Source organism: Nicotiana tomentosiformis, chromosome 3, assembly GCF_000390325.3.
Source record: "Nicotiana tomentosiformis chromosome 3, ASM39032v3, whole genome shotgun sequence".
NCBI lineage: Eukaryota > Viridiplantae > Streptophyta > Magnoliopsida > Solanales > Solanaceae > Nicotiana > Nicotiana tomentosiformis.
The window spans coordinates 103,561,031-103,615,682 of record NC_090814.1 but is presented as its reverse complement, the minus strand read 5'-3'; the positions used below and the strand labels follow the sequence as shown (position 1 = coordinate 103,615,682).

Genomic DNA, 54,652 nt, shown 5'->3' with positions numbered 1-54,652 from the left:
CGGCTTTCAAGATGAAACCAACAACTTGGCACCCGGGGCCGGAAGGCCAATTAACGATAGCTTGGCACCCGAGGCTCTAATCCAAGTACCCGAAATTCGAGCCGGAATACCATTGGATGTCAATTCACAAATAGCTCTGGAGGCGAACCAGCGTTCCGAACTGAAAGAAGCATTCAGGGCGGTACTCGATCCGTAGCCCGAGACACCCAAAATGCGGGGGAAATCGGTGCCAGCTTACATGATCTTCGAGATGCTACAAGCCCAACAAGTAGCGATAGCTCAGCTACAGAGCCAAACTCGCGCACAAAGCAGGCCGGTTTCCAATCCACTTCGAGAAGTCACCCCAGAACAGAGCTCGCCATAGTGAAATTTAACGAGCAAGAATCGGGGACTACTCTCGGAATTACTAAATTGCTCGAGGAACTCACAAAATGAGTCAAAGCCAACGACAAAAGGGTGGAAACGTACAATGCCAGGGTCGATCAAATCCCGGGGGCTCCACCAATGATAAAGGGGCTTGATTCGAAAAAATTCATACAAAAGCCTTTTCCGTCGAGTGCGGCACCGAAGCCAATCCCTAAAAAATTCCATATGCCCAAAATTCCCAAATATAACGGTATGACCGACCCTAACGAACATGTCACCTCTTATACATGTGCTATAAAAGGCAACGATTTGGAGGACGATAAGATTGAATCCGTATTGTTGAAAAAGTTCGGGGAGACCCTCTCGAAGAGAGCGATGATCTGGTACCACAATTTACGGCCGAATTCCATCGATTCTTTTGCCATGTTAGTAGATTCGTTCGTAAAGGCACATGCTGGTGCCATAAAGGTTGCAACAAGGAAATCAGACCTCTTCATAGTAAAGCAAAGGCAAAATGAAATGCTTAGGGAATTCGTATACCGATTTCAAATAGAACGCATGGAATTACCCCCGGTCATGGACAATTGGGCCATACAAGCTTTCACCCAAGGGTTGAACGAGCTAAGTTTGACAGCATCACATCGGCTGAAACAAAATTTGATCGAGTATCCAGCGATAACTTGGGCAGATGTACACAACTGATATCAATAGAAAATTAGGGTCGAGGATGATCAGTTGGGAGCTCCGTACGAACCCGTTCATCAGAACAGGACAGTTACTAAAAACCAAAAGGAGATCGACAGAGAAGAAAGGTCGAACAAAGACCGATATCGACCGTACGTCGCAGATGGTTCAGCACGCAATGCAGTTAGTAACAATCGAAGGATTGATCGAGGACAAAATTCTCGGGGGCTTATGAGTAAGAGTGTCTTCGATAAATATGCCGATCCTATAGAAGCACCTCGATTATCGGAATATAACTTCAGCGTTGGTGCATCCGCTCTCGTGTCAGCCATCGGACGCATCAAAGACACTAAATGGCCTCGACCCATGCTGACAGATCCTGCCCGAAGAAATCCCAATCAAACGTGCGAATATCATGGTACCCATGGCCATAGAACGGAAGATTGCAAGCAACTAAGAGAGGAAATAACTCGCTTGTTTAACAAAGGGCACCTTCAGGAATTTCTGAGTGATAGGGCGAAGAACCATTTTAAAAGCATGGATTTCAGCAAGCAAAACGAGCAAGAAGAACCGTAGCATGTCATCCACATGATCATCGGCGGCATCGATACCCCTCAGGGACCAGTACTTAAACGCACTAAAACATCGATGGTGAGGAAAAAGCGATCTCGGAGTCAAGATTACGCGCCCATGGGGACTTTGTCCTTTGATGATGAAGATGCAGAGGGGGTCATCCAACCTCATAACGACGCACTGGTAATATCCGTACTCATGAATAAAACTAAAATTAAGCGTGTGCTAATCGATCGAGGTAGCTCGGCCAACATCATCAGATTGAAGGTAGTAGAGCAGCTCGGCCTACAGGATCAGATCGTACCCACAACTCTGGTCCTGAACGGGTTCAATATGGAATGCGAAACCACCAAGGGTGAGATAATACTACCAATAAATGTGGCTGGGACCATCCAGGAAACAAAGTTTCACGTGATCGAATGCGATATGAGATATTACGCCCTTTTCGGAAGGCCATGGATCCACAACATGAGAGCTGTGCCTTCGACCCTACACCAGACCCTCAAATTCCCGACATCGGGAGGTGTCAAAATGGTGTGCGGAGAACAGCCAGCCACAAAGGAAATGTTCGCCATTGACGAAGCTAAACCAATGTCCTCACTTTCGCCGATAAAAGGATAGGGCCCGGAAGAAGAACGGGACACTAAATAGCAATCACAGACATCGGCTTCGACCCAGCCATACAACCAGAAAATCGAAGAGGATGATGATCAAAGGGTCCCTCGATCTTTTGTGATTCCCGATGACTCATACGCCACCAAATCAACAATCGAGGAGCTAGAGCAAGTCATATTGATCGAGCACTAGCCCGAGCAAAAGGTATACTTGGGAATGGGGTTGAGCCCCGAACTCAGGAAGAAACTCGTTCAATTTCTTATCGACAACATCGATTGTTTTGCATGGTCCCATTTAGATATAACAGGGATCCCGCCGGACATAACGACGCATCGGCTAAGTTTGGACCCCAGGTTCAGACCGGTGAAGCAAAAGAGAAGACTCTAGTCCGAGAGAAAGTACGCATTCATAAAGGACAAGGTAACCAAGCTTCTCAAAGTAGGGTCCATTCGGGAGGTGAAATATCCCGAATGGCTAGCCAACATAGTTGTAGTCCCTAAAAAGGGAACAAACTTAGAATGTGTGTGGACTATAAGGATTTGAACAAAGCATGCCCCAAAGATTCCTTTCCGCTGCCTAACATCGATCGCATGATCGATGCCACGGCTGGCCACGAGATCCTCACTTTTCTCGATGCCTATTTCGGGTATAATCAAATCCAGATGAACCCGGAGGACCAGGAAAAGACTTCATTTGTCACCAAATATGGAACGTATTGTTATAATGTGATGCCCTTCGGGCTGAAAAATGCAGGGGCTACTTACCAACGCCTAGTAAATAAAATGTTCGAAGAACAAATAGAAAAATCAATGGAAGTTTATATTGATGACATGTTAGTTAAGTCCCTGCGCGCAGAGGACCATTTGACCCATTTGCAGGAAACGTTCGCGATTTTAAGGAAATACAACATGAAGCTCAACCCCGAGAAATGTGCTTTTGGGGTCGGTTCGAGAAAGTTCCTCGGCTTTATGGTATCACATCGGGGAATAGAGATTAACCCCGATAAAATCAAGGCCATCGAAGACATCGTCGTTGTGGACAGTGTGAAGGCCGTACAAAGGCTAACAGGTCGGATTGCAGCCTTAAGCCGATTCATCTCTAGATCATTTGACCGAAGTCACAAATTTTTCTCTCTACTCAAAAGGAAGAACGATTTTGCTTGGACCCCAGATTGCCAACAAGCATTAGAGGAACTAAAGCGATATCTATCAAGCCCACCACTACTTCGCACTCCAAAAACAGACGAAAAACTTTGTTTGTACTTGGCAGTATCGGAAGTCGCCGTAAGCGGTGTCCTAGTTTGAGAAGAGCAAGGTGCGCAATTTCCCGTTTATTATACGAGTCGAACCTTAGGAGAAGCGAAAACTAGATATCCGCTCCTGGAAAAATTGGCACTTGCACTGATAAGCGCCTCAAGAAAGTTAAGGCCGTACTTTCAATGTCATCCCATATGTGTGTTAACCACTTACCCGCTTCGTAATATTTTACACAAACCCGAGTTATCAGGCCGACTGGCCAAATGGGCCATCGAACTCAGTGGATACGATATCGAATATCAACCCCGCACGGCTATCAAGTCTCAAATTTTAGCAGACTTTATGGCCGATTTCACGCCAACCCTCGTACCCGAAGTCGAAAAAGAACTATTGAAATCAGGTACATCATCGGGGGTATGGATCCTTTTTACGGACGGGGCTTCGAACGTAAAAGGGTCCGGGCTGGGCATAGTTTTGAAACCACCCACGGGTAGCACTATTAGGCAATCTATTAAAACTATCAGGTTGACCAACAACGAGGCCGAGTATGAAGTCATGATTGCAGGTCTCGAGCTAGCTAGAAACTTGGGAGTAGAAGTCATTGAAGCCAATTGCAACTCCTTGCTGGTAGTGAGTCAAGTAAACAAAACCTTCGAAGTTCGAGAAGGTAGAATGTAAAGGTATTTAGATAAACTGCTTGTCACTTTGCACCATTTCAAACAATGGACTTTACGGCATGTACCATGGGAACAGAATAATGAGGCTGATGTGCTTGCGAATTTGGGGTCGTCGGTCGAGGTAGATGATTCGGGGAATGTTGTTCAACTTTCGAGATCAGTAATCGAAGAAGGTCACGCCAAAATAAATTCTACAAGCTTAACCTGGGATTGGAGAAACAAGTATATTGAATACTTGAAGAGCGGAAAGCTCCCATCGGACCCTAAGGATTCCAGAACCCTATGGACTAAAGCTGCTCGATTCACTTTGGCTGCGGACGGAATGCTGTACCGAAGAACGTTCGATGGACTGTTGGCAGTATGCTTGGGTCCGGGAGATACCGACTATATCCTACGGGAAGTGCACGAGGGTACTTGCAGGAATCACTCTGGAGCCGATACGTTAGTTCGAAAAATAATCAGAGCAGGGTATTATTGAATTGATATGGGCAAAGATGCGAAGGAATTTGTTCGTAAATGTGAAAAATGTAAAAGGTTCGCACTGATGATCCACCAACCCGGAGAATAACTCCACTTGGTCCTATGCCCATGGTCATTCATGAAATAGGGAATGGATATCGTCGGCCCTCTGCCATCTACCCCAGGTAAAGCCAAATTTATTTTATTTATGACTGACTATTTTTCTAAATGGGTTGAAGTGCAGGCGTTCGAGAAAATAAGACTGAAAGATGTTATAGACTTTATTTGGGATCATATCATATGCGGATTCGGGATTCCTGCCGAAATAGTATATGACTGGAAAATAATTCGTTGGCAGCAAAGTAACAAGATTCCTCGAAGACCACAAGATAAGAAGGATACTATCTACGCCATACCACCCCAGTGGGAATGGGCAGGTCAAATCAACAAACAAAACTGTCATTCAAAACTTAAAGAATAGGTTGAACGACGCTAAAGTGACATGGAGAGAAATCCTGCCCGAAGTCCTTTGGGCATATCAGACAACGTCAAAATCCAGTATGGGGGCGACCTCATTCTCCTTATTATATGGGTCCGAAGCATTGATACCAGTCGAAGTTGGTGAACCCAGTGCCATATTTCGATTCACGAAGGAAGAATCAAATAACGAGGCTATGAATACAAGCCTCGAACTATCGGACGAAAGACGAGAAGCTGCCCTCGTCCAATTGGCCGCCCAAAAGCAGTGAATCGAAAGATATTATAATCGAAGAATCAAGCTCCGCCATTTCAAGCCTGGGGACTTAGTGTTGAGAAAAATTACCATCAATACCCGAAATCCGAACGAAGGGAAACTAGGACCGAATTGGGAAGGACCATATCAGGTGCTCGAGAACATCAGAAAGGGATCGTACAGGCTCGACATTATAAACGGCAAACAACTATCAAGTAGCTGGAATGTATCACATCTAAAACGGTACTACTGCTAAGGTATAAACTTTCCATATTCGTTTATATCTCAAAACCAACCCCTGCAGAAGTCCGAACAAGGGCTAAGATGGATCTCTCGCTTGAAAGCACGCATTGCACTCTTTTTCCCTTAGACCGGTTTTATCCCAAATGGGTTTTTCGGCAAGGTTTTTAATGAGGCAACCATTGATTGTGCAGATTTACAACAATATCCGAGGTCTCGCAAGAAAGTTATTTCACAACAACAGGGTTCCAATAGGAAAAATTGTAAGAGCCAAATGGTAGAAGCGAACCATGCTCATATAGATTGGCCCGAACCCAGGCGTGTAATAACGTGCGAAGAAAGTTCTCTTCTTTATCGGCATCTTATATCCAAGAAAAATTCCTCTATTTTGAGATTTATTATGCAATCAGAATTAAGATAAACTCGACGACTAAGCCTATAGGCTATTCTTATTTTCGAGTTCGAGCAAACACTCACTCGACCATTACGCCTATGGGCTACACTACTTCGAGTTCGAATCATTCACTCGACTAGGCCTACGGGCTACATTACTTCGAGTTCGAGCTAACACTCACTCGACCATTATGCCTACGGGCTACACTATTTCGAGTTCGAATCATTCACTCAACTAAGCCTACGGGCTATATTACTTCGAGTTCGAGCTAACACTCACTCGACCATTAAGCCTACGGGCTACATTACTTCGAGTTCGAGCAAACACTCACTCGACCATTACGCCTACGGGCTACACTACTTCGAGTTCGAATCATTCACTCAACTAAGCCTACGGGCTACATTACTTCTAGTTCGAGCTAACACTCACTCGACCATTACGCCTACGGGCTACACTACTTCGAGTTCGAATCATTCACTCGACTAAGCCTACGGGCTACATTACTCGAGTTCGAGCTAACACTCACTCGACCATTACGCCTACGGGCTACATTACTTCGCGTTCGAGCTAACACTCACTCGACCATTACGCCTACGGGCTACATTACTTCGAGTTCGAGCTAACACTCACTCGACCATTACGCCTACGAGCTACACTACTTCGCGTTTGAATCATTCACTCGACTAAGCCTACGGGCTATATTACTTCGAGTTCGAGCTAACACTCACTCGACCATTATGCCAACGGGCTATATTACTTTGAGTTCGAGCTAACACTCACTCGACTATTACGCCTACGGGCTACATTACTTCGAGTTCGAGCTAACACTCACTCGACCATTACGCCTACGGGCTACACTACTTCGAGTTTGAATCATTCACTCGACTAAGCCTACGGGCTACATTACTTCGAGTTCGAGCTAACACTCACTCGACCATTATGCCTACGGGCTACACTACTTCGAGTTCGAATCATTCACTCGACTAAGCCTACGGGATACATTACTTCGAGTTCGAGCTAACACTCACTCGACCATTACGCCTACGGGCTACATTACTTCGAGTTTGAGCTAACACGCACTCGACCATTACGCCTACGGGCTATATTACTTCGAGTTTGAGCTAACACTCACTCGACCATTACGTCTACGAGCTACATTACTTCGAGTTTGAGCTAACACTCACTCGACCATTGCGCCTACAGGCTATATTACTTTGAGTTCGAGCTAACACTCACTCGATCACTAAGCCTACGGGCTACTTTTATTTTGAGTTTGAGCTAACACTCACTATTTTTATTTCGAGTTCGAGCAAACACTCACTCGACCATTACGCCTACGGGCTATATTTCTTCAAGATCGAATCATTGACAACTAATAAGCGTAAAGGGCTACATTGCCCCAAGTTTGAGTAAGCGCTCGCTCGGTTACAGAGGCTACGAAGTCCAAATTTGATTAAGTTGTTTAAATCATTGTGAAAACATTCATAAGGCATGAATAAAGTCCTCGCAAGACGGGAAACAAAAACAAAAGCAAGTCGGGAAAAAGGGAGATATGTCTATATACAAATTTATCTGCATGGGTGATTACAACGAAACTAAGAACTAAACTTCTCGAACAGGAGAGGTCTCTTCTTTATCAGGCTCCCCCCCATTTTCGGATCCGCTCTTGCTCCCATCGTCATCGTCATCGCCATCAGAAACCAGAGCTTCAGCATCGGCCTCTAGTTCTTTGGCCCTTTTTATCTCTTCAGCGAGATCGAAGCCACGAGCATGAATCTCCTCGAGAGTTTCCCTTCTGGATCGGAACTTAGCATGTTCGGCGACCCAATGCGCTCGAATATCGACGGACTCGGCTGCCTCTCTTGCCTGGACTTGGGCAGCTTCTACATCGGCCCGATAGACGGCCACGAGCGCATCCGCATCGGCCTTTGCCTTTTCGGCATCGAATTTCGCCTTGGCAAGTACAGAGGCCAACCGAGCCTCAAGCTCCTCAATTCTTCTTGCTTGAACCAGGCCTTTTTCCTTCATTTTCTGAAGTTGGGTTTCGGACGATGATAATTGGGCTCGAGCAGTCTTTTTTTCTGTAGCAAAGCGGTCCATACTTTCTTTCCACCGTAAGGACTCCGTTCTTATCACGTCGACCTCCTCACGAAGCTTCCCGATCATCTCGATTTTTTGCTGCAGCTGTGAGACCGAAATGTTAGCTATCGTTCCGATATCAAGCCCATAGGCTTTCAAAAGCATCATTACCTGCTCAGACAAATCGGTCTGATCTCGATAATCCTTGGCCAGCTCAGCTCGGAGGTCTTTTATTTCCTCCTCTCTCTGCCCTAAGGAAAGTCTAAGGGAGTTCCTCTCGTCAGTAGCCCGTTGTAGGTCGGCCGCGTATCGATGTAACTCATTCTGGGACCGAGAACATTGTTCTCGATGAACTGCTGCTGCCTACAAAGAAACAAGAAGCGAAGTTAACGAAAAACGAACATAAAGATAGTACTGGCAAAATAATTTTAAAAGCTCACCTGATTCAAAGCCTGCCGCAATCCGTGAAAAAGATCCGATTCATCACCGGCACCGGCAATGTCCTCAATGCCGGTAAACATGTCACGAAAGGGATCTTCTTCATCGTGAGGACTGTCTAGATCGAGGGCTCCCAGAGCTTGAGCTTCCCGAATCACCCCTGCGGAAAAAACGGGAAAGGTAGGTGAATCTTCGATCGCTGCTGCCCCAAATGACTCGCTTGGAGCGTTCCCCTCGGTTCGAAGGGGTTCGAGGGGCTTTTCGATCATATCCCCTACCGGTTGACTCCGATGAGATGCGTCTTCGATATCCGACTCTACCCGAATATTTCTCCGGTATATCTTCAGTTCGAGGCGGAGCCTCATAGAGCGTCATCGATCCAGCCGGCGATGAGGCATCGGTGGTCCTCTTCGTTCGGACCGCCAGCGCGGACTCATCGTTCTCTTCTTCTTCTTCTTCTTCATCTTTATCCCTTAGACGCAGAACGGATTCCGCGGTCAAAGGAATGACATTCTTGTTTGGCTTACGAGCCGTCCTCTTCTTCGGTTTTGGATATTCGGGAAGCGAGGGTCTCTTCCTTTTATTTTCCTTCACCGGCTTTAGGACAGAGGCCGAAATTTCCTCCTCATTGGACAAGGGCCTCAAGACCGCGTCTTTACCCAAACCTGCGTATGGGAAACCTTATAAAATATATTTTGAAAACCGCCTCGTTCGGATCAGCAGAGTCCGAGAAATGAGCTTACCATGATTTTTGGCCTCCCACCGACCCTTTGACAAATCATGCTCTGAGCGCTCAGCGTATGTGGAGGTCGAAACAAGGGCTCGTACCTAGTTCTTGAGATTGGGAACTGCTTCGGGCATCCAGGGAACCGCTACATCACAAAAAAAAATAAAAAAAATAAAAAAAATGAAAGAATCAGGTCCGAGGAGTGTCGATAAGAGAATAAATGAAAGAACAAAATAGAAGCAATAGCAAGATCACACTTATGTTTCAATTCCACTCCTCGGGAAAGGGCATCTTTTCAGTCGGAATCAGGTCCGAAGTCCTTATTCGAACGAACCTGTCCATCCAACCCCGGTCCCTGTCCTCGTCAATATTCGAGAATAGAGCCTTGGTAGCCCGACACTGGAGTTTTATTAACCCTCCTCGAAAAAGTCGAGGACGGTACAATCGGATAAGATGATCGAGGGTGAACGACATCTTCTTGATTTTGCTCATAAAATATCGGATCAGGATAACGATCCGCCATAAAGAAGGATGGACCTGGCCTAGGGTTACCTGATATTGTCGACAGAAGTCAATAATGACGGAATCGAGGGGACCCAAAGTGAAAGGGTAAGTATACACATTCAAAAACCCTTTCACATAAGAAGTGATATCTTCGTTCGGGGTAGGAATTATTATTTCTTTTTCACCCCAATTGCAATCCTTCTTTAGCTGATTGAGGTGCTTCTCGGCTATCGAACACATGTACCTCGATACCGGCTCACACCGGCCAGGGACCGATGAACCTTTATCGACCTTAAAATCTGAAGTAAGGACACACGCCCCGGGAACACACTCCTCAGGCTGTGGTTCTGCCGGTGTCTCGTTGGCGGCACACTGTGAAGATGAAGCCTTCTCTTTCTGAGGAATGGTTTGCGATGTTTTCGCCATTTTCGAATTCAAAGGTGAGGGATAGAAGAAAGTGATAAAGATTTGGCAGAATTGAAGAGGGGTTTTTTGCGGAAAGAAATTACAGATTTACTGGTAAGTTGGAGAGTACGAAAAAGAACTTGGAAAATTTGGAAGATAGATGTAAAAGTGGTGAAAGATAAAAGAAAGAGTTATTTATAGGTTCATGCGATGGCGGTTAAGTATCAGCAGTGGCCGACCACCGCCTGACATGCATTAAATGTCTTGAAAGACTAAACCGACGGGACAGCTACCAGATGCGTCATAGTCGAACCCGATGGAAACGACAGGATATAATCCGATCGAGTTGTTAAAAAAAATCATATCGTTTCCCGCCATATTCTTTCCGAGAAACGAGGGGACTATCTGTATACGGTCGAAATAAATTTCGGCCTTAGCATGTCCGATCGAGTTCGAATGATGATTTATCGAAGTAAGATCCCGAAGGTGGAACGAACTAACCTCGAAACCGGGAGGCCGATCCGTGTCGAGTTCGATATCATTATCGAGCTCGAATCAAAATCGAACCATGATGCAGAGTAGATATATCGTTCTGATAATTCAGAGACCAACCAACATCGACCTCGAATCAATTCAAGGGCTCAAGCCAGGATCGGGCTCGAACCAAGGTCACGAGTTCGAGCCGAAATCAAGCTCGAACCAAAATCGAGGGTTCTAAGCAAGATCGAGCTCGCAGACAAAAGCCGTTGCTATCCCACTAGAGAGAATCTTGGCAGAAATTATGAAAAAACTGACTTATCATGGGTCTCCCACTGAATGTTTATTTTATTATGCTTAGAGCCAAATCCCTCCACTATAAAAGGGCTTGGTTACCATTTTTGTACAACAAGTTTTTCAGGCTTACATTGTAATAAAAGTGCTATATTCTTCTACAGTAAAGAATCGTTTCTTTCAGATTTCTTAGATTGATTCTATTTGTTGAATCCTAAGATTCATTGTTCCTGATAACCTTATCTATTTTGCATTCTCCGCAATCTATATTTACATTTTTATTTATCCTTGCATTTTGTGTTAAGTTACGCCACATATCCTCGGAACTGCGTATAAATTCAACTCTATCTATTTTTCGGGTAAACAAATATGCCTCAGATCTACTAAAGCTTGACATCGGATCATCAATATAGAATACAAACTAAAGTCTAGACTCGCAACTCAAATTCTTTTCAACAGCAATAGAAAAGGCTAGCTCCCATCATTTTCAAGAAGTTGTAACAGGCATCAAAAGTCAAGCTTTCCTTTCACATATTATACCATTGAAAAAGAAGAAGAAAGGCAACAAAGTTACGCATACAAAAGAGCACTTGCAATAGAAAAAACAAACACTTAATTTGTTTCTAAGTAACTCAGAATCAGTCATGTTTTTCATCTCTACATTCAGCAAGGACTACCAGAATATATATTGAAACTTGATATCATTGCTCAGATTAATAACCCAAGATAAAGCAATTGTAACTTCCTAATGTATATCCCAAGGATATTTAGAAAGAACACTTAATCTATTATCGATAAGGGCCTACTTATATTGTCAAAACCAAGCACTAAAAGGAGAAAAGAGTGGCTGTTACTGTGACTGAGCAACTGGAACTAAGCTCATTGTATATGGAACCACAGTGGCAACAAAAAAAGGCTTTGGCGCGAGAGCAGAAAGGCTGCAGAGGTGTCTCATCTTCCTTGTCTCAAAGTGATACAAATAGATATTAACTGAAACCCTCATAAGCAAGATATTATCCTTGAAAGCTAGAGTCCCAATCCAAGGGATATCATCAGTATTGAAGTTACTTGCCAACTTTTCAGCTATCCTAAACAGATACTTGTTGTTTACATTTTCCAGCTCTTCTAAAGAGATTGTAAAAGTTAGATCCCATTGAGACGTAAAACGATCCTCAAGCACCCACAACTGAAGTCCATGCTCACAAATCAACACGTAATGTAGCTTCCCTTCAGCTTCTCCCAAGCACATCTCGGGTTTTAAATTGAACTGGTTTCTAGGAAGTGGTACGCTTATCAACCAAGATATCTCATTTTCTGGATCAAACATGAGGATTTGGTCTCCATCAGTAAGGCAATATATAATCCCCTTTACGCAAACACATCCCTTTTTCAACATGTTGTGATTGCAATAACAAATCTCTCCCGATCTTCTCCATAATCCTGTTTCTGATGAATAAATGTTAAAACAGAAATATCCATATCCATTCCCTTCTGTGCTAGTTTCATCTTGACTAACTATCACAACGTTGAATTTTGTGAACTCATCAATCGGTTTCTTCAATGGCTCAAAAACCAAGGTTATGTTGCTTTCTCTCGACGGATTTGGCCAATGAATTGCTTTCCACTCCTTATTCACAGGGTTGCAGATATAGATTAGGGGAACGTTACAAGGAAAGATACTTCGACAACAGATAAGTCCATATCTTGAATCGAGGATGACAACATTTTCTGGTAGGAAATCAAGAACATTATTATGGACTTCAGTAGCAACTGTTGCTATAGGTATGTAGCTAATCCAGTCATAATCTTCATCACACCACTGGTACTTACCTTGGTAGAAGAAACCTGCAGGGGTTTCCATATTTTTCAACTGAACTTGGATGAAATTGCGGTCAGATATAAGACATTGCCATTCCTTTGACACGCATTTCAGTTTCAGCAAATCCTTAGTAGACAATTTTGGTAGTACTTCAAACAGCATATCATTGCTTGGAGACCAAAGTTCCTTCTTCATTTTCACAACCCTGAAATAATTTGATTTTATTAACACAAGAAAACAAACTCTTTAGTATAGAGAAATAACCTCACCCTTCCCAAAAATTCAAACTAGAGGACGACTAAAAGCATTAACAAAATTTAAGAGCAGTGCAACAATCAGATATACAAAAAGCCCTACTACTATATAATAAGTGGATTAACATTTGCAATAAATAATAGAGATATGATCAACTGTGAAATATGCAAAAGTTGTATTCATCATAAAATATCATGCACAAACTGCTCTTTTTTCTTAGTTTCACGTTCTTTTATGAAATGGAAAGTAAAGATTGATAGCTATGTACAAGAAAGGCAATTTCTTTTAACCCATAATGGACGAAAGATAGCAAACTCCATCCCATACCTCCCCACCCCCTAAATCGCACTGCCTATAAAGAAGACTAAAAAAAAAACTGAAGAAACAAAATGAAAAAGGTAACGATGAACCAAGTAAACCACAGGAAAAGTTGGAAAGAAGTAAAATAAACGAAAAACACTGTATTCATTATATCCTTTATTTGAAAATAGGACTTTTCAACATGTTTCTTATGCATTTTTCAGCTACAACGAACCAGCAAACTTTGCCAGAGATAAATGGATTTGCATTACAAATATAAGACTAGAAAACAAGAAAACAGACCTTGTATTCCCGAGAAAGCTTAAGAATGGCTTCGAGAAATCCTCAGAATGAAAACGTAATAGCCATCAGAAAACCAACCAACCTTTCATTTTCTCCGCTTATCTTCTCTCTGTTTCTTTGTGTGCAAGTAGCTTGCTTTTCACTTTTACATGCAAAACACAAAGATGGTGCTCAGTACTCTGGCACTGGGAATATGGTAGTGGTAAAGTGGGAGTGCAGTTTTGGCTGTGTGACAGAGTCTGCAGACCCTTCAAATGCTGCAACGGAACTTGTACAAATTATGACTACGGATACAGGTCAGGACGTACCCACTGCTTACACGTGTCCTCCCAACATGCTGACCTCCTTTCCTTAATTTTCCTCCACTGTTTTTATGTACGTATTGTTTGGTTTTGTCATATACACTCCACCAAAAAAATTTGTTTTATTATAAGGCGATTTAAAAATCAAACAATAATAGCAAATTAGCAATGTGAGTTTATAACCTTAAACAAGGGATCTGTTACAGGTGGTGTAAACAATAGTGTATATAGCTTAATGGACCCTAATTTGAGACTGGAGTGTTGTTGATGGATATATGACTTACATACGAATATGATTTTGAGTTTAAGCTAAAAATGAAAAAGGGCTAATAAGGTAAAAAGTCATCAAACAGTAGTGATCCTTTGTTCTTTTTGCACTTAAACGATAATTCAAGGTTAGCCAACCTTTGGCGCAATTAATTTCCTTTTTCCCAACTAGAGTATTAGGTGCCGAATAGGAAAGTCATTAACTAGTACATGCTTTTTATTTGCACCTTTGATCATTATCTTTACCTATTAAACCCAAGAAAAGACCGGAAAAGGAAGAAAAAGAAAGAATTTTTTTGTACGTCGCCAATATGTTCATTTTTGTTGGTAAGGTGACCAAATTACGTGTAATCTTAGAAAAACGAAAAACATAAGTTCTCGCACTACAAACAAAAAAGCAAAGAGGTTATTGTAAGTTAATTTCATTTACCATTTAGATTGAATAAAATTTGCTTAATCCAATATTGCAAGCAATTTTGTCTATATTCATTTCTTTTTCCGATGTAGATCTTTTTGCAGGATGTCGCTGCCCTGGAGAGGTTCTACCTTTATGAACTAACTCTATCCCAAAGGGAAATAAAATTTACAAGAGAGGGCCAAATTTCTCTGAGCCTCATTAAATTACTAGTAAATGAAACTATGACATCCCTTGCCACAATTGCAACATAAATTGCCTTCTGAATTACTCTGATTGGTCCATGTCAAAACAAGATTATTCCTCTTTATCGCTCTCCCGATTAAAACTATCACAACAAAAATGAGCAGTTTGGTGCATGTTTAACATTATGGCTTGACCAAAGATCAGAAACAAACCCAGAAAAGCTATCGGGGAGCCAAGAAATCACAAATGGTTGTCAGGTGACTTAATTGTTCATATTTACCTGAGTTGAATCACAACAAGTATTGAAAATCTAAAATAACTTCTATTAAACACAATTCAACAAATAACTATTAATTAATCCACAATAGCAATAATGACATATTACATTCCAGCAACTCAGGAAGCAGGGGAAGGATAGAGAAGCAAAAACTTAATGGAATTCATAACTTGCAAGGCTGGTAAAAACAACCAACTCTCAAAATGACATACACAATTGGTAGATAACGAACTAAGGATGAATACAAGTAGTAGTTCATTTACTTTCACGTAGAGGGAGAATTGTTTAAAAATTGCAGAAACAGAAACTGAAAAAAAGATCTAAAACAGGTCAATTAGCAATGTGAAATTAGAGGTCCCAATCCTTCCAAATTTGTCAAGACTCTCAGCGCTTGCTGCGTTCAACTGATTTGTTGAAAGGTAAAAAGTGTTTCTTACCTTGGAAGGAAACTCCATACCCTTAGAATCCATCTTAACTTCCCCACCACCAATGGACGTCTTTAGCCATTCATATCCTAATACCATGTCACAATTTGACGACAATGGAAGCAATACAAATCCACACTACACATGGCGCCTTTCAGCAACAATTGAAAGTTGTTGCATGCTCTGCAGGTCACAATAACAGTCCCAAAAGGTGTTATAACAGGTCGAGGCTTGATTGGAAATATGTCACAGCCTAACTTATCCGCAAAGGATTCATCGATAAAATTGTGTGTAGTTCCCCCTAAACCAATTAGGATATTCACGGGTCGCTTCCCATAATACCCAGTCACACAGCAACCTTCGTATGGCTTAGAGTATTCTACTACAGCATCCATAGATATTCTCATGGGTATTTCTTCTTTCTCTGTAGTCACAGGATCTACAGATGGAATATCAGCAACATCCTCACTTTCATCTTCGATTAGATACACTTGCTTTTTGTTGCCATGAGCCAGTTTTTCATCACAATGTAAACAGGCTCGCCTCTCCTTAGGTTTAGTGGCCGTTAGGGTTTTTCCGCGTCCCTTCATATTCTCCTCCTTAAGGAAATCATCAATAGTAAGAGTGAAAAAAAATATCAATCCACACAATAGAGCAAATATTACAAATCATAACAAGAAAGTTTTAGGAAAAATCAATTCTAGAAAGGCGAGAGTGAAAAGAGGAGTTTTAGCCCCGTAGAATTTTGTATTGTACCTGAGGCGTAGATGAGTTTCTACAGACGGCAGAGGAAGCATTCACGTCAGGTTTCTTCAACGAGTCTATGGATTCCTTCAACTCTTGAATCGTTATATCATACTTGTCCTGTCTGGCATTCAATTCTCCGAACAACCTCTCGATTAGCGCACGCATTTCCCTAATCTCCATGGCAGTATTCGTAGTTTGCTTGTTTCCTTTAACCATCTCGAGGAAGAAGAGAAGAAGAAGAAGAAGAAGAAGGAGAAGAAAGAAAAAGAAGAGTCGAGAGAAAAGGGTTTTTGGTTCGTACTCTGCTACAGACCGCAGAATGCGTATTTGTAGTACTAGCCCCAGTGTCAACCGCCTTCTCACGTGCGCATTTTCTTTAGAATTAGTTCCTAAATTAAATCCTTTAATATGCTAATTGTGTCTTAAAATTTTCTTGGACTCTCAAAGTAAAATCAATTTATCGGAATGTGTAATTTTTCCCACGCTGGATTACAATTGCATTCTATTAATAATTCCAAAGCCACTGAGTAAATCACGAGCTGAGTAATGACTTCTGAACTTCAATTTGCAATATGATATATGAACCTTGTATCTTGGTATATCATTTTAAAGTTGTATCAAATGGAAAGTATAATCTTTGTTTTAGAAGAGAAATCTTGTTAGTAGTAGAAAGATGGTGCCAAATAATCTGATATATCAACCATATCACTGAATGTACAACTGTACTTTTTTATTATTAAGCACAAAATTATAGATTTGAAAACTAAGTAAAAGTTTCTCATATGCATTTTTAATTCGAAAACTAAGTTATACTTTTACATTTTTTAAAGTAAAAGTTATATCAGATGGAAACATAACATCATTTCATTTTTTAAGAAAATTCATGTTGCGAATGAATAGAAAGGTGGTGCAAAAGGAAATGATATATCAATCGTATATAATTGATTATGTAATTAAATATAGAACTATAATTGACTGTTAAGCTGAAAACTCGAAGAACTGAGCGAAAATTTCTCTTATACACAGTTGTGAAAAGGTTGGGGGAAAAACCGTTGGAAAAAAAAAGTATTTTGTGAAAATGATGTTGAAAGAAAGAGAGCAATAGAGAAATGAGACATCATAAACATAGACATAAACAAGTGGAATCAATGGCTTTTTAGCAAAAATATGTATACAATGGAGAATTTGACTCGATTAGTTTGGATTAAGGGAAAATAGCTTTCTTGTCCTTCATCCCTACTATGATTTTGAATGCGTACTTCTAATTAGATAAGTTTACTAGAAGAAATATTTGGCTATTAGAAAAGGAAAAAATTAAAGTGTGCTCATTCGAACAAAGCTTTAGAACAACGATAATAACCATCACAGGTCACAGCCCAATCAGTTCCTTTTTCTCAAGTAGAGTATCATTAGGCGTGAATAGAAAAGTCATTAAGTACATAATACATGTGCTTTATGAGTAGTATGTCAAATGGGCGTGTTGGGTCGGATTTGGACGGGTTGATAATGGCCAAGCAAAATATGCATCACAGTTCAACCCATCCATATTTATGCGGGTCAAAACCGGGTTAGATGACTAATGGGTTGGGTAAAAGACGGGTGGACCCATTTTACACATGAATGAGAGCCCATTCTATTCCTAGTGAAGAATCTATCGCTCAATAAAAGATATAAGAACTATTTTAGTGAATAAAAGAACTTGAAAAACAAACTTACGATCAAAAGATCGTTGCAATAGCCTAAATTTACTTTTGAAATTATATACAATCCAAGATTAAAATTACTCTTCCCAGCGTAAGAATTACCCACTTGTATCCAAAACTTAGTTTGCAGTGTACATGTATACTGAGAGATAGAAAGGATAAGTATTTTCATTATACAATTTATAATATTATCGTAAACTAGTCTCTTTCCACGTGTGTTGCATGTGTATCATGCATCGTTTATTAAAGTTATAATGGATACATATTATAAAGTATAAATTTAAATACACCACAAGCTATATGTAACATTAACATCTTTTATTAATAAAGTTAAAAGATATACTCTCCGACCAATTCTATGTCTATTCTTCTAGCCTTCATGCTATTAATTAAATTTTGGTATATCTCAATATTTTAAAATTTGGTTGGTCCAATAGACGATGTCAGAAGATCATTCTCTGATCAACTTTATCTTCACTATATCCTTCAGCTTTAACAATACCAATTAGGCCTTGATATAATTGTCTCTCAAGGTTGACTGCTCTTTTGTGGAGTATCCAAACCTCGCCTTTCTCTTTTAATGTATTTGTCATGCACAAAATCTTTAAAATGATGAACTTTAGTGTCGTTTTCTCCCTGTACTTTTCTAAAAGGATCCGGATATACTAAAAATATATTATCGCAATATTTACAAAGTATATTATGTATAATGTAAGTTCAAGAATATAATAAACTAAAAGCAGTATAATAGAGACTCACAAAACTATAGGCAAATATGTGTGAATTCATCTTTCTAGCTCAAATATACGCAGAACCTTACCTCTTTCTCAAGAACAAGAAACAAATAATAGTATAGTTAGTTATAGGTTATATAACAACATCTTTGATCGAATATTAATATTTTAGAGCTATTTATGTTAGAAAAGATTTTACTATAAAGCTTTTAGACACTTTATTAGAGTTCTTTTTTTAATCTTGTTTCACAAGAAAAGATAGCTAAAGAGGAAATAGTCAAATGACAATGATGAAAGAAGAAAGGGGACGGCAATTACAGTAAAACAAAAAAAAATTTCATATAATTTTTGTTTTATAAGGAGTTGTTTCACTTTTGAACTTTTATTTTGATCAAGTCATATTTTATATGAAAAATTTGCATTAACCCTCTCCATGCAGAAAAAATGAATATAGCGTTTGAAATACAAGGTTTTAAGTACATAATTTTTCTAATTTTAAAATTAACATACTTAGAAATACATAAAATTGTATTATAACTCTAATAATTAAAATATTTTAGAAAAAGTATTGTCATAAAAAATAATTTTACGCATAAAAAAATTTAAATACAACTCCATTGGCACAACACTCAAGATTTAAGATATAAAAGTAAAGGCAACATTATCTATATTATATTAAAAACAGGAAGTTTTTAACTTAAAAATTAAATTACAAAAATATCATTCTGATTAATCTAAGTTTCCTAATTAGTAACTATTTAAAATAATCTAAATACATTATATAAAAACGATTAAAAAACCAATTGTAACTCTGCAACGGTTAGCGAAACATCTTAAAAGTGTTATGAATTGTTGGATCACTTGTCTGCCTTTTATTTTGAATACACGGCTTCCGGTGCATGCTTTGAAATAAATAGTAACAATGACCAATGATATAACCTTGGGAACCTTTCCACCAAATTACGCATTATCAACAGATGACGGAGGATGGTGCTAACCGCTTAAACTCATTTTGACAAGCTGGGTTACTCTGATAGTAAGCACCCTTCACTTCCAATCAAGAGGTTGTGAGTTCGAGTCATCCCAAGAGCAAGGTGGGGAGTTCTTGGAGGAAAGGATGCCGAGGGTCTATTGGAAACAGCCTCTCTATCCCAGGGTAGGGGTAAGGTCTGCGTACGCACTACCCTCTCCAGACCCCAGTGAATTATACCGGTTGTTGTTGTTGTTGTTGTTGTTGTTGTTGTTGTTCCCGTAAACTTTTGACAAAAGATGAGTGAATACTTTTTCCAAGTTAAGTGGGATGGGAATACTCGATCGATACGAGGAGGATGCATTCTTTTTAGCGGAGTCGACATCAAAGTGATAAATCAAAGAGAATGTGACAATAAAAACGGGTTCTACTTTCTTAATTTTACTTATTTTAATTTGTATATTTATTATCTTTTGTGATTTTTGTAAAATTTACTTTTATAAAAACTTTGCACTTTTATTTTTTCGAAGGCATTTGATTTGTGTAGGGGTTTCGACGGGCGTCTCTTGTGGGCACAAAGGAGACTGGTGGTGGAATGAAGTGGTCCAAGGTAAAGTGAAAGCAAAGAAGGCGGCGTACCTAAAGTTAGTGGGGAGCATAGGTGAGGAGGAGAGGCGAGTGTGCATGGAGAGGTATAAGGCAGCTAGGAAGGAGGCTAAGCTGGCGGTCATAGAGGCTAAGACTGCGGCTTATGGTCGTATGTACGAGGAATTGGGAGAAAAGGGTGGGGAGAAGAAGTTATTTCAGCCGGCCAAGTTGAGAGAGAGGAAGGCTCGGGATTTAGACCAAGTGAGATGCATCAAGGACGAAGATGGTAGAGTATTGATGGAAGATGCCCAGATTAAAAGGAGATGGCAGACTTACTTTCATAAACTTCTGAATGAAGAAGGGGATCGGGATATTGTGCTAGGCGAATTGGAGCATTCCGAGAGTCACCGTGACTTTGGGTACTGCAGGCGTATCGAGGTTGAGGAGGTCGTGGGAGCTATGCGTAAGATGAGTAGGGGCAGAGCAACCGGGCTAGACAAGATTCCGGTGGAATTTTGGAAGTGTGTGGGGAGAACATGTTTAAAGTGGTTGACTAGGTTGTTTAATAGTATTATTTTTAAGGGGAAGAGGATGCCAGATGAGTGGAGGTGGAATACAGTGATTCCATTGTATAAGAACAAATGTGATATCCAGAGTTGTAACAATTATATGGGTATCAAATTACTGAGTCATACCATGAAAGTGTGGGAGATGGTAGTTGAAGCGAGGGTGAGGGTGACAATGTCTGTATCCGATAACCAGTTCGGGTTCATGCCGGGTCGTTCGACTACAGAAGCTATACACCTTGTTAGAAGGTTGGTGGAACTATACAGAGAGAGGAAGAAGGATCTGCACATGGTGTTTATTGACATAGAGAAAGCGTATGACAAGGTTCCTAGAGAAATTCTCTGGAGATGCCTGGAGGCAAAAGGTGTATCGGTTCCCTATATTATGGTGATTAAGGACATGTATGATGGGGCTAAGACTCGGGTTAGGACAGTAGGAGGCGACTCTGAGCATTTTTCGGTTGTAATGGGGTTACACCAAGGTTCTGCGCTCAGTCCGTTCTTATTCTCCCTGGTGATGGATGCGTTAACACACCATATTCAAGGGGATGTGCCATGGTGCATGCTATTCGCCGATGACATAGTTTTGATTGATGAGTCGCGAGCCGGTGTTAACGAGAGGCTGGAGGTTTGGAGACAGGCTCTTGAGTCTAAGGGTTTCAAGACGAGCAGGACGAAGACGGAATACCTGGAGTGTAAGTTCAGTGCTGAGCCAGGGGAAGTGGGCATGGATGTGAGGCTTGATTCGCAGGTCATTCCGAGTAGAGGCAGCTTCAAGTACCTTGGTTTGTTTATCCAGGGGGAAGGGGAGATCGACGAGGATGTCACACACCGTATTGGGGTAGGATGGATGAAATGGAGGTTAGCATCTGGAGTCCTGTGTGACAAGAGAGTGCCACCGATACTCAAAGGTAAGTTTTATAAAGCGGTGGTTAGACCGGCCATGATGTATGGGGCTAAGTGTTGGCCCATTAAGAACTCACATATCCAGAAGATGAAAGTAGCAGAAATGAGGATGTTGCGGTGGATGTGCGGGCACACTAGGATAGATAAGGTTAGAAATGATGATATTCGGGAGAAGGTGCATGTGGCTCCCATTGATGATAAGATGCAGAAAGCGAGGCTTAGATGGTACGGACATGTTCAGAGTAAGCCCAGATGCTCCGGTACGGAGGTGTGAGCAGCTGGTTGCGGAGGGTACGAGAAGAGGTAGAGGGCGACCTAAGAAGTATTGGGAAGAGGTGATCAGGCAGGATATGGCGAGGCTCCAAATTTTCGAGGATATGACACTTGATAAGAAGATGTGGAGGTCGAGTATTAGGGTTGTAGGTTAGGAGGTAGTTAAGTCGTGCCTTACTTCGTACCATGGTGGGACTAGCCATGTAGGGTTTTTGTCTAAGATAGCTAGTGGGAATGTTGTGGCTTACTATTTTGCTTTTCAGTGCATGTCCTATTTACTAGCTATCGCTTTTGCTTTGCATCTTTCTTCTAGATTTCATGGTATTCCTATTTTTCTGATGACTGTTGTGGTGATACTAATATTGTCTCTCTTTGCTTTGCATCTTTCTTCTGGATTTTATGGTGTTCCTATTTATCCTATGATTGTTGTTGTGATACTAATATTGTCTCCCCTTTTATCCTTTTGTCTTTTTGTTTTTTTGAGCCGAGGGTCTTTCGGAAACAGCCTCTCTACTCCTTCGGGGTAGGGTAAGGTTTACGTACACACTACCCTCCCCAGACTCCATTAGTGAGATTTTACTAGGTTGTTGTTGTTGCATTTGATTTGTGTCCTTTCTCATTATTTGTTGTCGTTATTTTTTTTCCTCTTAATGGTAGATGCCATTTGAGGCCACAAAATCAATACTGCTTTGATGTACTCAATTAATCGCTTTCTTCGTATTTGATGATTGAAAGAAATACAAATCCAACAAACGGAACTACAATGTAAACTTTATGAAAGTAAAGAATGGAAGTCGTTGTCACACCCCCTTTTTATCCACCTTAACCCTCTCTAAAAGAGATAACGTAGTTTTAAAGCTCAAAAGGGCTTTTCAACTTGAAAAGTGATAAGACTGTGTTTTAAAGGATTTTCCAGAGGGCATCGAAGTTAGCCTGACTGCTACTTAGCTTCAGCCCTTAGACAATAAATAGCACAATCATGCTAAAGCGATGGCAATCACACGAAACAAACAAGAAAGCTATGAAAGAAAGAGACTCGGATTTGGGAGGCAAGTGCCAATTTTCTGTTGTATTATGCAATATCTAATGCTTACAAAGAATGAGTATAAAGCCTATTTATAGAAATTAAAATGGCTATACAAAGGGGTGGTTGGCAGGGCTGGTAAGGTTGTCCAACAGCCTGGTGCATTCAAGCATGGAAAGCTGGAAAGGCAGACTTAGAGGGATTCTGCTGTCAACCATGGCCGTGAAGGTCAAAGATGCCTTCCCACTTTCGGTTGCTTGTCCCTTGGTCTGTTGACTTTCTGCCAAAGGTGCCTTCTGATTGCATCTCATGATTTCTATGTGGCCCCAAGTGTTTTCCCACTGATGGCAGTCCGAGATTTGGGTTCGGACAAGCCACGTCATCGCTGGAATTGCGGAAAATTAACAGGTGTGATGGCGGGGCGGTGCATGCTCCCCCACTTGAAATGGTGATTACCCTGGCGCCGCACAACTGAAGATAATTGTGGACTTGTTCCCTGAACTGCCAAAAATCTTCGTACTTATCCCATGATGCCTCCTCTGGCGAAGTTCCTTTCCAGTGAACAAGGAACTGTGCGCTCGAATTGCCCCATCCATTTCCACGGACCAACTGATGGTCTATGATGGCTTCCACTTGCTTGTATATTGCTGGTGGAGTAGCAAAAATTTGGCTTCGGCTGGACTGCAGCCGATTCTTGTCTTCCAAATATGGTTTCAATTGGCTAGCATGGAATATATGATAGATTTTCAGATGACGCGGTATGTCCAGTCGGTAAGATATTATACCCACTTTGGCAACAATTTCGAATGGGCCCTTAAATCGGCGAATCAGACTATGATGTACGCCTCACAGTGATTTGATCTGCCGTGGATTCAATTACACCATGACCTTGTCTCCAATCCTATAGTTGACTGGACGACACTTCCGGTCCGCAAATATTTTCATTTTGCGGGTAGCCTTGTCAAGATATGACCTGGCTAAATCGGCTTGTTCCTCCCAAAACTTGGCCATGTGATAAGCCCCGGATTTTTCAATCCGACGTTGGCGGGCAATGATTGAGGAGTGTTGGGCTGTTGCCCAGTTGTAAGCTCAAATGGACTCTTCCCGGTCGCCTCGTTGCGTTGCAAATTATAATAGAATTGGGCTATATCTAGTAGCTTAGCCCAGTCTCTTTGATTGGCGCTGACATAATGCCTCAGATAGAATTTGATTAAGGCATTAATCCTTTCCGTTTGTCCATCTATTTGCGGATGGAAACTTATTGAGAAGTGCAGTTGAGTTCCCAACAAGCTGAATAATTCTTTCCAGAATGCGCCGGTGAATCGAGGGTCTCGATCGCTTATGATGTGCTTAGGCACGCCCCAATATTTTATGATGTCCCTCTAGAATATACGTGCTGCCTCTTTAGCTTTGCAACTGGCAATGGTGGCCGAAAAGGTTGCATACTTGGTGAATCTATCGACAACCACCATAATGGTATCGAATCCTTCTAAATTTGGCAAACACGTAATGAAGTCCGTGGTTATGATGTCCCATGGCCTCGCCGTCAAGCAAACCCCCAGGAAGCTTAGATTCCACCTTGTCTTGTTGACAAACTAGACAAGTGCGTACGTATACCTCGATATCGTCCCGCATCCGAGGCTAATAATAAGAAGACTCAATCAGGGTCGATGTGCGTTTTTGCCCTGGATGACCTGCCCAGGCATAGTCATGACCTTCTTTCAGCAGAGTACGCCTGAGATTTGCCCATTTAGGCACGTATACTCTTTTGCCAGTGGTGTATAAGAGACCATCTTCTTCCCAAAATCTCTGAGTTTTACCTTGACTGGCCAAGGCAAGAAGTTGTTTTGCCACGGGGTCATGTTGCATGCCCTCTTTGATGGTCTTGATGATGCCACTGCTTGCTGAGCTAACCATGGTTTCTATTACTGTCTTGCGTCTCAAAGCATCGGCAACTACGTTAACTTTCCTCGGTTTAAATTCTAGGGTTTAGTCGAATTCAGCGAAGAAATCTTGCCGATGGGCCTGCTTGGAAGATAGCTTCTTCTGTGTTTGAAAATAGCTTATTGCAACGTTGTCAGTCTTGACAACAAAATGAGCCCCCAACAAGTAATGACGCCAAGTCCTTAGGCAGTGGACTACAACCGTTATTTCTTTCTCTTGGACCGTGTAACGCCTCTCGGCGTCGTTCAACTTTCGCCTCTCAAAGGCTATAGGATGGCCCTCTTGCATCAGTACGCCTCCTATAGCAAAGTCAGACACATCAGTCTAGACTTCAAAAACTTTCGAGAAATCAGGCAGGGCCAATACGGGTTCCTTGGTGATTGCTGCCTTGAGTTTCTCAAATGCCTCCTCGCATATTTCGCTCAATTCCCACTCTCTGTCTTTCTTCAGCAAGTCAGTGAGGGGGGATGCAATAGCCGAGTAACCAAAGATGAATCTCCAATAATAGTTGGCTAAGACGAGAAAGTACTGAAGTTCCGGTACCTTCGTTGGAGCTTCCCAGTCCTGGATAGCTTCCACCTTGTCCCTATCCATCCGGATTTCCCCATGGCTGATTGTATGCCCGAGGAACTGTACTATGGGCTGTGCGAAGCTGCATTTCTCATGTTTTACGCACAGATCATTTTCCCTTAGTACCTTCAATACCTTGCGAAGTCGTTCCACATGGTCTTCCATATTGTTGCTGTAAACCACAATATCATCTTAATAGATGACAACGAACTGATCCAAGAAAGGATGAAATAATTTGTTCATCAAAGTGCATAAGGTTACAGGAGCGTTGGTCAAACCAAATGGCATTACCAACCATTCAAAAGCCCCATAACGTGTAACACAAGTTGTTTTGGGCTCATCTCCGTCGTCAATCCGCACTTTATAGTAGCCTTTCCTCAAGTCCATCTTGGTGAATACCTTGGCCTGCCCTAAGCAGTCAAATAAATCAGCAATGAGAGGAAAATGGTACTTGTTCTTCACAGTGACCTTGTTAAGGGCTCGATAATCGATACATAAGCGCATAGTACCCTCCTTCTTCTTCTGAAATAAGACATGAGCTCCGTAAGGTGCCTTGGATGGTCGTATATGGCCAGCCTCTAGCAACTCCTTAAGTTGCTTCCTCAATTCCTCTTATTCCGGGGGCGCCATGCGATAAGGCGACATGGCAGATGGCTTTTCCCCTGGAACAATCTCAATCTGATGATCAACTTCCCTTCGTGGTGGAAATTGTTTGGGAAGTTCTTTCGGTATCACGTCCTTATTATCATCAAGGACTTGCTCAATGCAGGGAGGCAATGCTACTGCCTCAAGGGAATTCTCAACGATTCCCGTCAAGGTTGCAAGAAATGTTGGTTCCCCTTTCTTGAAACCTTTCACAAGTTGCATCGCTGATAGATGCATTCCAGTTTATGGTACCCGAACAAGGGGCACAATACACCAGCTTCCGGGATCACTTATGTGAAGCTGGTTGATACGCGGTGCAATAAGTCCGGCCACATACGACCATCCAAGGCACCTTACGGAGCTCCTGTCTTACTTCATAAGAAGAATGAGGTTACCATGCGCTTATGTATTGATTATCGGGCCCTTAACAAAGTCACTGTGAAGAACAAGTACCTTATCCCTCTCATTGCTGATTTATTTGACCCCTTGGGGCAGGCCAAGGTATTCACCAAGATGGACTTGAGGAAAGGCTACTATCAAGTGCGGATTGACGACGGAGATGAGCCCAAAACAACTTGTGTTACACATTATGGGACTTTTGAATGGTTGGTAATGCCATTCAGTTTGACCAACGCTCCTGTAACCTTCTGCACTTTGATGAACAAATTATTCCATCCTTTCTTGGATTAGTTAGTTGTCATCTATTTAGATGATATTGTGATTTATAGCAACAATATGGAAGACCATACGGAACACCTTCGCAAGGTATTCAAGGTACTAAGGGAAAATGATTTGTGCATAAAACGTGAGAAATACAGCTTCACACAGCCCATAGTACAGTTCCTCGGGTATACAATCAGCCATGGGGAAATCCGAATAGATAGGGACAAGGTAGAAGCTATCTAGGACTGGGAAGCTCCAACGAAGGTACCGAAACATCGGTCCTTTCTCGGCTTAGTCAACTATTATCGGAGATTCATCTTCGGTTACTCGGCTATTGCATCCCCCCTCACTGACTTGATGAAGAAAGATTTTGGGAAGAATATGGTCTCTTATACACCACTGGCAAAAGAGTATACGTGCCCAAATGGGCAAATCTCAGGCGTACTCTGCTGAAAGTAGGTCATGACTCTGCCTGGGCAGGTCATCCAGGGCAAAAATGCACATCGGTCCTGATTGAGTCTTCTTATTATTGGCCTCGGATGCGGGAAGACATCGAGGTATACGTACACACTTGTCTAGTTTGTCAACAAGACAAGGTGGAATCTAAGCTTCCTGGGGGTTTACTTGAGCCGCTGCCAGTTGCGGCGAAGCCATGGGACAACATAACCATGGACTTCATTATGTGTTTGCCAAATTCAGAAGGATTCAGCACCATTATGGTGGTTGTCGATAGATTCACCAAGTATGCAACCTTTTCGACCACCACTGCCGGTTGCAAAGCAAAATAGGCAGCACGTATATTCTTGAGGGACATCGTAAAATATTGGGGTGTGCCTAAGCACATCATAAGAGATTGGCCCTCGATTCACCGGCGCATTCTGGAAAGAATTATTCAGCTTGTTGGGAACTCAACTGCACTTCTCAACAAGTTTCCATCCGCAAACAGATGGACAAACGGAAAGGATTAATGCCTTACTCGAATGTTATCTGAGGCATTATGTCAGTGCCAATCAAAGAGACTGGGCTAAGCTATTGGATATAGCCCAATTCTCTTATAATTTGCAATGCAGCGAGGCGACCGGGAAGAGTCCCTTTGAGCTTGCAACTGGGCAACAACCCAATACCCCTCAATCATTGCCCGCCAATGTCGGATTGAAAAATCCGGGGGCTTATCACATGGCCATATTTTGGGAGGAACAAACCGATCTAGCCAGGTCATATCTTGACAAGGCTGCCCGTAAAATGAAGAAAGTTGCGGACCGGAAGCGTCGTCCAGTCAACTATAGGATTGGAGACAAGGTCATGATGAAATTGAATCCACGACAGTTCAAATCATTGCGAGGCGTACATCATAGTCTGATTCGCCGATATGAGGGCCCATTCGGAATTATTGCCAAAGTGGGTTTAATATCTTACCTACTGGACATGCCGCGTTATCTGAAAATCTATCTTGTCTTCTATGCTAGTCAATTGAAACCATATTTCGAAGACATGGAAGACAAGAATCGGGCGCAGTCCAGCCGAAGCCAAATGTTTTCTACTCCACCAGCAACAGACAAGCAAGTGGAAGCCATCATAGACCATCAGTTGGTCCGTGAAAAAGGATGGGGCAATTCGAGCGCACAGTTCCTTGTTCACTGGAAAGGAACTTCGCCAGAGGAGGCATCATGGGAGAAGTACGAAGATTTTTGGCAGTTTAGGGAACAAGTCCACAATTTTCTTCAGTTGTGCGGCGCCGGGGTCATCGCCATTTCAATTGGGGGAGCGTGCATCGTCCCGCCGTCACACCTATTAATTTTTCGCAATTTCAGCGACGGTGTGGCTTGTCCGAGCCCAAATCTCGGACTGCCATTAGTGGGAAAATACTTTGGGCCACACAGAAATCATGAGATGCCATCAGAAGGTACCTTTGGCAGAAAGTCAGCAGACCAAGGAACAAGCAGCCGAAAGTGGGAAGGCATCTTTGACCTTCTGGGCCATGGTTGACAGCAGAATCCCTCTAAGTCTGCCTTTCCAGCTTTCCATGTTGGAATGCATCAGGCAGCTTTCCATGCTGGAATGCACCAGGCTGCTGGACAGCCTTACCAGCCCTGCCAACCACCCACTTTGTATAGCCATTTTAATTTTTATAAATAAGCTTTATACTCATTCTTTGTAAGTATCAGCTATTGCATAATACAACAGAAAATTGACACTTGCCTCCCAAATCCGAGTCTCTTTCTTTCATAGCTTTCTTGCTTGTTTTCGTGTGATTGTCATCGCTTTGGCACGATTGTGCTATTTATTGTCTAAGGGCTGAAGCTAAGTAGCAGTCAGGCTAACTTCGCTGCCCCCGCCCAACCCTCAGAAAAACGGTTACGCGAGTCACCTGATATTTGGTTTCGGTGTGCCAGGTCACCATTTTTAAAAATAATTTTTTTCTTTAAAACAGATTTAGACTCTAAAACAAAAGTCAGCTTGGTAGTTTCCACCACCTGTCCAGGGTTGAGCCCTGGGATTTGATGGCGGACTTAAAAAGCCACCTATAGACGCTTTACGCCCAATCATTCCGGATAACGCTGTTGGCACAGAGTTAGCCGATGCTTATTCCCGAGATACCGTCATTGCTTCTTCTCCGGGAAAAAAAGTTCACGACTCGTGGGCCTTCCTCCACGCGGCATTGCTCAGTCAGGCTTTCGCCCATTGCGGAATATGTACCAGTAATTCTAAGTAAGGGGGTTCATTTGACTAAGGGAGAATGTGTTAGGCATTTTCTGAGTCCCGTAACTAGTACAGTTGCATACTTGATCAAGTTGGCTTTATAGAATACTAAAAATGAGGCAAAAACACACTAAAGAAAAATAAACACACAAAAAACTCGAGGTCATCCCCACCTAAATAAAAGAAAATAAAATAATGGGAAAATACCAAATGTCTATACTATGCTCACTCCACGATGTCTGTCACAAACTCCAATTACATTTACTACGGGGCATTCCCCGGATTAAAATATTTACAAGCTCCTCGAGGATTTCCCGACCAAAATACTAACAAATTAAGGGACAACCTCTAGGCTCTAACCTCAAACGAAATGAAATGTCCTAAAATTTGACTACCCAAATGTGGTGGGGCTAAACATGCTCGTAGCGAATAGGTAATAAAATACTCAAGATTTAATTTCTTTTAAAATCGTACTTCTTTCTCATTTTTCAACCCACACCCCTCCGCTAAACTCATCTAATAAACATGCTTAAATAAAAGTGATATCTACGACATACATATAAGCTACCTAATACACAAAACTAAGAAACGCACTATTACGGGACTAGCAAATAAAATAACAAAATAAGATAGGATGACGAAAGGTGGATTGCAAGCATGATGAAAGGTATATCTAAACCCCAACTATATCTTCCTAATGCCATTTTTTTAATTCTGAAAATTCAAACGAAGCTTGTAACCCATTACCAGAATATTGGTTTTTGATTCACTTTTTTTTAGTGCAATACACAATTAGCTCACCACTCAATAGCATATACATCTCTTGCAATTCCATACAAACCAAGCTCACATGACTCTGTGTAAGCACATGTTAGCACAGATTTGCAAAACATGGATTCAAAATTTACCATTGGAGATTAAATCAAAGATTAAACTCAAACATATGTCAACCGACAAAGCAAATTATTCACAGAATAACAATTGAGGCATATTATGCAAACAAACACAAATTACTCGCATAATAAAAATCTGAGATTAAATTAAGCACAGAGGAAGGAGTGGACCTCAAAATAGCTGGAAATTGATTGTTTCACTGCTTTGAACTCAAAAATGTTACGAACCGCGGACGGAAACTCGAATCTGCACCGAAAAGTTCGAAACCAAAACAACCTCAATCAAACTCCATCGTTTTGAAATGGAAATCCAAGAGAAGAAACCGAAAATATTTTTGTATTTTTTGATTTTCGAAATGGAAACAAAACTCGAACAAGAATCTAAACTCAAACTATTTTTTTTTTGTATTTTCGTTTTTCTGGAATTCAAATTAAACGTAGAAAAATTTGATAATTGAATAGAACCCTCCAACTTTTCTTTCTCTTCTTTCTCTCCGAAAATTCGCCCCTTTTATGCAAAAAATTTCCTTTTTTTCTATTTTTTATATTGTCCCCACTCTCTCTCTCTCTTTCTTCCCAAAAATCCTCTCCTCCCCTCAAAGTGTTGTCCCCCCTCAATCCCACTTGAATTTTTCCTTTTCTTGCTTCTGCTTTTGTTTCTTCCGTTCTTCTCTTCTTTGCTTCTTTTCCTTTTTGTTCTTCTCGTTTCTTTCTTTTGTTTTTCTTTGTTTTTTGTTTTTTTAAGATAAACCAAAAATACTAATCATCTAAAATAATAGAAAACAACTAAAAATGAAAACAAAATAGCCAAATTTAAAAAATAATCTAAATGCTACTCACCACTTATTGAAGACCTACAACTTTAAAACTAAACTAAGTAAATATATATATATAATTTTCTTCTTATCTTTTTGCAAAATAAAATGTCAAGAATATTTTTGTATATATATTTTTTCAAAGGTAAAACTAACTAAACAAAATATCAACTAGCTAAAATAAAGGAAAATATTTTTATAATTTTCATTTTTAAAATAAAATAAGCAAAAGAGTCAAAACTAGTAAAAATAGCAAATTAGACCTAAAAGAAATATCTAAGCACTAAAATGTATAAAATTTCAGGGAGGTAAAAAATTACATGTCTACAGTTGCCCATCTTTGACTGAAAATACGAAGATTTTCAGACAAAGAACGACGCGATAAGATTTTTGACCCGAACCTTATTTAGAATAGAATATACTAAAAGAGAGGAGAATGTGACCGAGTCCTGTTATGGATAACCTACATATACCGGGATATAAAGGAATCAGGTCACGTGTAGTTCAGAAGTAAAAAAATGGAGAAGGATACCGAGGTGGAGAGTCGAGTGAAGTGCCGTCGAGGTTCCGGTTCGCAGTTCCTGCCATTACATCAAAAATGAAAAATTAAATAAAAAGAAAAATTACAAGAAAAACTACAAAATCTTATCTATTGTTCTGTCATGAATCTTCTACAGTCTTGTTGTGTATCTCGAACTGTTAACTCGCATTCTTGAGGCGAGCTTCTGCTACTTCTAAACTGAATTGACCTTATTCTTCAAGCGGGCTCCTCTTATTGACTTGAAACTTGAAATAACTCTGAAATGAATTTCCTCATTCTCCAGGTGGGCGCCTGCTACTAACTTGAAACTTGAAATAACTCTGAAATGAATACCCTCGTTCTCTAGGTGGGCGCCTATTACTGACTTGAACTTGAAATAAAATCCCTCATTCTCCAGGTGGGCGCTTGCTACTGACTTGAACTTGAAATGAATTCCCTTATTCTCCAGGTGGGTGCCTTCTACTGACTTGAAACTTGAAATAACTCTGAAATGAATTACCTCGTTCTCCAGGTGAGCGCCTGCTACTAATGCCAAAACTTGAAATAAACTCTGAAATGAATTCCTTCGTTCTCCGAGTGGGCGCCTGCTACTTACTTGAAACTTAAAATGAATTCCCTCATTCTTCAGGTGGGCGCCTGCTACTGACTTGAAATTTGAAATAACTCTGAAATAACTAATGCCGAAACTTGAAATAAACTCATAAATGAATTCCCTCGTTCTCTAGGTGGGCGCCTGCTACTGACTTGAAATAAACTCTAAAATGAATTCCCTCATTCTCCAGGTGAGCGCCTGCTACTGACTTGAAACATGAAATAAATTTCCTCATTCTCTAGGTGGGTGCCTGCAATCATAACAAAACAGACAAAACAAAGAAATTTTTCTGCCTTAGTTTGTATCAGGAACATTTGTGAGTGTTAGTTGAATCTCATTTTCTAGGAGGGTCCTGAAAATTTAAAATTAAGTCTCATTATCCAGGAGAGTCCTGAAAACTTTAAAACTACATCTCATTATCTAGGAGGGTCCTGAAAACTTAAAACTAAATCCCATTATCCAAGAGGGTCCTGAAAACTTAAAATCAAATCCCATTATCCAGGAGGGTCCTGAAAACATAAAACTAAATTTCATTATATAGGAGGGTCCTGAAAACTCAAAACTAAATCCCATTATCCAGGAGGGTCGTGAAAACTTAAAACTAAATTCCATTATCCAGGAGGGTCCTGAAAACATAAAACTAAATTCCATTATCCAGGAGGGTCCTGCAAAATAAAAATTAAATTCTATTATCCAGGAGGGTCGTGAAAACTTAAAACTAAATCCCATTATCCAGGAGGATCCTGAAAACATAATTAAATCCCATTATCCATGAGGGTCCTAAAGATTTAAAATCAAATCCCATTATCCAGGAGGGTCCTGAAAACATAATTAAATCCCATTATCCAGGAGAGTTTTGAAGACTTAAAATCAAATTTCATTATCCAGGAGGGTCTTGAAGACTAAAAACTAAATCCCATTATTCAGGAGGGTCCTGAAAATTAAAAACTAAATCTCATTATCCAGGAGGGTCCTGAAAATTTAAAAATAAATCCCATTATCCAGGAGGGTCTTGAAGACTTAATTAAATCCTATTATCCAGGAGGGTCCTGAAAATTAAAATCAAATCCCATTATCTAGGAGGGTTCTGAAAATCTAAAATTAAATCTCATTATTCAGAAGGGTCCTAAAAATCTAAAACTAAATCCCATTATCCAGGAGGGCCTTGAAAACATTAAACTAAATCCCATTACCCAGGAGGGTCCTAAAAGCTTAAAACTAAATTTCATTATCCAGGAGGGTCCTGAAAATTTAAAATTAAATCCCATTATCTAGGAGGGTCCTGAAAACTTAAAACTAAATCCCATTATCCAGGAGGGTCCTGAAAACTTAAAACTAAATCCCATTATCCAGGAGGGTCCTGAAAGCTTAAAACTAGATCCCATTATCCAGGAGGATCCTGAAAACCTAAACTGAACTTACCTGAAATATGCTTTCCTCATGGAGGATCCCTGCAGAGCAAACAAATTTCTTGCCCCTGTTTCAAACAAAGAAAATCTTGTTAGTTTGAAAAGATGGTGGCTAGTTTGTGGCATCGTTGCTGAAGGTGTTCACTTCTGCCACTGTCATGCTTTATTTGATTGGCTGCTTCGAGCTGACAATGACTTGTCTAACTTTTGACCACACCTTAACTATAGAAACCTTTGAGTGATTTGATCTCTTACCACTCATTTGTTGCATTGCACTTTGAATTTGACAACTATCAAACTTTATGTTTTCTAAAATTCAAGAATCACTTGATCACCTGAACTCAAATTATTGCCACATTACACCTTCTGAATCATGTCACTTGTGATGTGCTTGGCCAAACTTTACCTTGTGCAATCAAAAAGCTGGTAGTAGACTTTGAAGTCCTTTCTTGTTTGTTTTAACAAAAACTAATTTGAAAGAGACTCAAAGAAATAGACTCAAAAGAACAAAGTGAAGTGATTTTTGGCAAAAGGAACAAAAGGAAAGGTTTGAACAAATATGACTATTTGGAGAAGAGGAAAAAAACTTATCTGAGTGAAGTAGCTGGCTCCAATGATCATGACATGCATTTTTGATTGGACAACCTCATCCTCCAAACCAATCACACCTTTAGTTTACGACATTCCTTTACACTTCGAAACCGGGCTTCAATGACTCAATTTTTATGTAAAACCTACAATTCTCACTCAACTTGTAGTGCCCCGAAGTGTTTTTACCAACAAGTCTCTCTCATATGTTTATCTCTCAACTCACCATTGCCTTGCGGTGCCCCATGAGGATTTTCACCAATAAGACTCTCTAGTTTGTTTATTTCTCAGCTCACCATCGCCTTGCGGTGCCCATGAGAGTTTTCACCAATAAGGCTCTCTCATTTTATTCATTTTTGTTCCCATGAACAAAGTGTTACCCATGATGTAATAAAATCATACCTCCATCTCACTTTACTTGGAATCCTCAAAGATTGACCGGAAGGTCTTTCTTTGGACCGTAATATAGGCTTTGGACAGGGTTAGAAAGAAAGAATGGCATTAAAGCTCAAAATAATTTAAGATGAAAAGGTTTAGAATTATAACTTTTGGAATCAAATCTTTTGCCAAAACTAAAACTTCTGCCCTAGTTTCTTTGAGTTTGGGAAATTTTAGATTTTATTTTGATGGGACCGAACCTAGAGTAAGGCTGCCTACGCATCCTTAAAAGGAATCAGGTGAAATATAGTTCCAACCACGATTCGTTTTGTTTTGTTCTTTTTTTTCCTTTTTTTCCCCCTTTTTTTCTTTTCTATTTTCTAACTCTACTTCTTATTCCAAAAGAGGGATATGAAAGAAAATGCATCAAAGGCTCAAAAAGGGGGCAGCAAAGGATAAAAGTGTTTGGATAGGAGAATAAAATGCCTTCGTCATACAAAACTTTGGAAATGCCAAGTGCAAGACATGTAATTAAAGATAGTCAAAGAAGTCATACATAGTATCTCTTGACGACATCAACATTAATGGCCATATCCGCAACTTTGCCCTCTATATCTGTCAAGTATTAAGCACCATTGGGCAACACTCTTGCCACAATGGATGGCCCTTGCCAGTTGAAGGCGAACTTGGCCTTAGCTTCAGTTTGATGTGGACGGGTGCGCTTCAAGACTAGTTGACCCGGTTCAACTTCCTGCGACGCACCTTCTTGTTGTACGCTCTAGCCATTTTCTCTTGATAAAGTTGACCATGGCATTTTGCTTCCAATCATTTCTCACCCACTCATCATCATCAATTTCAACTTCTACAACAATTCGGAGGGATGAGATCTCAACCTCTATTTTCTCAAATGCCGCCTCTTCATCACATTCAACTTCTTGGATCATTATTTCAAGGTTAGACCGGCTTTTAAGATATGGCTGAAAATTCTTCATGCATGTCATGTCATTAGAACCAACGTAAAAAAAACTGTACAAGAGAGAAAAAATGAAAATAAAACACACATTAGGAATAACGGAAATGGAACACTGCATTTCCTTGAAAACAAAAGGATAGAAGGATTTGAACATCAAAACAAGAAAAAAAATAAAGTATGGGTTACAACCATGGCGACAACAGAAAAGAAAAACAAAGAAAACTACCAAAACTCCTTCCGGGTGGGGAGATGAGTAGCTTCCCAATTGCTAAGCTTCGCATTCGGTCTGACATGCTGCACATCTGTGTTGCTAGAACCTTCCTGTCACGACCCAAAATTCCCACCGTCGGGACCGTGATGGTGCCTAACATTTCAATTGCTAGGCAAGCCAACGTTAGAGAATCATTAAACCAATCCTTATTCTATTTAATAAATAACAGCAAATAGGTGAAATATAGTTAGTGCGGAATAATATAAAAATAACTGCATTAATTACTACCACCCGAATCTGGTGTCACGATTCACGAGCATTCTAGAATTCACTACAAGTAATAGTCTGAAAGAAATACAACTGTTTGAATGAAAGAAATAGTAAGACAGAAAAGATAGACAGGAACTTCAAGGTATGTGAACACCGACAAATCTACCTTTAGTCTCCGGATAGCAGTCCAACAACTAAAATCTCGATCAACCCGAGCCGGTACCAAAATCTGCACAGAAAATACAGAGTGCAGTATCAGTATAACCGACCCCATGTACTGGTAAGTGTCGAGCCTAACCTCGACGAAGTAGTGACAAGGCTAAGGCAATGCACCTACAAATCACCCTGTACGATTTAATAGTGTATATACAAATAACAGTAATGAAGAGCTAAACATGAAATATCGGGAAGGGGAAACATGCTGAGGGTTATACGAGGTAAAGAGCTACGGCAAAATGATAACTCGAACAACCAATATACGATGAATCAACAGGAACAGTGAATACAGTAAAGAAAAAATGCACGGCATCCATAAAATCAATAGAAACGACACGACATCACCCTTCGTACATTAACTCTCATATCATGGCACGACATTACCCTTCGTGCATTAACACTCACAATATGGCACGACATCACCCTTCGTGCATTAACACTCACAATATGGTACGGCATCACCCTTCGTGCTTTCACACTCACAATATGGCACGACATCACCCCTCGTGCATTAACACTCTCCCCTACCATAATATAATGAACAATTAACAACATGGAGATAGAATAACAAGTACAAGCTTTACTTCAATATTTGGTTCCACAATATCAATCTCAACTTCGAAATAATTACTCAATTATCACCATAATATCTGTAAGCATGATAAGAAAGATTAATTTAACAACATTAGTCTAAACACGTAGCAATTAGGAATGGGAAAAACACAATATAAGAAAAATGGGAGAAACAGGGAAACACAGGTAAAATTGGCTATTTGGTGGTGCATAAGTACTCTTCACCTCACATATATGCCGCTCACATGAATTTCACATAGCAAATAGTCTGAGGTTCCTAATTCCCTCAAGTCAGGGTTAACCACGATACTTACCTCGCTCCGAACGCCACTTAATACTCAATCATATCTTTTCATCTAGAATCCACCTCCAAAACACTCGTATCTATTCAAAAATGTCTCAATAATATCAACTATTGCTAAAGGAATCAATTATATTGCATAAATTTAGATTTTCCAAATTTTCCTCCAAAAAGTCAAAAATCGACTTCGGGCCCGCTTGGTCAAAACCCGAGGTTCGGACCAAAATCAGTTTACCCATTCACCCCCTAGCCCGTATATATAATTGGTTTTGGAATCTGACCTCAATTTGAGGTCTAAATCCCCAAATTTCAAAATCCCTAGTTTCTACACTAAACCCTCAATTCTACCATAAAACTCTAGATTTTAGGTTGATAATTCATGAAATATAATGGGTAATTGAAATAAAATGGTTTAGAATCACTTACCAATACTTTGGAAAAGAAAATATCTCTTGAAAATCGCCTCTAGCCCGCTTGGTTCTTGAAAATGTGAAATAATGGCTAACTCCCATTTTTGATTCTGTTTTAAGTGCTGGGCAATAGTTTTCATCGCGATCGTGTGAACTCTATCGCGTTCACGAAGAGCAACCACCTAAGGACTTACGTGATCGCGGGAGGATTTACGCGTTCGTGAAGGTTTAGCCCGCCTTACCTTCGCGTTCGCGAGACAGGGCTCGCATTCGCATAGAGTTTCCCAGGTCCCCTGCCCACCCTAGCTAAAGCTATGCGTTCGCGTTCGACGGGTCCCGTTCGTGTAGAGAAACTTCCCCCAATGCTCCGCGTTCGCGACCATGGTCTCACAGTCGCGTAGAGTAAAATCCTCCCCGATCCCAGGTTCCCCTTCGCAATCGCGAAGCACAATATATTAGATACCACATACAGTATAGACACACCAGATTTTATAAGTCTAAAACATCCTGTAGCCTATCCGAAACTCACCCGAGCCCTCGGGGCTCCAAACCAAACATGCACACAAGTCTAAAAATATCATACGGACAAGCCCTTTGACATGTATTCCGCTTCCAACTCTTTCTCATGCTTAGCTCTTATAGCTAACTCATACTGGTTAACAAACATCTTAAGAGTGCTTTGACGGGTAATATATCCATCAAAGAATGCATACATCCCCTCACTTCTTTGCGTAGATAGCATACCAGCCCCAAAATACATATCAAGGTACACATGAACCCATTTTTCCTTCTCGGAGTAAAGCTTGTTGAACCAATTCCTTGTATGCAAATTATACATTGCAATATATTTTGTCCATTTTCTCTCAAAAACTTCAACAATAATGCTATCAAGGACCATAGATTTAAATTCTCCACGTGCAATTTTAGAAGGATGAACACCACTTAAGTAAAGAGGCAACTTTGAAAATATATGCCTAATACGATACCTATGTATTGTATTTGGCATCACTTCAGCAATGGCTAGCTTAATACTTTGACACTGATCAGTTATGATCGCATCTGGATAAACATTTCCCATGGCCTCAAGCCAAGTTCTAAAAACCAATTTATAACTATCGATATCTTCATGAGACATGAGAGCACATCCCAGTAAGATGGACTGTCTATGGTGATTGATGCCAATAAATGTAGCACATGGCATATTATATCGATTCACAAGGTACGTCATATCAAAGAATATCGCATCATGGAATTGCTCATATGCTGCCTTACAATGTGAATGCACCCATACCACATTTCACAGCCTACCAATATTATCAACGTCTATTGAATAGAAAAACTCCCTATCCTTTACCTGCATTTTACGGAAAAAGTTGAGCAGCGACTGTGCGTCCCCTTTTTGCATTTCAAAATTCCTACTCTTTAAAATAAAATTTCTACAATCCTTTGGAGTGCAACCCAAATTTTGCGGTCCACCACGTTGAACCTCAGTAAGTCTAATATTCTTGGAGGGTCTAATGCCAGATCGATCGTGAGCTACAAGATCCCTCTTCAAAGAATCACAAACGGACCTATGTCCAGCCATCAAGCGCGATATGGAAGGGAGTAAATCATGGTTGTGATCGTGAACGACCTTAGAGACACGCCAACAACTAGAATCATCCAAAACAGCAGCGACCCTAGCATTACAAGTGTTACTCTTGGTAGTAAACTTTGTTTTGCGAATACTAGCCCTATCACAACAGTAAGTTACATATTTGGCAGTGTCACCACCCTTCTTGTTGGAATTTCTTTTGACGACGGGGAATTCTTTCAATCGTGCATGTTCTTTGTAGAATGCAAACAAAGAATCTTTATCACTAAATCGCATTCCAAAGATTGGACCTACAAACACATCCTCTTTAGTGAATTCATTCCCCATTTCCCGATCAACATCACATAACTCTAACGCATTCCCTAAAACCTGCTCCTCCTCATTGTCAGCTTCTCCGTAATATTCTCCATCGGGTTCTTCATCATCATCATCATCTAAGTGCACAACATTGTTGAAACTGCCGTGAAAATCAACATCGGCCCATTCATATTTATTCAACGAACTGTCGTCCGATGTCATCCCTAAAGATCTATACAACTCGTCCATAACCCTATCAAACCTAGTTTGTTGGTTCATATTCACGATTGTTGTATTTGTGTTATGTTCATTTGGATTCATATTTTCTTGCACCACCGAATTTCTCTTGGTTTGAATCCATTTTTAGATAAGGAGAAAGTGTCCACTTGACTTGGTTTGATATGAAGGAAGTATACTAAATCGTATACCGTATTTGTTTTTAAGAAAGGAAGAAAATACAATAATTTGTATACGCACTAAATCGTATAATTTGTATAAACATAAAATACACATAAATACAATGGAAATACAAATATAATACACAAGACTCTTCAGCTCCCAACATTTAATTTTCGCATACTTCAAGGCTTGGGATTTAATTTTGTGTTTTGGAGGGAAAAATGTAGGCTAATTAGTTAGGGGGTCTTTGATTTTCAGGAGTGTGGCCAAAGTTGGGTCACACTAGTTGGGCCGTTTAGCATCACCCTTAGAAGAATTGTCATCATTGGAACATCACCTTGTTGCATTGGTTTTATCTTGAACATGATATTAACGATATAAGTATAACAACACAATAATTATTGCACTTCTTTGTAGTATAAGAACTACAGGAAGGGATGAGAAAATAAATTGATTTGATGGATGAATAAAATTATCATTTTACAGACGATAGAACCGGCGTAAATAGGTGCATTATTTTTTATAAAAAAAATTTAAATTTGAGTATGAATATTTATTACCTTATAAATTTAAATTGTTATGCAATAAAGTTAATGAAAGATTAGATAGAGTTCATTGACAGACACTTTTTATAATCTAAGCATGTCCCCTACGTGAGTGATGTTTACTCTGTGCAACAAAAAATGAAATCATATGTCTTGAAACATATACAAGATATTGTATTTTCATTTAATGCACTATTACGTTTCAAAGGAAAAAATACCACAGTCTATTATGGGGATGCAATGCGTTGCATGAAAGTAATATAAATTAAGGCCAAATACATAGAAAACCCCTTAAAACTTGGCTCTAATTTTTATTTTGACACTTCAACCAAGGCTTGTATCTATTGGATACTTCAACACCATTTAAAGTGTGCCTATTGAATGCTTCACTCATAACCAGTAAAAAAAGAGGTGTTTGTAATTCACACGCGAATAACTTGGCAAAATAACAAATAAGAGGGAGATACGTGGCATTTAGGCCCAAATAGTAAAACTAAAAAAAGTTTTGAGTGAAAAGATTTATTTATACATAAATTCCCCCAACAATTCCTTTACCTCCCACCAATAGCTGCCATGGACACTATTTCTTTGATTAAACACACATGTACACGACAAAAAACTAAGTACGTAATAAAGAGGAAATCGAGATTTGATAAGAAAAATAATCATACTATTTATCTCATATTCCTAGATCTCTAATCTCAAAGAAACTTCCAAGCATTCAAACATGGCGTCTGAAGAATCCGAAATCCAAACCAGTGAACGAATCTCAAGAGGAAGAAGGCAGAAATTAAGTTAAAAACTTTCTAAAAAGAATCCCCAAAACTCGAGCCCAAACGCCGCCGTCAAGAGGCGAATGCAGTTGCCGCCGCCACTGCTATTTCTGCTGTCTCAAGCTTCACGGTGCAGTTCATTTTGACTGTAAAAGCCTGAAGTCATTAGTTAAATCGTAAGCAGATAGCCAACACTGGTTACCTTGATGAATCCGACATTATTCTAGACTGGGGAGAGGTAGAACTTAGTCATTTTATTTTTTTTCATTAAAACTACTGAAATGGGCATTTAATCTCGTAGCCGTATGTGTTGAATCTCACAGTGTTTTCATGGCATGAAGGGATTTTCTGGTCGGTGTGAGGAAAATGATGGTGGGGGTGGTGGCTCGGAGAGGAGGAAGAAGAAGAATGTGAAAGTGAAACTATGATTTTTGTAAATAAAAATAAGAAAAAAAATAATTTTGGTATTAATTCACGCGTCTAAAGAGAGGTGAGACACACTCTCTTTGCCACATCATCAGACATGTTCAATAGGCACAACTAAGATGTTCAATAGGCACAACTAAGGGTGGCAAGTGGACCGGTCCAGACCCGGGACCGCGGGCCAAACGTACCCGGTTTTAGTGGGCCTGGGCCGGTCTCATGGGCCGATCCTATGATTTGGGCCCGCCAGGCCCGGGACCATTTAGCCCGCCAGGGACCGGGACCGGACCGCTTCCTTAGCGGGCCAAACGGTCCCAACGGCTGTATTGTTTTTTAAAAAAATAATTTTTTTTAAAAAAAATATTGCCGTTGGCCTGTCAAAAATAGCCGTTGGCTAATTATAAAAAAGTCATTTAACCCCCCCAACTTTGTTTTAACCCCAAACGTTTTATACATTTAATATATATACTATACTATACTATATATACATCTTATATATAGTATATAAGATGTATATATAGTATAGTATAGTATAGTATATAAGATGTATACTATACTATATATATACACTATATATCTTATATATATACTATATACATATACATCTTATATATAGTATATAAGATGTATATATAGCTTATCGAATATAGCTATATATATATATATATATATATATATATATATCTTATCGAATATAGTTTATATATATATATATACATCTTATATCGATATACTATATATATACATCTTATATACTATATATATTCGATATTAAATATTGAATATTAAAATTTAGGTCACAATTCTATAATAAAATTTACAAAGCATTGTCTTAGATATTTTTTTAACATCCTTTTGTCTCTAATATCTATTTATTTTTATTTTTTTAAAAAATAATATGTTGGGCCACTTAGTCCGTTTAGCCCGCGGACCGGGACAGTTTAGCCCGGGACCAAACGGTCCCGGGCCCGTTTGGCCCGTTTAATTTGGGACCGGGCCCAGGACCGTTTGGACTGGCCTACTCGGCCTGTTTAGGCCCGGAACCGGCCCACTTGCCAACCCTAGGCACAACTTATAAGAGGTTGAAGTGTTTGATAGATACAAGCCTTAGTTGAGGTGTTAAAATGGAAACTGAAGCTAAGTTTATCTAGGTATTTGGCCATAAATTAAGATACAATTCAATGATAGTGAAGTTGAAAAAAATGAGTAACAGTGTTACATTTTGTGACTTAGACCAAAAATTACTGCTACTTTTAAGATGAGGTAATTAAGAAACATGCACACTCAATTCCTCTATATGTATTATGCAGAATCAAGAAATTTTATCAATGATGCTATATATGGTAATTAGGAAACAAAAGAGAGTTGTATGTAGTTACTATTATTAAGAATATTTGAACATATTTCAAGATTGAATTGAAAGGTTGACATTTACGTGTATGTTCTTTGATCTCTGATATATGAGTCGGATTTTGAAATAGTCTATTGATATACTACAAAAATATTTATCTAATTAGGTGGTAAAAATATTAATAACTTAAAGAGGTTTAGTAAGATCATAACCAAAAAACAATTCAAGACAAGAAGGAGCTTTAAGACCTATAATAATTGACGAAAAGGTAATACCATTTTTTTGTTTGTGTTATATTGCCTTTTACTAATATCAACCGTTGTCAAATTTTCAGTAGGGGAAAAGATCCAAGAAACTTTTCAATAATCATGTACACATTTTATCAATACTTCTAATCCCGAAGATATTGAATCATCGTAATCTCGATAAAAAATTTATAATATGACAATCTACATTGATCAATCACAGAAAATTGTACTTTATTCTTTCAAGAATAATTTTTTACTCAAATTTTTGTTTAAATAATATTAATATTATTTTATTAAATTATGTATTACATGAATCAGCATATAAATAAAATGTATATGCCGAGAACAATAATCATCTTGATGATATGTAATTATATATTTTGACCTCAGCGTACAACGATCACATTGATCATTCACAGAAACTTACTTTATATTATTTTCAAGTATAATTATTTAGTCAAAATTTTATGATAATAATATTACTATTATTTTACCCAATTGTGTACTATATGATTCGGTACACACGTGCCGAGAAACTAGTTAGCTAAAATATGAATAAGGTACAAAAGTGATCCTATTGGCAAAATATGATTTTTTTATCCCTGCGAAATGAATAACCTATTGGCAAAAATTGACGATGATAATCAAAGAATGAAGCTTTTCTTCCATCTTTTAAGTGAAACGCCTTACTTTTTCCCATACAACAAGGGCATGCCAAATGGCCGTAGGTGCTCTAGCCAGACAACATTCCATAAGCTGAAAAATCATTGATAGTCCACATAAGTGCATCTCACATTTGAAAATTTTATTTTTTATAAGAGTCATAAGTCTTAACCCCATCAACACATAATTGCTTCAATTCATCAATAAGAGGTTGTAAGTATAAGTCTATATTCTTTCCGAGGCTTTTTGAACCAGGAATGAGAAGACTTAAAAATATGTACGGGCTACTCATACATATTCCGAGTGGAAGATTGTATGGTGTGATGATTACAGGCCAACAAGAATAAGGATGGGCCATCTGCCTATATGGACTAAACCCATAAGCTGCAAGTCCAAGCCTAATATTTCGAGGCTCAGCGAGGATGGCATTGATCAAACTTTTTCCATGCCTCGCCATCACTTGGATGACTCATTACCCCAGGTTCTTGACGAGATTTCCAGTGCCATATCATATGTTTAGCAGTTTTTGTTAACATGTATAACCTTTGTAATCTCGGAGTTATAGGAAAGTAACGTAGTACTTTACATGCAACATCTTTTTGCCTTCCATTGCCTCCTCTCTTAGGCTTATAGCGTGGTTGATCACACTTTGGACATTCTACTTTATCTTTATTATCCTTGTAATACATGATACAACATGTGTTGCATACATCTATCTTTTCATGTCCTAACCCAAGTTTTGCAACCATTTGTTTAGTCCTATAGTAATCGTTGGGTAATTTAGCATCTTCAGGTAAGAGCTCCTTCAGAAATAGAAAAATTTGGTTATAGCAATTGTCACTCATGTTAAACTCAGACTTAATGTTCAGTAGCCTGCAGTCCGCTGACAACGTAGAATGATTAGTATATCCATCCAACAACGGCTCTTCTGAAGCTTTTAGAATATCAAAAAAATCTTGAGCGTTTCGATTAGGAGGCTGTTCTTCTTCACCATCCAGATTAAATCCATCACTTTCAAAATTAAAACTAGGACCAATTGCATCAAAGACCATAGTGTGATACTGATTTACTATTGTTATGTCATTACCTATTTTATTTCCTATATTGCTACTAGGTTAGGTCTAGAAATTGGTACAAAAGTCTCCCATGTGATTCTCATTGATAATAGTTAGGCATGAAACCATGCTTGCACAAATGTGCTCTAACATCACGATGTTCAAGAAACCCAATAATATTTCTACATCTGAAACATGGGCACATTGTACTCCCATTAGAAACGAAGTCATGTTGCATTAATGCAAGCTCTACAAATCCCTGCACACCCTCTAGAAACTCAGTGGTGACTCCTTTTCGACTAGGAACTTGTCACGACCCGAAATTTCCCACCGACGTGACCGTGATGACGCCTAACATTTCACTTGCTAGGCAAGCCAACGTTAGAGAATCATTAACCAATTCCTTATTTTCATTCAGTAATCAACAATAATTAACTAAGATAAAATATAATAAGTACGAAATATCATAAATCTGTATTAACTACTACCACCCGGATCTGGAGTCACAATTCACGAGCATTCTAGAATTTACTACAAGTAATAGTCTAAAAGAAATACAACTGTCTGAATGAAAGAAAATAATAGGACATAAAAGATAGACGGGGACTTCAAGATCTGTAAACGCCAACAGATCTCCCTTGAGTCTCCGGACAGCGTACCAGTAGCAAATCTCGATCAACCTGAGCCGGTATCAAAATCTGTACAGAAAGTGCAGAGTACAATATCAGTACAACCGACCCCATGTACTGGTAAGTGTCGAGCCTAACCTCGATGAAGTAGTGACGAGGCTAAGGCCAGAGACCTACAAATCAACCTGTATAATTTAACAGTGTATATGCAAATAACAGAAATGAAGAATTAAACAGGAAATGTCGGAAGGGAACATACTGAAGGGAATACAAGATAAAGAACTACAACAGAGTGATCACCAGAGCAGCCAATATTCCATGAATCAACAGGAATAGTGAATACAGTAAGAAAAAATGCATGGCATCACCCTTCGTGCTTTTACTCTCAATCTCACCATAAAATAAGTAGAAATAACACGGTATCACCCTTCGTGCATTAACTCTCATATCATGGCACAACATCACCCTTCGTGCATTAACACTCACAATATGTCACGGCATCACCCTTCGTGTATTAACACTCACAATATGGCACGGCATCGCCCTTCGTGCGTTAACCCTCTCCCTTACCATAATGCAATGCATAAATAACAACATGGAGATAGAATAACAAGTACAAACCTTACTTCAACATTTGGATCCATAATATCTGTGATTGAGAATTAAGTGGCCTTCTGAGCGAGGTAAGTATTGTGTCTAACCCTGACTTGAGGGAATTAGGAACCCTAGACTATTTGCTATGTGAAATTCATGTGAGCGGCGTATATGTGAGGTGACGAGTACTTATGCGTCGCCAAATTACCTGTTTTTTCCATGTTTCTTCTGTTTTTCTTATATTGTCTCTTTCTTATGCCTAATTGCAACGTGTTATACTAGTGTTATTCAATTTATCGTTCTTATCATGTTTACTGATTTTCTAGTGATAATTGAGTTTTAATTTCAAAGTTGAGATTGATATTATGGAACCAAATGTTGAAGTAAGGTTTGTACTTGTTATTCTATCTCGCTATTGTTATTTATGCATTGCATTATGGTATTGGTGAGTGTTAATGCACGAAGGGTGATGTCGTACCATATTGTGAGTGTTATTGCACGAAGGGTTATGCCGTGCCATATTGTGAGTGTTAATGCACGAAGGGTGATGTCGTGCCATGATATGAGAGTTAATGCACGAAAGGTGATGTCGTGCCGTTTCTATTGATTTTATGGTGAGATTGAGAGTAAAAGCATGAAGGGTGATGCCGTGCATTTTTCCTTTACTGTATTCACTATTCCTGTTGATTCATGGTATGTTGACTGCTCCGGTTATCATTCTGTTGTATTTCTTTATCTCGTATTCCCCTCAGCATGTTCCCCTCCCGACATTTCCTGATTAGTTCTTCATTTCTGTTATTTGTATATATACTGTTAAATTGTACAGGTTGATTTGTAGATGTCTTGCCTTAGCCTCGTCACTACTTCGTCGAGGTTAGGCTCGACACTTACGTGTACATGGGGTCGGTTGTACCGATACTGCACTCTGTAGTTTCTATGCAGATTTTGGTACCGACTCGGGTTGATCGAGATTTTTTCTATTGGTCCGCTGTCCGGAAACTCAAGGTACATCTGTCGGCGTTCACAGACCTTGAAGTCCTCGTCTATATTCTTTGTCCTACTGTTTCTTTCATTCAAACAGTTTTATTTCTTTCAGACTATTACTTGTATAAAATTCTAGAATCTTCGTGAATTATGACTTCAGATCCGGGTGGTAGTAATTAATACAATTTTATAATATTCCGTGCTTATCATATTTCATCTTCGTTAATTATTGTTATTTACTGAATGGAAATAAGGAATTGGTTTAATGATTTTCTAACGTTGGCTTGCCTAGCAAGTGAAATGTTAAGCGCCATCACGACCCCGTCGGTGGGAAATTCTGGTTCATGACAAGTTGGTATCAAAGCACTAGGTTGACTAGGTTTCACGATTCACGAGCAAGCTTAGTAGAGTCTGGAGGATCGGTACAAAGACGTCTGTGCTTATCTTCCAGAGGCTATGAAGTTTAGCAACAAATTTCACTTTTATTCTCCTCTGTCGTGCGATGTTGTTTTCTCAATACTGATTGAACTCTTATAGTCTTATTCTCTCGCAGATAGCGAGAACACGTACCGCTTCCTCAGCTGAGCAGCAGCCAGAGCCTCTAGTGGAAACTCCTACGAGGGGCAGAGGTCGAGGCCGAGGCCGTGCCAGAGGCCGAAGTAGGGGTAGAGCTCAGCCCAGAGCCCGAGAAGCAGCCCCAGCGGTGGAGCCTCGGATAGATCTTGATGAGGAGATTCTAGCTCAGACTATTCCTGCAGGACAAGCTCAGGTTCCGTAGGGGTTCATTTCCACCCTAGTACTTCAGGACGCTTTGGTCCGTTTGGTGGGCCTTATAGAGAGTGTGGCCCAGACTGGCGCATTTCCCATGGTACCAGCCATCTCTCAGGCTGGAGAAGGGGCCTAGACTCCCACTACTCCCGCTCCAGAGCAGATAGCTCCCCAGTATGAGGCTCCAGCAGCTCATCCAGTCGGAGTAGTTCAGCTGGTTGTTGCGTCACAGACCGGTAATGGGTCAGCTATGTCTTCTGAGGCTTTTTGGAGGCTGAACAGGTTTACCAAGCTCTTCCCAGTTCACTTCAGTGGTACTCCTTCGAAGGATCCCCAGGAGTATCTTGAAAGCTATCACGAGGTTCTACGGAACATGGGTATAATGGAGACCAATGGGGTCGATTTTGCTGCATTTGAGATGACTGGTTCTGCCAAGAAATAGTGGAGAGATTACTTGTTAACCAGACCAGCTGGGTCGCCTGCTCTTACTTGGAACCAGTTCTCCCAGATCTTCATAGAGAAGTTTCTGCCTATTACATTGAGAGAGGAGCGTCGCCGTCAGTTTGAGCGTCTCCAGCAGGGCAGTATGACTGTTACCCAGTATGAGACCCGTTTTGTGGATTTGGCCCGTCATGCTATTCTTCTGCTTCCCACCGAGAGAGAGAGAGAGAGAGAGAGAGAGAGAGAGAGAGAGAGAGAGAGAGAGAGAGAGAGAGAGAGAGAGGGAGAGGAGGTTTATGGATGGACTTGCTCAGCCTATCAGATTGAAGATGGCTAAGGAGACTGGGAGTGAGATTTCTTTTTAGGCGGCTGCTAATGTCGCCAGACTGGGAGGTCAGGGGTCTGACAAAAGACCTCGTTATTCTGATGAGTTCAGCGGTGCCTCATCTAGAGGCAGGAGTACTTTTGGTAGAGGCCATCCTCTCAGGCCGTTACATTCATCACTCCAGGCATCCCGTGGTGCCTCAGGTGGCCGTGGCCCTCAGTTGCATTATTCCGAACCGCCAGCCTGCAATGCACCACCAGCTCCTATTAGTGCACTTCCACTCCAGAGTTATCAGGGTAGTTATTCAGGTCGATAAGGCCAGTTTCAAGATCAGCAGTCACATCAACCGAGGTTATGTTATACTTATGGTGATCCGAGGCACATTGCTAGATTTACCCTCTGGCAACGGGCAACTCACAGCACATTCCAGAGGTGTTTCTTGCAGATCTGCTGGGGATTTCACCCGATATGGATATTGATTTCTGCATTGATTTGGTTCCGGGCACTCAACCCATTTCTATTCTGCCATACCGTATGGCCCCGCCAGAGTTGAAAGAATTGAAGGAACAATTACAAGATTTTCATGATACTAGCTTCATTAGACCTAGTGTCTCGCCCTGGGGTGCACCCGTATTGTTTGTGAAGAAGAAAGATGGATCGATGAGGATGTGTATAGATTATCGGAAGTTGAACAAAGTCACCATCAAGAACAAGTATCCATTGCCGAGGATTGATGATTTATTTGATCATCTTCAGGGTGCCAAGGTGTTTTCAAAGATTTATTTGAGATCGGGCTACCATCAGTTGAGGATTAGGGCATCCGATGTTCCTAAGATAACCTTTTGGACTCGGTATGGGCATTATGAGTTTCTAGTGATGTCATTTGGGCTGACAAATGCCTCAGCAACATTTATGGATTTGATGAACCGGGTGTTCAAACCCTACATGGATTCCTTTGTGGTTGTGTTTATTGATGATATCTTGATCTACTCCCATAGTCGAAAGGAGCATGAGCAACACCTTCGGATCGTTCTTCAGACTCTGAAAGACAGCCAGTTATATGCTAAGTTCTCAAAATGCGAGTTTTGGTTGAGTTCAGTTGCTTTCTTGAGTCACGTTGTATCAGCAGAGGGTATTCAGGTGGATCCTAAGAAGATCGAGGTAGTTCAGAACTGGCCTAGACCCACATCAGCTATAGAGATCCGTAGTTTCTTGGGTTTGGCGGGCTATTACCGTCGATTTGTGGAGGGGTTTTCATCCATAGTAGCCCCGTTGACCAGATTGACCCAGAAAGGTGCCCCGTTCAGGTGGTCCAATGATTGTGAAGCGAGCTTTTAGAAGCTCAAGATAGCTTTGACTACGGCACCGGTATTGGTGTTACCTACAGGTTCAGGACCTTATACAGTATATTGTGATGCATCTCGTATTGGTTTGGGTGCGGTATTGATGCAGGGCGGCAAGGTTATTGCATATGCTTCGCGGCAGTTGAAGGTTTACGAGAATAATTACCCTGTTCATGATCTAGAGCTGGCAGCCATTGTTCACGCGCTGAAGATTTGGAGGCACTATCTTTACGGCGTGCCATGTGAGGTATTCAAGGATCATCGGAGCTTGCAGTATTTGTTCAAGCAGAAGGAACTCAATTTTAGGTAGAGAAGGTGGTTGGAGCTATTGAAAGACTATGATATAACCATATTATATCATCCCGGGAAGGCCAATATGGTGGCCGATGCTTTGAGTAGAAAGTGAGTTAGTATGGGTAGCCTTGCATGTATTCTAGTTGGTGAGAGACCGCTTGCATTGGATGTTCAGGCCTTGGCCAACCAGTTCGTGAGGTTGGATGTTTATGAGCCCGGTCGTGTTCTAGCTTATACAGTTGCTCAGTCACAAGATGACGATCCTCATTTACTTATCCTTAGATCGTGCCTCTTTAATATTCCTCATGGCTGACACCAACTCTACGACACTGACATTGAAGCTATATTTTGATAATTTTGGGTAAGAAGAATCTCGCGACCCCAAGATTTCTCTATCCTGCAGCGATCTGTTGTTCCGGCCACAATCGGTTCTTCTAACAACGGTGAACTTGTCTGCTATCCGGAAGTTCCTGCCATAACCTTCTATCCGCTCGTAAGGCAAAAACCTCCCCCTCGAAGTCCGTCTATCCATGTAAATATCATCTTTCGTTCTTTACCCGTCCTTTGGTCGATGATGGAAAGCTAACCTCCTCATCTTCGATTCTTATTTTTGACTCGTACCAGTTATGGACATCCGCCCAAGTCGTCACTTGAAACTCGAGCAGACTTTCCTTCAACTTCCGGGAAGTGTCCGAACTTCTCGGATTTAAACCTTTGGTGAATGCTTCAGTTGCTCATTCATCCGGGACTGCCGGTAGTACCATCCTTTCCTTCTGGAACCGGGTAACGAACTATTTCATTCCCTCAGAAGATCATGTTGATCGTTTGGCGTGAAGTTTCTTTTTCTGCTTTCGAGGTTTTCGCGTCGCCCATGTTCCAACCATAGTTGTTTTTAGCTCGATCACTCAAAAATTCTATGAGGTAACCATTCTTTAACAGCGTTGCCACTTCTTCTCGGAGGTGTCAGCAGTCCCCAATCCGGTGGCCGTTAGTGCCATAGTATTCACATCATAAATTGTGATCCATCGGGCTGAGATCGAATTTCATAGGTCTTGGGAGTCCATAGCTAAACAACTAAATTTAACACAAAAACTTAGCGATATGTTGGAATTTCCCGCTAAAGCGTAGCTACAGATTTGGCAAGCAAACATCCTTAGCTACCTTTTAGCTAGAGATTAGCAACAGAATATATTCCTTGCTAACATATTTCTAGGGATAATCAATGGCATTTTAGCAAAAATATGTATACAATAGAGAATTTGACTCGATTAGTTTGGATTAGGGAAAATAGCTTTCTTGTCCTTCATCCCTACTTTGATTTTGAATGCGTACTTCTAATTAGATAAGTTTACTGGAAGAAATATTTGGCTATTAGAAAAGGAAAAAAATTAACGTGTGCTCGTTCGAAGAAAGCTTTAGAACAGCGATAATAGCCACCACAACCCAATCGGTTCCTTTTTGAGAAATCATCGCTCTATGGCCACTCGGGCAAAATAATGGCCCTACTTTACCCAAGTTACCCTTTTTAGCCTTTATTAACAATTTAATATCAATTTATAGCCATAACCCTAAAATTCCATTATTTCTTTCTTCTTTCGGCCGCGTACTTTTCCTCTCTCTCTCTCTCTCTTCTCATCTTCTCCCTTCTTCAACCTTCTTTTCCCTCTTTCTTATCTTCTCCTTTTTTCACTCATATCTTCTTCTTTTTTCCTTATCTTCCACTATAACGACACCAACACACCATTTTTTTTATTTTCTCTCTCTCTCTTTTATAATTTTCTCCTCCTACATGTCACGACCCAAAATCTCATCAGTCGTGATGGCGCCTATCTCAATACTAGGCAAGCCCAAAATCTTAATAAACCACCATATCTTTTAATTTTAAAAATATAATAATGAAATTCAGCTGAAGAAACTCACAATTTCAAATATAACACTGTCAAAACCCGGTGTCACTGAGTACATGAGCATCTAATATGAATACAAAGTCTGACTGATAAAATCACTGTCTGAAAATATAGAATAATACAATAATTAAACAGGAAGGGAATCAAGTCTGCGGACGTCAAGCTGCTACCTTGATAGTCCCCAACTGAATTAACTTCAAAATCTAGCAGCCGCCGTATCCGGGCGCACCTGAATTTGCACACGAGGTGCAGAGTGTAGTATGAGTACAACTAACTCAATAAGTAACAAGACTAACATCTGGGCTGAAAGAAATGACGAGCTCTGCAGGTACAGTCCAGTATAAATAATGGTACAAAAATGTAGGCATGTTTTTAAGTTTAACAGTTAAACTCGGTACAAGTGAAATAGATCAATAATCCATGATATGAGGTATATGACATCTCAGTAGAAAGACCTCATATAAATACTGGTCACATATTATCCGGTTACTCGGTACTGTTTATGGCCAATCCAACCTAAGGGTGTTCCAACCCGTATATAAATACACATCGACTGACAGTCACTCACCCAGTACCGTATAAGGCCAATCCAGCCCTGGGATAATTTTATCCCCAAATATAACTGATACGGACAAGATCCATGTCCAGGTAAACTCATTACAATACAAATAAGTAAGGCAAGTCTATGCCTTGGAAAATCCATCCCGAATATATATATAATCATCGTAAGTAAGGAAGTCCATGCCCTGGGAAGTCCAGCCCAAATATATATTATCATCTACGCTCACTGGGGGTGTACAGACTCCAGAAGGGCTCCTTCAGCCTAAGCGCTATATAAAGCCGATATGTCCTACTGCAGGTGGGCAGTCCCGATCCGTATAATAATAAAACCAATAAGGCCTGCTGCAGGCGGGCAACCCCGATCCATTTAATAATAAAGCCAATAAGGCCTGCTGCAGGCGGACAACCCCGATCCATAAAATAGTAAAGCCTATAAGGCATGCTGCAGGCGGGCAACCCCGATCCATAAAATAGTAATGTATAAAGCCATTATGGCCTGCTGCGTCGCTCAATCCCATAAATATCCTCACAATGGACAAATATTACTGAGTAATAACAAAAACAACAACCTAGTATAATCTCACTAGTGGGGTCTGGGGAGGGTAGTTTGTACGCAGACCTTACCCTTACCCTAGGGTAGAGAGACTGTTTTCGATAGACCCTCGGCTCCCTCCCTCCAAGAACTCCCCACCTTGCTCTTGGGGTGACTCGAAACTCACAACCTCTTGGTTGGAAGTGGAGGGTGCTCACCACTAGAGCAACCCACTCTAGTCACAAATATTACTGAGTGTGAAATGTATATTTTTTAACAATTAATTCAACAGCAACACGACCCCATGGGTCCCAAAATGTTGGCACGTAGACTAAACATGATCTTTAATAGGAGCCTCATCTCAATTTCTCTAACACGTGGAGAATGTTCAAATAATAATATGAATCATTAATCTTACAACTGCACAAGATTTATTCAAGACACAGTTTATACGGTGCATGTCCACATGCTCGTCACCTAACGTGCGTGTCACCTCCAAACAATTTATATCATATCAAATTCGGGGATTCATACCCTCAGAATCAAGTTTAGAAGTGTTACTTATCTCAAACCGTGTAATTCTTTACTCCGCTATGCCTTTGCCTTGTAAATTGGCCTCCAAACGCCTCGAATCTAGCCACATTAATTCGATTCAGTCAATAAAATTTATTGGATTTAATTCCATAAGAAAATATTAATTTTCCATAAAAATCCAATATTTAGCTTAAAAATCGCCGTTTCGAAACCCGACAAAAGTTATAAAATCCGACCCATTCAATCACGAGTCTTACCATACCAATTTTACTTAATTCCGACATTAACTCGACCCTCAAATCTTCAAATTAAATCAAGAGGGTTTTCAAATCTTTCCAACTTAATTCACCCATTAAATATTAAAAACAATCATGGATTCGGGTAATTTGACCAATAATGAGTTAAGAACACTTACCCCAAACACCCACGCAAGAATCTCTCCAAAAATCGCCTTCTCTAGCTCCCAATTTAATTTTGTGTTATGAACTCAAAACCCCCGTTTCAGAACTTTTAATTCTGCCCAAAAATGCCTTCATCGCGTTCGCGAAGCACAAAATGTGCTTCCAAGTTCCTTCATCATGTTCGCGATGCCTTCCGACCTCTGTCCTTCGCGTTCGCGAGACACGAGCCACTTTCGCAAAGGCTTAATGCCAGGCAGGCCCAACTCCCTTTTCTCTTCGCGTTCGCGTCAGCCCACTCGCGTTCGCGTAGGCTTCCCC

At 40.4% G+C, this 54,652-nt stretch overlaps 2 protein-coding genes across 5 annotated transcripts; both read right to left on the bottom strand.

The window, feature by feature from the left end:
- Positions 1-11,386: 11,386 nt before the first annotated feature.
- Positions 11,387-31,084, bottom strand: LOC117272943 (putative F-box protein At1g32420). 4 transcript variants are annotated; one of them, XM_070197377.1, is made up of 3 exons: positions 30,568-31,084; positions 16,227-16,423; positions 11,387-16,069 (listed from the first exon to the last, which is right to left on the bottom strand). In XM_070197377.1, exon 3 carries the CDS (start codon positions 12,933-12,935, stop codon positions 11,772-11,774), a length of 1,164 nt encoding a protein of 387 aa, XP_070053478.1. In that variant the 5' UTR covers positions 12,936-16,069; positions 16,227-16,423; positions 30,568-31,084; the 3' UTR covers positions 11,387-11,771. The 4 variants fall into 4 exon arrangements, with proteins under 4 accessions (XP_070053478.1, XP_070053480.1, XP_070053477.1 ...); XM_070197379.1 differs by lacking the exon at positions 30,568-31,084 and having other exon boundaries at positions 11,387-12,649; positions 12,752-16,069; positions 16,227-20,993; XM_070197380.1 differs by having other exon boundaries at positions 15,186-16,069; positions 30,568-30,896.
- LOC104088587 (protein FAR-RED IMPAIRED RESPONSE 1-like) lies at positions 28,803-39,843 on the bottom strand. Its single transcript, XM_009593289.2, has 5 exons — positions 39,028-39,843; positions 38,261-38,940; positions 35,482-35,745; positions 33,767-33,821; positions 28,803-28,907 (listed from the first exon to the last, which is right to left on the bottom strand). Exons 1-5 carry the CDS (start codon positions 39,841-39,843, stop codon positions 28,803-28,805), a joined length of 1,920 nt encoding a protein of 639 aa, XP_009591584.2.
- Positions 39,844-54,652: the final 14,809 nt, after the last annotated feature.

Excerpts from the sequence above, each read along its gene's own strand:
- LOC104088587 (XM_009593289.2), bottom strand. The coding sequence starts at position 39,843 with ATGAACCAACAAACTAGGTTTGATAGGGTTATGGACGAGTTGTATAGA. Across the intron at positions 38,941-39,027 it reads ACTTTTTCCGTAAAATGCAG|GCAGCATATGAGCAATTCCA; the intron begins GTAAAGGATAGG and ends TCACATTGTAAG. Across the intron at positions 33,822-35,481 it reads CTAGAGCGTACAACAAGAAG|GGGCAAGAAATTTGTTTGCT; the intron begins GTGCGTCGCAGG and ends TGTTTGAAACAG.
- LOC117272943 (XM_070197377.1), bottom strand. The coding sequence starts at position 12,935 with ATGAAGAAGGAACTTTGGTCTCCAAGCAATGATATGCTGTTTGAAGTA.